Consider the following 72,089-nt stretch of genomic DNA (forward strand, 5'->3'; position numbering starts at 1 on the left):
CTGTAGTTGGAAATCCATGTTGAAGTCAAGATGTTCCAACTGCTCAATCAGCCGAATCATCTTGTGGACATGATCCCCAACATTCTGTCCCTTAGACATCCTCATACGGAATAGCTGTGTCACACCCTACCCCTCTGTAAGGCATAACATGATCCCGTAGTATACCTAATGAATTACCAACTCCGTCTACTGATAACCCATTAAATACACTACAAGGAATTAAAAAAAAAAAAACTTTTCTTACTTCTTTTACAGTGGTGAGCACTATTTACAGGTGTTAAAGACTTTGGTGAACTGAAGTGAAATAACTAACTCATTTGATTTATTTAGAATTTCTGTAAAATTTTTGGCAAAGTGCCCTCTGTATTTTGGATAAAACAGTTCTTCAGAAAACCTGTAAAAGCACTTCTATAATTTTCCAAATCTCAACTTCAATACATTTCTCAACACAACAATTCATCAACTCAATTCCATAGAAATTTTTCAAAGTCTGAGATAAGGAAATATAATACAACTTTTACAATCCAAAACACTCATAATTAATTTACAACTTCAAGTACAATTTAATTTACAACTGCTCAAAACCAAATACAATATGTACATACAGTGTCATACATTACAGTACAAAAAGCAAAAGCGGTATACTCAATATACTGTAATCCTCATTTGGATGTATATGCAGCCTAGTCTGCTGCCCTGTCTATCTCTCTACCTGCGACAGCAATAAAAAGCTATCGCTGAGACAATGTCTCAGTGGTGCACAACATTAACCAAATACAATTTAAATCACAATTCATAAATCATGTAAATAGTGGATACTTAAAACCATAGTCAAATTTAAGACAATAAAGGTCAATAAGAATTTAAACTCCATTTCTCAATATCACAATAATTTTCCATAAGTCGATCAGTTTGAATTCAAAAGACAGTATATGTCAATGAGAGTTTAAAATCCATTTCACAATCTCACAATACACATCAATAAATCACACACAGCTTAATCATGATCCATAATTCAATTCATCCCAAAAGTCGATGACTAATGAGGAATAACATGGCTAGCTAGCAAAAATATGAGTACTCATTCTATTCGTCCTCAACAGGCACACACCTCAACACTTCAGCCAGAGAGGGAATTCAATTCATCCCACTAGACAAGCTAGAGAGGAATACAATCAATATACATGATAGCTGTGGTTTCAAACCATTTCTAATGCTTTTTAATCAATAAGTATCCATCAATGTCATTCAAACCATTTTTCACAGTTTCAAACTATTCACAATATTTTTCAATCAATAAATATTCCTCAAACACATTTCCACAATTTAAAATAATGATATACAAATAATCAATATTTATTTCCATTGAAAATAATTCAAAAGAAACAGTTGTTGTGCACAAACCTCTGATATTTGTCTCCTGGTCTTGACTCAGTATTTCTTTCCCTTTTGCTGAGTCCTTGTTAACTTTGAAACACAATTTGAAGTGTTTCAGTACTAAATTAAATTGTCTCTATCGATGGTGTTTGATAAATAATACACTGAACTCAATTATTCACTTAATCACCTAATATACCGACCCTCGTGGTGTTTTAGGTAAATTAGGTTTTAGTGTTGTTAATATGTCACATTCTATAAGGTTTTAGGTTTGGTATGTTTTACCAAAGTAATTTCCTTGCTTAGTGCATTTTAATGCAAATTGCTGAATTCCGGGACACTGGTTTGACCTAACCGGACGATCTAGTTCCCTCGGTTTTCGGGTCTCGGTCGAAACTACAAACTTGTAGATCTAGGTCTTATTGTACACGGTGCAAAATTTCAGATCAATCCGAGTTAAGTAGACCAAGTTATGGTCATTACACTATTGCTGGTCAAGTGGTACCATTTTAGGTCAATTTTAGGTCAAATTGGTCAATTCTGGTTCGGCCAGTTTTTGGACCCGAACTTGTGCAAGTTGTTTGACTTGCTTATGGTCATTTCTGGGCTTTGGTGTCTTCATAAGACTTGTAGGTATGGGTCTTAACTATTATTGGTCAAAATTTCAGGTCAATTGGACCTGGTTTGAGTGAGTTATGGCCTAAACACTCACTGCTGCCCAATTGGTCATTTTTCAGGTCCTAATTGCACCTAATCCGAATTGGTCATTTTTTTAGGTCACCTTGCAAGCAGAATTTTGGCATGGTTTCTCAATGAAAGTTGGCACATTTTGTGCCTAGTTTCACCTCAAATTGGTCTCATACCAATTGAGGTTACACATTCAAGGTTAAAGGCTAAAATATACACTGCCCTCAATATGCATTTCACACCCCAACTTCAAACACATTATTTACCTTGCAAGGTTTACTTCCATACCCTATCAAACTGTTTTGGCACATTACCAAAAACATTTTCTACATTACATAAGCATTATTTTGGGCAGATTCCAATCACCCTCAACACACCAAATAGCATTCACAATTACAATTTCTAATTACCATTACAAACACACCTAAACATTACAAACTTTACATACACTTTACAATGTTAATTTACATACATATCATCAATCCTTCTAGGTCAATATTCTGCCCACACTTCCTTCAATATATACCATTCCTCAAGTGTCCACAAGCTGCCACAAACCATTCTTCAACATTACATTGCCATACCAATATACAATTTCCCATCCAAGTGCATAAATCACCATATAAACATGAAGTAAATCACTAGGTTACTAAATCACCATGATCAAAATTATTTCTCATCAATTATATGCATATTAAATCATCAAAAACGTGACCCCATGGCTGTCCAAAATGGAAACAACAATAACCCTTCAAACTCAAAATTTTCCTTCACCAAACTAACACCCATAACATAAACATGAACTTTAACAAAGGATTTCTCAAAATGCAAACTTACCTTTATTTGTAACTTGCTAAACCTTCACCAAACTTCCCAAAATTGGTATCAATATCTTCCTTGTGATGTGTAGACAAATTTTAGTGAAGAACACTAAGTGATTTGAGTTGGAATGAAGGGAGTTAAGAGAGCTTAAGTGAAACGGCCATGGATGTTTTCTCTCACCATCAATTCGGCATATTTGATGGAATGGAGAAGATGAACTATCTGGTGGGTTTAGTGGACTTACACCTGCCATACTTAATGTTTAATTAATCCTATAGTGGTCCACTAAGAAGAATTAAATCATATATTAAGTTAACTTTCCCATAATCCACATTTAACCCATGATTTCCACTATTTATTTTAGGTACCACCAAATTAATTTTTCATTTCATTTTCTAAGTGTAATAATATTTATTTTTAATGGACATTTAGGTCAAAAGACACTTCGGGATGTCAAATGACCATAATGACCCTATTCGGTGGCTTTCCGATTTTTCTGAATAATCGTATTTTGTCTGTTTTTTCGATTTCTCACTTTTCTTTGTACTAATTATTTAATTTTTCTTTGATCTTTCTAATGATATTTACTCTTCAACAATGGTCTATTTAAGTCCTAAAAATGTTTCCCAGGGTTCCCCGCAGTCCAGGGCTAGTCAACGGTCCACGCCGTGACTTCCCGGTGCGGTCACCCATCGCTAGGTTTCCCGGCTCACTTACTCGGTTACATTTCTTTGCTATGATTTTTCCTTTGTTTTTCTTTTCTTGTATTTCATTATTTTATGTCTCCTCACTCATATTGAAGTACGGTTCTAGGCATCCTAGTTGTCCGACAAAGATCGTCACCGAATGCAGAACGCACTACCGAACTTAGGGTGTTACAATTCTCCCCCTTAAATAAATTTCGTCTCGAAATTTTACAGCATTAGTCTCGAACAGTGTGGGTGCTGTCTCCTCATATCCTCTTCACGTTCCCAAGTTGCTTCTGGCCCGAATGATGGTTCCACAAAGACTTTAACCAGTGTATCTGCTTGTTCCTCACCGCTTCACCTCATATGCCGTAATTTTTATGGGTTCTTCCTCATATGAGAGGTCCGGATTTACTTTAATCTCTTCAATCTGTTAGTACATGAGATGGGTCCGACTGCACCTCCTTAACATGGACACATGGAAGACACTGTATCCTTGCTAGCTCTAGAGGTAATGCCAACCGGTATGCTAAAGGACCCACTCTTTCCAGAACTTCATATGGTCCGATGAAACGAGGACTTAGTTTCCCCTTTCTGCCAAATCTCATAATCCTCTTCCAAGGAGAAACTTTGAGGAATACCTTATCACCCACTGCATACTCAATATCTCTTCTCTTCAGATCAACATAGGACTTCTGGCGGTCTGATGCAGCCTTGAGTCTATCTCTGATCAATCTGATCTTTTCCTCTGTCTGCTGGACAATTTCTGGTCCAATCATCTTCCTTTCACCTACTTCATCCCAACATAAGGGAGTTCTACACTTTCTGCCATACAAAGCTTCATATGGAGGCATCCCTATGCTTGATTGGTAGCTGTTGTTATAAGCAAACTCAATCAAAGGCAAGTGTGTATCCCAACTACCTTCAAATTCAATCACACAAGCCCGTAGCATATCCTCCAATATCTGAATAACCCTCTCAGACTGGCCATCTGTCTGTGGGTGGAATGCTGTGCTGAAGTTCAATCTAGTTCCTAGGGCTCTCTGAAGACTACCCTAGAATCTAGAAGTGAACCTAGGATCTCTGTCAGACACAATTGATACTGGCACTCCATGCAGTTTTACAATCTCATATATGTACAATCTGGCCAATCTTTCCAGGCTATAGTCCATCCGAACTGGTAAAAAGTGAGCAGACTTGGTCAATCTGTCAACTATAACCCATACTGCATCATGACTACTCTATGTTCTTGGAAGTCCTATAACAAAATCCATAGTTATTCGTTCCCATTTCCACTGCATCGACAAAGGATGTAATAAACCACCGAACTTGATGTTCGCCTTTACTTGGCGACAAGTTAGGCATTTGGAAACGAATTCAGCTATATCTCTTTTCATGCCCATCCACCAAGTAATGCTCTTTCGACCCTCTGTACATTTTAGTTCCACCAGTGGTGCATAGCAAATGGAGACTCATGTGCTTCCTTCAAAATGGTTTGTCTCAATTCCACATCACTAGGAATGCACACTGCTTCGATGTAGCAATAAACCATCATCTCTCACAGAATTCGGGTTTCTTGCCTGCTGAACTTCTTTCAAGACTTCCGATATTTTTCATCACTGCGCGCCATTACGACCGATCAATCAACACCGGTGTACATGCCATGCAACTCTTGTCCCTCATCATCAACCTCTAAACCGGCATGTCAGGCTTTCAATTCATATACCATGGACAAAGGAGAAACTCTGAGACTTGCCATAGTCTTGCGACTTAAGGCGTCAGCCACCACATTTGCTTTCCCTGGCTGATAGTCTATTAAGCAATCATAATCTTTAATGAGTTCTAACCATCTCCTCTGCCTCAAATTCAATTCCTTCTGGGTGCCTAAGTACTTCAAGCTCTTGTGATCTGTGTAAATGTAGCATTTCTCCCCATACAAATAGTGTCTCGGATCTTGAGAGCAAAAACAATAGCTGCTAACTCCAGATCATGTGTTGGGTAGTTCCTCTCATGCGGTTTCAGCTGGCGTGATGCATAAGCAATGACATTCCGATCTTGCATCAGTACACAGCCTAACCCATTGTGAGAAGCATCACTATAAACTGTGTATTCTTTACCTGGAGTAGGTAAAGTGAGAACTGGAGCTTCAGTTAAGCACCTCTTCAACTCATCAAAACTCTGCTGACATTTATCAGTCCACTGAAATTTTACATCTTTCCGAAGCAGCTTGGTCAGTGGAGAAGATAACATAGAGAATCCCTTCACAAACCGACGGTAATATCCAGCTAAGCCCAGAAAACTGCGAATTTCTGTGATGTTCCTGGGCGGCTTCCAATTAAGGATAGCTTCTACCTTACTGGAATCTACCTTGATCCCTTCAGCTGACACAACATGTCCCAAAAAGGAGATTTCCTTCAGCCAAAATTCACATTTCGACAATTTGGCGTACAGCTGTTTCTCCCTTAAAGTCTGCAGTACAATCCGCAGATGTCTATCATGCTCCTCTGCACTCCTCGAGTATATCAAAATGTCATCAATAAACACCACCACAAATTGATCAAGATATGGTCTGAAGATAGTGTTCATCAGATCCATAAAAGCAGCTGGAGCATTTGTTAACCCGAATGGCATTACTAGAAACTCATAGTGGCCATACCGAGTTCTGAAAGCAGTTTTTGGGATACTCTGCTCTTGCACCTTCAACTGATGATAACCAGATCGCAAATCAATTTTGGAGAATACTGCTGCACCCTTCAACTGATCGAACAGATCATCAATGCGAGGCAATGGATATCTGTTCTTTATTGTCACCCTATTCAACTGCCTGTAGTCAATGCATAGCGGAGAGTACCATCCTTCTTCTTAACAAACAACACTGGTGCTCCCCAAGGTGACACACTAGGGCGGATGAAGCCCTTTTCAAGTAATTCTTGTAACTGTATCTTCAGCTCCTTCAACTCTGTTGGTGCCATTCTATATGGCGTTATGGAGATTGGATCCACACGAGCGAACATTAATTTCAAATCGCACTTCTCTTCCGGAGGTAATCACGGCAATTCATCAGAAACACGTGCGAAAGTCATGTCGTAGGGATGTCCTTCAATGCTGGACTCCCACTTGGGTGTCTACCACATGTGCCAAGTATGCTTCACACCCTTTTCTCGATCATTTTTACGCTAGTGCCGAAATGATGTTGGATGGCAATAGTTGCCTCTCCCCATGTATCACTACATCACTGCATCGAGGAGACCAAAAGTGTATCTTGATCTCTGATCCAATCATGGCATGATGCCTAGCTAACCAATCCATGCCCAAGATGATATCATAATCTCAAGGGCATTTCAATGAGATCGACAGAAAGTGTGCCCTTGGATCACCAAAGGACAATCTCTATACATTTTATTAACTCGACCTCTGTCTAGCGGACTTGTTACTAGCACCTCAAAGTCCATTCTTGTACATGGAACAAAGAATGCAATCAATGATGCTAGCACTCACATAAGAATGGGTAGAACCAGGATCAAATAACACAAACACATTCTGGTTAAAAGTTGAGAAGGTACCAGCCACTACATCAGATGTCTCTGCCTCTTCCCTCTGTCTCATGGCATAGACTCTGACTGGAGCACTATCTTGTTCTGAATGTTTTACTGTGCCTTGGCTGCCTGCTGGGTTACCTCTACCCCTGCCTCTACCTCTGCTGGGTGGTTGTGAGCTTCTAGTAACAGGGCTCTGAACTGACCCTTCTGCAGTAGTAGGAGGTGGTCCAACTCTGCGACTACTGGTGCAGTCCTTAGCAAAGTGTCCTGTGCCTCCACAGTTATAACAGGCTCCAATAGCCTTGTAGCAGATTCCACCATGATTCTTTCCACAAGTTTCACATTGGCGGGGAGGGTAGGAACTTCTGGTACTCTGCTGACCAGATAGGGGAGGTCTCTGTCCTGAATGTCTTCCCCTACCAGATTTCTTGCCACCTCTGCCATGTCCCCCATAGTTCTTCCTCTTTCCAGTATGACCACTGGAACTCGATCTCTTGATTTTCCTCTTTCTCTGTCTTCTCTGACCTCTTTTTCTCTGGAGCAGTCTCAAACTCAACTCTTTCCAACTCTAGGGCTTGAGAAACAAGTTCAGAGAAGTTAGTGTGTTTGAAGGCGAGCACTTGTACTCTGATACTGGGCTTCAAGCCAGTTTCAAATCTCTTGCATCTCTCCCTGCTGGTAGCAAGCAAACTTACTGCATAGTGGCTAAGGCGGGAGAATTCTCTTTCATACTCAGCCACTGATCTATTCCCCTGTTTTAGACTTAAGAATTCTTGTAGCTTCTGGTCTACATAGGCATCAGGGATGTATTTGCCTCAATTCCCGAGGAAGTCATTCAGTGTCAAGATCTGCAGTTCTACTGCATCGTGGGGAATGGTTTTCCACCAGTCATAAGCATCCCCTTGTAGTAAGGATACTGAGTATTCAAGTCTGAGCTCCTCTGTACAATGAAGTTTCTTGAACACCCTATCCATCCTCTCTAACCACTGTTCAGCTTCCATAGGATCTACTGTCCCCTTAAACTCTGTAGCCCCATACTTCATCAATTTGTCATACTGCCTCGTAGGAGACTGTGGTTGTACCACTGGTGTCTGTGTTGGGACTTGAGTAGGTGCATTACCAGCCATTTGTTGGAATATTGTAGCCATCTGAGCGAATCGAGCAGAAACTGCATGCAGGGGTGGTCTTCTTTGAACCACTAACATTTTGTAGGCACAGGGCATCCCCTTGCACCTCGGCCTCAATAGTGATCGATGAACGATCACCCTCTTCCATATTCAATGCGAGGATCTTAGCTTTCTGAACAATAACACAAGAATATTCACTCGTTAGTGCATATTTATCTCAGAATGTCTTGTATGTATCAAACAATGATATTGAGCAGTTGTACTATGCAAAAAGAACATTCAAATAACAGGTGAAAACAGAATTTAAAAACTTTGCTCTGATACCACTAAAACATGTCACACCCTACCCCTCTGTAAGGCATAACATGATCCCGTAGTATACCTAATGAATTACCAACTCCGTTCATCGATAACTTTGTCACACCCTACCCTCTGTAAGGCATAACATGATCCGTAGTATACCTAATGAATTACCAACCGTCATCGATAATCCATTAAATACACTACAAGGGATTTTAAAAACTTTTCTTACTTCTTTTACAGTGGTGAGCACTATTTACAGTGTGTGAAAGACTTTGGTGAATCAAGTGAAACAACTAACTCATTTGATTTATTTGGAATATCTCAGAAAATTTTGGCAAGGTGCCATTTGTATTTTGGACAAAGCAGTTCTTGAAAACTGTAAAAAGCACTTCAATATATTTTCAAATCTCAACTCCAACATTTTTATCAACACAACACATTTCTCAAGTCAAATCCACAGTGATTTTCAAAGACTAAGATACAAAGATATAACACAATTTTTACAAGCCAAATAACTCATAATTATTTTACAACTTTCTTGTACAACTTAAATTTACAATTGCTCAAAACCAAGAACAAAATATACATACGGTGAATATACATTCTGATACAAAATGCCACATGTGGTATACTCACTATACCCAAAATCTCTCATTGGCGATACTAGCGACCTAGCTTGCCGCCTGTCTCTCTCTACTGCGACAAAGAATAAAGCTATCTTGAGACAATGTCTCAGTGGTGCACAACATTAACCAAATACAAATTTTAAATCATAATTCATAAATCATATCAATAGTGGATACTTAAAACCATAGTTAAATTCAAGACAATAAATGTCAACAAGAATTTAAACTCCATTTGTTAATATCACAATAATTTTCAATAAGTCAGATCATGGTTGAATTCAATAGACAGTATATGTTAATAAGAGTTTAAATCAATTTCACAATCTCACAATACATAATAACACAATTCGATCAAATAACTGAAGAATACAGTGTTGCCAATCTATAACACAATTTAGGCCATGACACAATTTTTCCATATATGCCGTGTTGTACACCACGACAAGACATGCTCACCCCAATAATCGAAATCTATAAGGGAGGAAGCTAGCTATATAATGAGAACTCATCCATACTCACCTCAGACTGGGAAGTCAAAGAGGGAGGAACATAATCATACTCACCCCAGACTAATAAGTCAAAGAGGGAGGAATAATCACACTCACCCCATTAATGGAGGAGGAACATATTATCAGTGTCATGCCAATTGTGAGTCAAAACAATTCCAAACATTTTATTCAAATGATCCGTAAGAATCCAATAAATTTCCAAAGTTATAATTTCATTCACAAAATGGCAACACAATTCGTAATTCACTTCAATTTCCACAAAAACCATTTACAGTGCTTTTCAATCAATAAGTATCCATCAAATACCATTCAAACAATTTTTCACGATTTCAAACCATTCACAATCTTTAACAATCAATAAGTGTCCACCAAACACATTACCACAAAATAAAACAATGTTATGCAAATATTAAATATTTATTTACATTTAAAATAATTAAAAAGAAACAGTTGTTGTGCACAAACCTCGATGATCGCCCCGATCCGGACTCAGTGTTTCCTTCCTTTTCTCGAGTCTTTGGTAATCGAGAAACACAATTTGAAGTGTTTGATTACTAATTTAAACTGTCTCTATCGATGGTGTTTGGTAAATAATGCATCGAACTCAATTATTCACTTAATCACCTAATATACCGACCCTCGTTGCGTTTTAGGTAAATTAGGTTTTAGTGTCGTTAATATGTCACATTTGATAGGGTTTTAGGTTTGGTATGTTTTACCAAAGTCATTTCCTTGCTTAGTGCATGTTAATGCAAATTCTTTGGATTCGGGACACTGGTTTGACCTAACCGGACGATCTAGTTCCTCGGTTTTCGGTCTCGGTCGAAACTACAAACTTGTAGATTTAGGTCTTATGGACCGGTGCAAAATTTCAGGTCAATCCGAGTTAAGTAGACCGAGTTATGGTCATTACACTCTTGCTGGTCAAATGGTACCATTTTAGGTCAATTTTAGGTCAAATTGGTCAATTCTGGTTCGGCCAGTTTTTGGACCCGAACTTGTGCAAGTTGTTTGACTTGCTTATGGTCATTTCTGGGCTTTGGTGTCTTCATAAGACTTGTAGGTATGGGTCTTAACTATTCGTTGTTAAAATTTCAGGTCAATTGGACCTGGTTTGAGTGAGTTATGGCCTAAACACTCACTGCTGCCCAATTGGTCATTTTTCAGGTCCTAATTGCACCTAATCCGAATTGGTCATTTTTTTAGGTCACCTTGCAAGCAGAATTTTGGCATGGTTTCTCAATAAAAGTTGGCACATTTTGTGCCTAGTTTCACCTCAAATTGGTCTCATACCAATTGAGGTTACACATTTAAGGTTATAGGCTAAAATGTGTACTGCCCTCAATATGCTTTTCACACCCCATTCAAAACACATATTTACCTTGCAAAGTTTACTTCCATACCCTACCAAATCAGTTTTGGTACATTACCAAAAGCACTTTCTACTTTACATTAACATTATTTTGGGCAGATTCCAATCAGCCTCAACACACCAATATCATTCACAATTACAATTTCTAAGTACTATTACAAACACACCTAACCATTACAAATTTTACACACACTTTACAAGATCAATCTACATACATATCATCAATCCTTCTAGGTTAATATTCTGCATACATTTCCTTCAATATATACCATTACTCAAGTGTCCCCAAGCTGCCACAAACCATTCTTCAACATCAAAGTGCCGTCCAAGTTACCAATTCCCATCCAAGTGCATAAATCACCATATAAACATGAAATAATTCACTAGATTATTAATTTACCATGATCAACATTATTTCTCATCAATTATATGCATAATAAATCATCAAATGTGTGACCCCATGGCTCTCCAAAATGAAAACAACAATAACCCTTCAAACTCAAAATTTTCTTCACAAAACCAACACCCATAACATGCACACAAAACTTAACAAAGCTATCTTCAAAATTATGAACTTACCTTATGCTTGGAGTTTGTTAAACCTTGCTTAAACTTCTCAAATTTAGTATCAAACTCTTCCTTGTGATGAGTAGACAAAGTTTAATGAAGGAACTCAAGTGTTTGGAGTTGAAATGGAAGGAGGGATCAAGCTTGCATGAAAATGTCCATGGAGTTTTCTCTCCCTTCATTCACGGCTTGGATGGTAAATGAAGAAGATGAAGTGGCTGCTGGACATAGTGGACTTACATCAGCCCCATAATGTGTTTATTTTATTCTCTTAGTGGTCCACTTACTCTAATTAATTCATATTATAAGTTACTTTCACTTAATCCCACATTAAACCCTTAATTCTCACTATTTACTTTAGGTACCACCAATTTAATTTTTCATTTCATTTTCTAAGTGTAATATTATTTATTTTTAATGAAAATTTAGGTCAAAAGACACTTCGGGATGTCAAATGACCATAATGCCCCTGTTCGGGTGGCATTCCTGATTTTTCGGTATTACCGGGTTTTGTCTGTTTTTCGATTTCTCACTTTTCTTTGTACTAATTATTTAATTTTTCTTTGATATTTCTAATGATATTTATTCTTCAACAAGGGTCTATTTATGTCCCAAAAATGTTTTCGGGGTTCCATGATCCGAGGCGATCAACGGTCCACGCCGTGACTTCCAGTCTGATCACCCATCGTTAGGTTTCCCGGCTCGTTTAACTTGATCACATTTCTTTGCAATCATTTTTCCTTTGTTTTTCTTGTACTTTCTTTTCTTTTATTTCATTATTTTATGTCTCCTCACTCTCATTGAAGTGTGGTTCTAGGCATCCTAGTGTCCAGGACAACACCGGTCCTTTGGAGCAATGAGCGCACTCTAGAACTTAGGGGTGTTACATAACCCATTAAATACACTACAAGGAATTTTAAAAAAAAAACTTTTCTTACTTCTTTTACAGTGGTGAGCACTATTTACAGGTGTTAAAGACTTTGGTGAACTGAAGTGAAATAACTAACTCATTTTATTTATTTAGAATTTCTGTAAAATTTTTGGCAAAGTGCCCTCTGTATTTTGGATAAAACAGTTCTTCAGAAAACCTGTAAAAGCACTTCTATAATTTTCCAAATCTCAACTTCAATACATTTCTCAACACAACAATTCATCAACTCAATTCCATAGAAATTTTTCAAAGTCTGAGATAAGGAAATATAATACAACTTTTACAATCCAAAACACTCATAATTAATTTACAACTTCAAGTACAATTTAATTTACAACTGCTCAAAACCAAATACAATATGTACATACAGTGTCATACATTCTGATTACAAAAGCAAAAGCGGTATACTCAATATACTGTAATCCCTCATTTGGATGTATATGCGGCCTAGTCTGCACTGTCTATCTCTCTCTACTGCGGCAATAAAAGCTATCATTTGAGACAATGTCTCAGTGGTGCACAACATTAACCAAATACAATTTAAATCACAATTCATAAATCATGTAAATAGTGGATACTTAAAACCATAGTCAAATTTAAGACAATAAAGGTCAATAAGAATTTAAACTCCATTTCTCAATATCACAATAATTTTCCATAAGTCAGATCAGGTTTGAATTCAAAAGACAGTATATGTCAATGAGAGTTTAAAATCCATTTCACAATCTCACAATACACATCAGTAAATCACACACAGCTTAATCATGATCCATAATTCAATTCATCCCAAAAGTCGATGACTAATGAGGAATAACATGGCTAGCTAGCAAAAATATGAGTACTCATTCTATTCGTCCTCAACAGGCACACACCTCAACACTTCAGCCAGAGAGGGAATTCAATTCATCCCACTAGACAAGCTAGAGAGGAATACAATCAATATACATGATAGCTGTGGTTTCAAACCATTTCTAATGCTTTTTAATCAATAAGTATCCATCAATGTCATTCAAACCATTTTTCACAGTTTCAAACTATTCACAATATTTTTCAATCAATAAATATTCCTCAAACACATTTCCACAATTTAAAATAATGATATACAAATAATCAATATTTATTTCCATTGAAAATAATTCAAAAGAAACAGTTGTTGTGCACAAACCTCTGATATTTGTCTCCTGGTCTTGACTCGATTTCTTTCCCTTTTCTTTGAGTCCTTGTTAACTGAGAAACACAATTTGAAGTGTTTCAGTACTAAATTAAATTGTCTCTATCGATGGTGTTTGGTAAATAATACACTGAACTCAATTATTCACTTAATCACCTAATATACCGACCCTCGTGGTGTTTTAGGTAAATTAGGTTTTAGTGTTGTTAATATGTCACATTCTATAAGGTTTTAGGTTTGGTATGTTTTACCAAAGTAATTTCCTTGCTTAGTGCATTTTAATGCAAATTGCTGAATTCCGGGACACTGGTTTGACCTAACCGGACGATCTAGTTCCCTCGGTTTTCGGGTCTCGGTCGAAACTACAAACTTGTAGATCTAGGTCTTATTGCACGCGGTGCAAAATTTCAGGTCAATCCGAGTTAAGTAGACCAAGTTATGGTCATTACACTATTGCTGGTCAAGTGGTACCATTTTAGGTCAATTTTAGGTCAAATTGGTCAATTCTGGTTCGGCCAGTTTTTGGACCCGAACTTGTGCAAGTTGTTTGACTTGCTTATGGTCATTTCTGGGCTTTGGTGTCTTCATAAGACTTGTAGGTATGGGTCTTAACTATTCTTGGTCAAAATTTCAGGTCAATTGGACCTGGTTTGAGTGAGTTATGGCCTAAACACTCACTGCTGCCCAATTGGTCATTTTCAGGTCCTAATTGCACCTAATCCGAATTGGTCATTTTTTTAGGTCACCTTGCAAGCAGAATTTTGGCATGGTTTCTCAATGAAAGTTGGCACATTTTGTGCCTAGTTTCACCTCAAATTGGTCTCATACCAATTGAGGTTACACATTCAAGGTTAGAGGCTAAAATATACACTGCCCTCAATATGCATTTCACACCCCAACTTCAAACACATTATTTACCTTGCAAGGTTTACTTCCATACCCTATCAAACTGTTTTGGCACATTACCAAAAACATTTTCTACATTACATAAGCATTATTTTGGGCAGATTCCAATCACCCTCAACACACCAAATAGCATTCACAATTACAATTTCTAATTACCATTACAAACACACCTAAACATTACAAACTTTACATACACTTTACAATGTTAATTTACATACATATCATCAATCCTTCTAGGTCAATATTCTGCCCACACTTCCTTCAATATATACCATTCCTCAAGTGTCCACAAGCTGCCACAAACCATTCTTCAACATTACATTGCCGTACCAATATACAATTTCCCATCCAAGTGCATAAATCACCATATAAACATGAAGTAAATCACTAGGTTACTAAATCACCATGATCAAAATTATTTCTCATCAATTATATGCATATTAAATCATCAAAAACGTGACCCCATGGCTGTCCAAAATGGAAACAACAATAACCCTTCAAACTCAAAATTTTCCTTCACCAAACTAACACCCATAACATAAACATGAACTTTAACAAAGGATTTCTCAAAATGCAAACTTACCTTTATTTGTAACTTGCTAAACCTTCACCAAACTTCCCAAAATTGGTATCAATATCTTCCTTGTGATGTGTAGACAAATTTTAGTGAAGAACACTAAGTGATTTGAGTTGGAATGAAGGGAGTTAAGAGAGCTTAAGTGAAACGGCCATGGATGTTTTCTCTCACCATCAATTCGGCATATTTGATGGAATGGAGAAGATGAACTATCTGGTGGGTTTAGTGGACTTACACCTGCCATACTTAATGTTTAATTAATCCTATAGTGGTCCACTAAGAAGAATTAAATCATATATTAAGTTAACTTTCCCATAATCCACATTTAACCCATGATTTCCACTATTTATTTTAGGTACCACCAAATTAATTTTTCATTTCATTTTCTAAGTGTAATACTATTTATTTTTAATGGACATTTAGGTCAAAAGACACTACGGGATGTCAAATGACCATAATGCCCCTGTTCGGGTGGCTTTACCGAGTTTTCGGTAAAACCGTATTTTGTCTGTTTTTCGATTTCTAACTGTTCTTTGTACTAAGTATTTAATTTTTCTGTGATCTTTCTAATGATAGTTACTCTTCAACAATGGTCTATTTAAGTCCTAAAAATGTTTCCCGGGGTTCCCGCATCGAGGCTAGTCAACGGTCCACGCCGTGACTTCCCGGTGCGGTCACCCATCGCTAGGTTTCCCGGCTCACTTACTCGGTTACATTTATTTGCTATGATTTTTCCTTTGTTTTTCTTTTCTTGTATTTCATTATTTTATGTCTCCTCACTCATATTGAAGTACGGTTCTAGGCATCCTAGCTGTCCGGACAGCACTGGTCACCGGAACAGCAGAACGCACTACCGAACTTAGGGGTGTTACAAGCTGTCTAAATATCTCATACCTAGCATTCCTGCTGTGCTCACCATACAACTCTTGTAGGTGAAGGAGGATCTAACTCGCACTCTGCATATTCTCATGTTGCTTCTGTAACTCATTACTCATGGAAGCAAGCATGTAACACTTAGCTCTCATATCATGCTCCTTCCACTTGTCCAAAGTTTCATGTTCCTCTTGTGTGGCCTCTGGAGGTAAGGGACCAGGAACATTTGAATCTAGAACATATCCTATATGTTCAAGGTTCAAGACAAATTTCAAATTTCTTAGCCAATCAGACAGATTAGGTCCTGTCAACCTATTGCGATCAAGTATGCTTGCAAGGATATTGGATGGTGGTGGTTGTTCTATGCTCATTATTATCAGAAAATTAATTGCAGAAATAACCAGATTAATTAGTAAATGTATCATGTAATTAACCAAATATGATTATGGTTTTTTAATCAAATTGGTCCTTCCACTAACTTAGCGAATCCTACACTTCCAAAGTAGAAAACGGAAATCCTAGTTGGATGGATTTCTAGTGGGTGATTGAATTCTTATAATTCTATTGATCATCCTCAGGTACATCCATTATTGGAATTACAATAAACTATAAGTGAGCAACTCTTTGCCCATCACATCTCATGTGAGGTTCAATCCTTTACCTAGCCCCTAATGCTCAAAATCTCAGGTACATCCATTATTGACTTATCTTGCATTAGTTAAGTTGATCCCATTGAGCCAGTAATTATGCAAATAATTTTAATGTCCTCAGCTACATCCAATATTGGCCACCAAACCATTTACATATTTACAACATCTCATGCTTAATAATTATTCTTAAGAAAATCTCTTAAATCAATTGCATCTCATGCAACTATTTAAAATTTCTTAAAATAATTGCCCCAATGGAGGGCCTATGTTATAATTACTTTAATTATAGCATTTCCAACTTAATCATTTGTTTGGAAGATTTTATGGTCATTCTATTTACTATTAAGGTCTCACTTTGCACATTATCCATTTAGCATGCATATATCATATAATTGCATACATTCCCATACATCTCATGCATTCATGAATAAGCAGTAAATATGGTATGATCATGGACTTTCTAAGGGATTCAATTCTGAGCCACCAAGAATTGAATCAGGGCATTCCTAGGTGCATTTCATTCATTCATTTTACAAGAGTTGCTGAAGGAGTACATAATCAACACTTGATCTTGAATCCCTCCCACTGGTCCCACCAATGCTCTTGACCTCCTTGAACTTCTTGCAATCCAATATTACATAGTAATCCTTGGCATACCAAGGCGAATTTACAAGAACTTAAATAAATGAAATTACAATCCAAAAATTATTACAAACTTAATAATACATGCCCAAAATAAATTAAAATAAATTAATTAATTTACAATCCCAAAGAAACATAAAAGAAATAAATCCAATCACATTGGTCTTTTATAGTCCATGATCATCCATCATGCATATCACTATTTAACAATTAAATAAAACATACATACTTAAATTAAATTGAATATCTCATATTCAACTTAAAAATCCAGATTTGAATATGATTCAAATAAATTTAAAAATTCAGATTTAAATCTCATTCAAACAAATTTAAAAATTCAGATTTGAATCACATTCAAACAACTTCAAAAATTCAGATTTGAATCACATTCAAACATTTTTTTAAAAATCAGATTTGAATCACATTCAAATATTTTTTAAAAAATCAGATCTGAATTTTATTGAATCAATTTTAAAAAATCAGATTTAAATATGATTCAAACAACTTTAAAAATTCAGATTTGAATCACATTCAAACAACTTTTAAAATTCAGATTTGAATCACATTCAAACAATTTTTTAAAATTCTGATTTGAATCATAATTTAATTGTGTGATTAAAACAACTAATTAAACATTTTAATTAGTCAAAGAATAGGCCTTAAATCATACAACAATTGCAGAATTAAAAGCCAAACCTTAAACCACCCATGGAACCATTGTTGCCGCCACCAATGGTGGCTTCACCATGTGTGCCGCCACACCTCTTGATCCAACCAGCAATGAATCAATCATCTCATGATCAAATCACACAATTAAATCATATAATCAACAATCTAAATGGCAAATAGTGGCTCTGATACCAATTGAAGGAACGGAAGCGTGAAAAACACAAGTTTATACCATTGAATTCAAAAATTTTCACCTAGGGTCACATGCATCATGCGAGATTTATTTTTATCTATTTGATTTCAATGATAAACAACATATTAAAACTCTTTTAATATGTTTTTGGATCTGTATTTGCCATTTAAGATTTTAAAATTAATCAGATTAATTTTAGAACCCTAGATTAAATCAAGAACGATTACACTAACCTCTTGATGTGCTGCAGCGTGTCTGCGCCTTTGAGATTCGTCTTCAGGACACCAGATGTTGTCCCTCTAGCTTGTCCACACCAAGAACACCTATGGCAGCCCTTGAACAGCTTCTAAAGCCTTTTCTATTAATTAGAAATTCAAGTTCTGCCTTTTAAGAGATTAGAGATGTAAATAGGACACTAGAAATAATTTCTAGTGTTCTTAATTCAAGAGATTGATAGCTAATCTCTTTGAATTGATAAGAGATGAAGAGAAATAGCTAGAGAGGCTCAAAGTGGCGTGACAAATGAGAGGAGAGGCTGCTGGTTGTGTTTTATTTTCTCATAACAACACTTAAATAGCTAGGTTAACACATTAAACCCTTGCCACATGTCACCCTTTGATTAGCTCTAGGTTTAAGTGACCCAATCAAATTGTGCCAAGTGTCAAATCTATATTTAATCTTGATTTTAATAATCTTACATGATTAAAAAACATTTGGCAAGCTTATGTGTTATGCCATGTGTCACCATCTCATGGTGCCACGTGTCACACTGCAAAAATGACCAAAATGCCTCTGTGTCTTAATTTTGAGTTCTCAACCCAAAATAATTATTTTTCTTCTTCTAATTAATTTATATCAAATATAAATTAATTAATTAATCTCTATTAATTAATTTCTCATTAATTAAATTCATATTTAAACACTTTAAATATAAATTTAACTTATATTATACATCCAATAATCTAGATTTGGTTTCAAGTCATGCTAGGGACTTTGCAATTTAATTGCAAACCAAATCTATTTAATTAATCAATTAAACTCTTTAATTAATTAATTAAATCATATTTAATTAGGTGATAACTTGTGTATGTGTGTGACTTACTAGGCTCATCACTAATTGGCAATGAGACATGATATTAACTCTTAATATCATCAGAACTCTTTCTTACCATAAATGATTTCTCTAAATCATTTTATGAACCTCATAGACCATGGTTAACACCTAGCATAGCATGCCATGGTCACCCAATTAGTAATAAGGTTTACCTTAAATGAACCTATAATCATATGTTACCATGCACTAGAATCTCTCTTACAAAATCCCAACTCAAGCCGAGTCATGGTTTATGTCAAACTCCATTTGCTATGAATATTATGTTCTCTTTTAATTCCAGTTCTTGATTAAAAGATTTTCTCATCGAAACTCTTTTCGAATAAATCTATCTGTCTCCGCCAGGAACTTGAAACATCAAGAACAATTAAATGAACATAGGATTTTATCTCTATTTACTTAGAGGAACAGATTCTATCTTGATCAACACCTACCTCCATATATAACTAGTAGGAGCCAACACATGCCCATATACCCATACATAGTACAAGTATGAAAGCGATCAAACTCAAACTACCTATATACAAGATAAGCTGTGCTATCTCAGTCTAAAGATTATATGCACTGATATGATTTATGACAAAACATTGACAAGAGTAAACTCCATGTGCTTGTCATAAGTGTCACTGTCTGACTTACTTATCATTTATAAGTGCCTATCATGTTTGTTATATGGCATGAGACTCACCATTCCATCTTATTTATATCTCATATAAATAACTTGGGAACAAACATGAATACAATCTTTCTGGATAAGTCATGTCCTTATTATGAAGTATCCTCGATTGTGAACCTATTTATGATACTTTGTGCTAGAAATATTGTCACTCATATTCTTAACAACTTAAGAATAATATTTCTAACAAAATATCAATGGACCTTTTCTATTACACATAAATATATTATGTAAACGGAAAAGTGGAAATGCCTTTTATTAATAAAAATATGTACAAGATACATACTAAATGATATGCTCTAGGGCATACTACTAACACTGAAGAAGAATCTCAAAGGCGCAGACACGCTGCAGTGCATCAAGAGGTTAGTGTAATAGTTCTTGATTTAATCTAGGGTTCTAAAATTAATCTGATTAATTTTAAAATCTTAAATGGCAAATACAGATCCAAAAACATATTAAAAGAGTTTTAATATGTTGTTTATCATTGAAATCAAATAGATAAAAATAAATCTTGCATGGTGCATGTGACCCTAGGTGAAAATTTTTGAATTCAATGGTATAAACTTGTGTTTTTCACGCTTCCGTTCCTTCAGTATAAGGATAAAAGTCCTTTAGAAAAGAAAATAGAAGAGAAGAAAAATCAATATAATCTTAAAGAAATTATGGAAAAAATTAAAGAGGCTAAAATGCCAAGAGAACCTACAATAAAAGAATTAAGACAAGAAATTAATTCAGTAAAAACTGAATTATATCACTTAAAAGAAAGAGTAGTTTTACTCGAAGTAAAAAATGAATCTCCGCTAATAGCTGAGCAAGAAGAAGAAGAAGAAGATAAGGTTGAAGATAATACTAATAGTATTAATAACCTTTAGTATGTTAATAGAATAGATCGAGTTGTCACTCACAAATGGCATACATGAATTACCATAGTTGTTCAAAAGGAGTACTTATTTAGTACAATAGCCTTAATAGATTCAGGCGCTGATTTATGCTGTATAAATGAAGGATTAGTACCCTCAAAGTATTTCTCTAAAACTATAGAGGAGTTATATATAGCAGATAGTAGCAAGATGAGTGTTAGGTTTAAATTATCCGACACTGTTGTCTGTAACTAAGGAATATGTTTTGAAATCCCCTTTATTTTAGTAAAATGATTATCTCATCCAGTAATATTAGGAAACCCATTTTTACACATGCTGTACTCGATTAAATCAATAACAGAAAAGGGAATTGTTTTTGAAATAGAGGGAAAAGAGATTATTTTTTAATTTATCTCCTTACCAGTAGAAAGAGAAATTGATGTGCTTAAAAGTAACCTCAAGAATAAAGAAAAATTTATAAATTCTCTAAAAAGAGAAGTAGAATATAAAACCATAGAAGAAAATGTTAATGAACCTATAATACAAAGAAAAATCAAAAGTTTACATAATGAAATGCTTAATAGCATTTGTGCTAACATTCCTAATGCCTTCTGGGCTAGAAAAAGACATGTGGTTAATTTACCATATGAGCCCGACTTTGATAAAAAAATGATACGAACTAAGGCCTGGCCCATTACAATGGGTCCAAGACACCTAGAAATCTATAAATAGGAAATTGCTTACCTCGAGGCAAAAGGGTTTATTAGAAAAAGTCAAAGCCCATGGAGCTGTCCAGCTTTTTATGTTAAAAATGCTACTGAATTAGAAAGAGGAGTTCCTAGACTAGTCATCAATTATAAGCCTTTAAATAAGGCCCTTAGATGGATCAGATATCCATTGCCTAATAAAAGAGGTCTGTTAAATAGACTTTATGAGGCCCAAATATTTTCAAAGTTTGATATGAAATCTGGCTATTGGCAAATCCAAATAGCTGAAGAAGATAGGTATAAAACTGCCTTTACTGTACCATTTGGGCATTACGAATGGAATGTGATGTCATTTGGGCTTAAAAATGCCCCATCAGAATTTCAAAAAATTATGAATGAAATATTTAATGCTTATTCAGCATTGGCAATAGTATACATTGATGATATTCTTATTTTCTCCAGAATAATAGATCAACATTTTAAGCACTTAAATGTGTTTATCAAAGTTGTAAAAATAAATGGTTTAGTAGTCTTAGCTAAGAAGATAAAACTCTTCCAGACTAAAGTAAGATTTTTAGGACATAACATAGAAAAAGGATCTATTATTCCCATAGAGTTTATCGATAAATTTCCTGATGAAACAAAAGACAAGACCCAATTACAGAGATTTTTAGGTAACCTCAATTATGTTGCTGACTTTTATAAAAGTTTAGCACAAGATGCCAAACCACTTTTCCAAAGATTGAAAAAGAATCCAATACCCTGGACCCAAGAACACACCTTATCTGTCAGAAAAATAAAACAAAGAGTCAAATCATTACCCTATCTAGCTACTCCTCATCCTGAAGCCTTTAAGATAGTGGAAACAAATGCATCTGACAAAGGATACGGAGGCATTCTAAAATAAAGAATTGCCGATAAAGAAACCCTGGTCAGATTTACCAGCAGTATATGGACAGGACTAAGAGTTAATTACTCTACTGTTAAAAAAGAAATCTTATCTATGGTTCTCTGTTTACAAAAGTTTGAATTTGATTTATTAAATCAGAAATTCCTTATAAGGGTTGATTGTAAGAGTGCAAAAGAGATACTCTTAAAAGATGTTAAAAACATTGCTTCAAAACAAATCTTTGCTAGATGGCAAGCCATATTATCTGTCGCACCCTATCCCTCCGTAAGGCATAACATGATCTTATAGTATACCTAATGAATTACCAACTTCATCTACTGATAATCCATTAAATACATACAAGGGATTTTAAACCTTTTCTTACTTCTTTTTACAGTGGTGAGCACTATTTATAGGTGTTAAAAAAATTTTTAACTGAAGTGAAACCAGATAACACATTTGAAGTATTAATAATTTCTATAAAAATTTTGGTAGAGTGCCATCTGTATTTTGAATAAAATAGTTTTTCAAAAACCTGTAAAAAGCACTTCCAATATTTTTCTCAATCTCAAACTCCAATAACAGTTCAACACAATAATTTCCTCAATAATTGTCAACACAATTCAACAATCAATTTTCCAGTGTTTCCAAAAGATGAGATAAAAGAAACATGTCACAATATTTTTACAAGCCAAAATAATTTATAATTTTAGTTTACAACTGCTCAAGACCAAGTAAAATATATAAATACAGTGTAAATACATTACAACAAAAATTACAAAATATGGTATACTCAATATACCCGGTGAGATATCAAAATGTAGCATAAGCAGCCTATTCTGCTGCTCTGTCCGTCTGTCTACCTGCGACAGCAATAAAAAAGCTATCGCTGAGTAAAACTTACTCAGTGGTGCACAATAACAATTTAAAAAGCGGTATGTAAAACTTTTATTGACAATTTACAATTCAAACAATTCGTAATTTTTCAAAGCTCATATAACACAAATTTGATCAACAATTTGACTAACATAGTATTGCCAATCGATAACACAATTTAGGTCATGACACAAACTTTTCCGAATATGCCGCATTGTACACCACGACAAGGCACACTCACTCAACTAATCGAAATCAATGAGGGAGGTAGCTAGCTAGATAATGAGAACTCATCCACACTCACCTTAGATTGACAAGTCAATGAGGGAGGAATATAATCACATTCACCCCATAAATGGAGGAAGAACATAGTAACATTGTCATGCCAAGTGTGAATCAAAACAATTCCAAATCACAATATTTCATACAAACCACAAATCATATTTTATCTCAAAATTTTCCATTTGTAAAGTAGGCAACACAATAATTTCCAAATAAAATTCCCAAGTCAAAACAATAAAAAATCATTCATAACTCAATTCTCCAAATAAATTTTCTGGTAAAAGTAGTGAATATAAAAAGTATTGTGCACAGATCTCTGATATATGTCTCTTGGCCCTGACTCAGTGTTCTTTATGCTTCTCAATATCCTTTTCAATTGAAACACACAATTTAAAGTATTTTAGTACTCAATGAATTTGTTTCTAATAATAAAATCCAATATTTAAATTTTCTTGGTACTATTCCCTTCAATTCATTTCATTAGTCAACCTATAATGTTGACCCTTGATGCACTCTAAGTGAGTTAATTCTAATGTTACCAATATGTCACATTTTATAGCCCTTTAGTGTTGATATATGTTACCAATTTCATTTCCAAGTGTATTGCATTTTATTGCAATTTACCAGATTTCAGTGTACTATTTTGACCTAGCCGAATGACCTAGTTCCCTTGATTTTCAGGTTTCGATCCAAATTACAAACTTGTAGGTCTATGTTTTATTGCACACGGGGCAAAATTTCAGGTTATTCTGAGTTGTGTAAATCAAGATATGGTCAATTTACCAATGCTGGACAGAATGCACTAAAATGGTAGACTTAGGTCATTTTTAGGTCACTTTTGGTTCGGCCAGTTTTGGTACCTGAACTTGTGCAAGCTATTTGGATTGGTTCTGGCCATTTCTGGGTTTGGTGTCTCCATAAGAATTGTAGATCTATGTCTAAACTATTCATGGTAAAAATTTCAAGTCATTTGGACCTGTTTTGAGTTAGTTATGGCCAAAACACTAACTGTTGCCCAAATGGTCAATTTTCAGGCTTTCAAGTCACTAATCCAGATTTGGTCATTTTTAAGGTCAGTTTCTAGACAGAATTTTGACAACATTTCTACATGAAAGTTGGCCTATTTCGTGTCTAGTTTCACCCTCCATTGGCCTCGTACCAATTGGGTTCACAGTTTTGCACTTATGACCTAATTTAGGTGTTGCCAACATACACAACTTGCACAAGACAATTACACTTCCAATTTGACATTCCTCCTCATCCTCATGACTTTATTATTTATTCATAGCACTTCTACAAATACTAAACACAATTCCAGCAAGCATATTGGCAAAACACTCAAGTGCTCAATGCACACAATTCACCATTAAAGTCCAACATTCATATCCACCCAAATTCAATGTACATCAATACTTATTTTACACATACACTTCCATGGCAATTATACAAACTGCCCACAATTCAACACCATCATATTTCATTAATAAACTTCATATTACACACACAAATTCATGATATTATAGGCTGCCAAACATGGCAGTTTGCCAAAGCATCAAGGTCCCATTTCAAACCCTTAATTCAAGCACTAACATGCACATACTTGGACATTAACCTACTACCACTTCTATTTGAGTTAATCAACCTTAATTCCCATCAAATACATATAAGAATAAGTCACTAACCATGCATTCTCATGGCTGCCAAAACTAAAGTTCACCAATACTCATCATTTTCTCAATTTTTCTTAGCAATTCTACTTACTCAAAGCTCAATACAAGGATTGGTGAAGGTAAATGGAAAGATTAAGCACTAACCTCAACTTGAGCTTCACAAATCCATGGAATTTCCTCTCTTTTTTGCTGCCCACATACTACCCATTGTTTGAAGACCACTTTTAATGAAGGGAGTTTGAAGAAATATGGCTTGAATCATGGTAGATTTGAGCTTATGCATGAATGGCCATGGAGGAAGCTTGGAAGAACATTTGGCCATGGAAGAACTTGAGAAAGCAATTCAGCAAAGTGAAAAAAATGAGGAAGAAAGTGAATTTGCATGTTGTCCACTTGGTTTTATATGTCCACTAATCCCACTTAGTGGAGCACTAACCATAAATTAATGATTTAATTAGTTAAAGTTCCATAATTTGCACATTTGCCTCATTTCTTTCACTATTTAAATAATGTACCACATTTTTATTTTTCATGATATTTTCAAAGTGTAATACCACTTATTTTTAATGGACATTGAGGTCAAAAGTCAACTCTAGGTGTCAAATAACCACAATGCCTCTATTCGGGTTGTATTCTCAATTTTTCGGTAACACCAAGTTTTGTCATTTTCTCGATTTATCGTTTTTCTTTGTACTAATTAATTAATTTTTTTTATATTTCTAATGACATTTATACTTCAATAAGTCTTTAATTATGTCTCGAAACTAAATTTTAAGGGTTTCCTGCAGTCCTGGGGTCGGCTATTGCTTGCACCGTGACTTCCCCGTGCGGTCACCCATCGCTGCGGTGCTAGCTCGTTTAACTTGGTTACATTTCATTGTTATTATTTTTCCTTTGTTTTTCTTGAATTTTTCTCTATTGTATTTCACTACCTTATATATCCACACTAATATTTAAATATAATTCCAAGCATTCTAGCTGTCCGGACAGACACTGTCACTGGAACAGTAGAACGCACTACCAAACATAGGGGTGTTACATTATCTGCATTTGACTTTGATATAGAATTCATCAAGGGAGGAAATAATTCTTTGCCTGATTTTTTAACTCGTGAATTTCTTACAGGACATGAGTTAAAAGGCACCAATGACTCCCTTAAAGTGAACCCATGAGGTATCGCCTCCTCCGCCTAAAATGGTGGATAAACTCAGAGAAGATGCTTATACTGTCAGTATCGAAGCTAATAATGAAAGAACGGAAGCGTGAAAAGCACAAGTTTATACCATTGAAATCAAAAATTTCACCTAGGGTCACATGCATCATGCAAGATTTCTTTTTATCTATTTGATTTCAATGATAAACAACATATTAAAACTCTTTTAATATGTTTTTTGGATCTGTATTTGCCATTTAAGATTTTAAAATTAATCAGATTAATTTTAGAACCCTAGATTAAATCAAGAATGATTACACTAACCTCTTGATGTACTGCAGCGTATTTACGCCTTTGAGATTCGTCTTCAGGACACCAAATGTTGTCCCTCTAGCTTGTCCACACAAAGAACACCTATGGCAGCCCTTGAACAGCTTCTAAAGCTTTTTCTATTAATTAGAAATTCAAGTTCTGCCTTTTAAGAGATTAGAGATGTAAACAGGACACTAGAAACAATTTCTAGTATTTTTAATTTAAGAGATTGATGGCTAATCTCTTTAAATTGATGAGAGATGAAGAGGAAGAGAGGGAGAGCTTCAAAATGGCGTGACAAAGGAGTGTGGCTACTGGTTGTGTTTTATTTTTCTCATAACAACACTTATATAGCAAGGTTAACACATTAAACCCTTGCCACATGTCACCCTTTGATTAGCTCTAGGTTTAAGTGACCCAATCACATTGTGCCAAATGTCAAACCTATATTTAATCTTAATTTTAATCATCTTACATGATTAAAAGACATTTGGCAAGCTTATGTGTAATGCCATGTGTCACCATCTAATGGTGCCACGTGTCACACTACGAAATGACCAAAATGCCCCTATGCTTTAATTTTGAGTTCTTAACCCAAAATAATTATTTCTCTTCTTCTAATTAATTTATATCAAATATAAATTAATTAATTAATATCTATTAATTAATTTCTCATTAATTAAATTCATATTTAAACACTTTAAATATAAATTTAACTTATACTATACATCCAATAATCTAGATTTGGTTCCAAGTCATGCTAGGGACTTTGCAATCTAATTGCAAATCAAACATATTTAATTAATCAATTAAGCTCTTTAATTAATTAATTAAATCATATTTAATTAGGTGATAACTTGTGTATGTGTGTGACTTATTAGGCTCATCACTAATTGGTAATGAGATATGATATCAACTCTTAATACCATCAGAACTCTTTCTTACCATAAATGATTTCTCTAAATTATTTTATGCACCTCATAGACCATGTTTAACACCTAGCATAGCATGCCATGGACACTCAATTAGTAATAAGGTTTACCTTAAATGAACCTATAATCATATATTACCATGCACTAGAATCTCTCTGTTACAAAATCCCAACTCAAGCTGGAGTCATGATTTATGTCAAACTCCATTCGCTATGAATATTATGTTCTCTTTTAATTCCAGTTCTTGATTAAAAAGATTTTCTCATCAGAAACTCTTTTCTGATTAAATCTATCTGTCCTTGCCAGGAACTTGAAACATCAAGAATAATTAAATGAACATAGGATTTTATCTCTATTTACTTAGAGGAACAGATTCCATCTTGATCAACACCTACCTCCATATATAACTAGTAGGAGCCAACACATGCCCATATAACCATACACAATAAAAGTATGAAAGCAGTATCAAACTCAAACTACCTATATACAAGATAATTGTGCTATCTCAGGTCTAAAGATTATATGCACTGATATGATTTATGACAAAACATTGACAAGAGCAAACTCCATGTACTTGTCATAAGTGTCTCTGGTTCAGCCTACTTATCATTTATAAGTACCTATCATGTTTTTCATATGGCATGAGACTCACCATTCCATCTTATTTATATCTCATATAAATAACTTGGGAACAAATATGAATACAATATTTCTGAATAAGTCATGTCCTTATTATGAAGTATCCTCGATTGTGAACCTATTTATGATGCTTTGTGCTAGAAATAAAGTCACTCATATTCTTAACAACTTAAGAATAATATTTCTAACAAAATATCAATGGACCTTTTCTATTACACATAAATATATTATGTAAATGGAAAAATGGAAAAGCCTTTCATTAATAAAAATATGTACAAGATACATACTAAATGATATGCTCTAGGGCATACTACTAACAAATAATGCAAAAGAGGTTAATTACCCCTACAACCCTATCAGCTACTGTTTCCTTATGCCAATGGATAAAAAACATAAAAACCTAAAACCTTATGAGGTTGCCAATTTTTACACTGAACACCATACAGTGAATCCTTATTTACCCAAGGACTACACTTATTACCAAGCCATCTTAGCCGAAACTGATTCAGTTGTCTTTTCTCCAACAGAAAGGTCCGCTAATGAGTGGGCATTCATCAAATTCATAATTAGAAGGATAATATCCTATGATGAATGGAGAGATTCTCTATTCAAGCAAAAGGAACTAAATTTCGAAAAACCCAGGTATTTTAATTATTTTGATTATTTGCAAGCCTGGACTGAAGCCTTAATATATGAAAATAAACAAAGGAAGTTTAGCTGGTTCATACAGTTCCAGTTAGACAGATTCATGGGAATTTCCCTCTTGGTTTTATGAATAGTTTTTCAATTGGGGACTTTTTCCTATAGCTCTACCTAATAAGGTCAGAGAAGTTTATGAGCAGTTTGCTGACTCGAATAAATCCTTAAAGGATCCAAGACTATTATTCACTATCCTATGTAAAATTCCCTGGATAGTTAGATGGGATTATATTATCTCAAAAAAGAAATATAAAAAATTTTCCGATTTCTATACAGAGCATGTTCCATAGTTAACTCGAAGAGTCCTAATTAAATGGTGGGATAAATGTGAGCCGCCTTCAATCTACTCCTCCAAAGGACTAATTCATCTGGCTAAAAAGCCATCAGTATTCTATCCATCAGTCTCTTCCAATTTACTGACCTATTCAAAGATCTGCTCAAGTTAGTACCAAAAGATGAGCTTCGCCAACAGTTGCTCAATGCATTATCAGAAGATGACAAAGAAGCCAACTCAAAAGCAAAAGATTCGGCTGAGTGTTCAAAAGCCCATGATAAAGAAGAAAGTGACAGTGACACTGACATGGAAGAACAATACTTTAAAGACAGCCAAGACCCTTATGGACTATAAAGGGTACGAAGATTCTTATTAGTACTAAAAGTGTCTGTGTTAAAGCATCTGTCATGTCTAAAAGACACTACTGACAGCCATCCATTACTACCAGCCCTCCACTCATCCTTGTCTGCCACTAAAAGTGACGTCCTCAATGATGCCAGAAGATTCTCTCCAGCTCCTATAAAAAGGACTCCTGACCTGCCCAACAAGCAGAATGTAGTATGCAATAAAAGTCTTTATGTTTTTCTCTGTAAAAGTTCTTATTCTCAGTTTCTCTATTACGCCTTCTGTTTTGTTCAAAGTGTTCTAAGTGTATACTGTTTTATAAATAAAATATATGGTATTTTCTCAATCTCAATCAGCTTTCTCTCGAGTTAGTGAGATAGATGTTTTAATTAATCAAGCAAAAGAACTTAACCAAGAACTTAAAACACTATCCTTGACTACTGTGGATCTTCTTAGACAACCATCTGGTAAGTACGATTACTGGGTTTACTATTCTTCTCCACCATCTGCAAACATACCAAGCTCATCCATTACCTCTACTGGTTGGGACGACGACTGTAGCTCTATAAATATTACTATTTAAATACTGTTCCATAGTACTGTTCATTATACTACGATAAGTATGCTCTGCACTTGTCCTAAATAGGCACTCTGTGCATCGAAAATCTCTTTGTTTACTTATGTCTACTTATATTGAGCGTGTTATTTTTTATTTATTATGCCTTAATTTAACTGATAGACTAGAAGTAGAACATCTTAGAGAAGAACTAATAAGAAATGGTACTGATCTATGCAATCAACATCTAGAAACCCACACCATCTATTTTGATTGGCAAGAACATCAACGGAATCTAATTTTGTTCCGTGTAATTATAGGTCTCTTAGATATCTGGTTAAGAAATAATAATTTCTAAATATTGTATTAAATGTTTCCCATCCTTTCTCTTCTCTATTTTCTGCCATCTTCTTTCACAACAAAGTGGTATATCGACTGGAAAGGAAACTAGTAAACGCTCGAGCCCTTCATTGGTGGAAGGTAGAGCAACTTCTAGACACAGCGCCATGTGCTACTTTTTAGATCCTTCAGTCCCAAGTGGTATCAGAGCCAAGTTAGTGGTCATAAGTTCTAGTGAAACCCAAGTCGCGTATCCTACAGCCGGAGAAGCCGAGACAAAGGCGTGTTAGGCAATTGGAGTAACATCGTTGACAGTGATCTAGAACAAATGGACACACTATTCTCTAGCTTGTCTAATAGCTCTAGGAGTGCTAGGTTCGAAGAAAAGGAAAACAAAAAATGAAAAAATAAAGAAATATTATTGTTGTCTAATATAGAAAATAATCTAAGTAATTGAAAGTTGCCTCCCATCTCTTCTAATCTTATCTGTAAATCTAATACCAGTTTTCGATTTAAGTTTGATTATGTAGTGGAAACTGTAGAACAAGCCTCTCCTATCCATGAAGGATTACATTCCGGGAGTCTATTTTCTGAAGATCTTTTAAAAAAGCATTAAAAGAAATATTCCTTCTATCATATAGGAATCATTCAAGTTGCTCTTAAAATTGCAACTAGGCTAGGATTAAATACCTCAACTTTAATTTGTATCCGAGACAAGAGACATAATAACTTCAATGATTCCTTAATAGGAATAGTCGAATCATCTTTATGTGATGGCCTGATTTATTTTTCGTGCTGTCCCAATTTTACTCTATCAATAGATGATCCTCATATCATGATTGCTTTATCTTTGGATATTAAAACATCTGGTTATGAAATGTTACCAAGATCTGAAAATATAATTCTTATTTATAGAATTCATTACAAGGCAATGAACACAGTAGTTCCTAACTTAAGGGAAGAAGCCACAAAATTAATTTCTCCAAAAGGAACCACAACCTTCTTTGTCACAGACTTAGGAAAAGGAAACTTAATAGTTCCAAAATCCATTGAGTGGGAATAGGTTAAACTACCTAAAAATTAGATATTAGAAGAAGCAATTCCTCCTAAAAAGGAAGAATCAAGTGACCTTGAATCAATAGTAGAAACAAACCAATGAACTGTGGCAATATCATTTGCTGGGACAAGGTCAAGACATTCATTCTCTGGTAGATCGGTAATTTCAGAACCAATCCTACCCATATCTTTGTTATCAGGAATAGAACCTTTAGGAAGAACAAATTCAATGGGAAGAACAAATTCAATAGGAGGAACCCAAAGAACTGAAGAACAAGTGGCCCAGCCCTTGTATGAGGACTTGAGAAGTATCCCTTCGAGCCCAAAAAATACAATAGGCCTAAAAAGTCCTGAAAGCCCAACTCCATCGGATATGGGCTATGACAAAGAAAGTTTGAAACCTCCATATAAATTTATGGCTTTAACCAAGGACGAAACTCCATTTGAAAAATGATTTCAAATGAACTTTTCAAAAACCCAACAAGACTCTTATTTGCATGAGTATTCTTGGTATCAGTAAAGAGGAGGAATTAAAACATTTCCTAAATTTTTAAAATATATGCTTGCTTGTAGAAAAAAACCATTTCCTGATTTTGAAGATAGGACGTTCTTAACAACCCTAGAATCATCTTACAGAAATTTTGTTACCTCAAAAGGAAAACTCCTAAAAGGAATACATCCACCTTTGGCCGAAATATCTTATAAGGTATTAGAAGGTCAAGAAGTTGACTGTACGCCTTTTTCTAAGATAGATAAACATAGCAATTTCACCAATCTTAGTTTATACACCACAGGCCAATAGTAAACAGAGTGGAAACATAAATTCAAAATTTTAAATCAAGAGATTATCATATAGAGAAGGGAGAAACCTCTAAAACCAGTATAGAGAAAAGGGTTTTATTTAAACCTATGGAATCTGAAAAATTAAGCTTAAAATTAGCTAAGGAAGATCATTCAAAAATGATAGAAGAATTAACTAAAAGGTTAACTGAACTAGGATTAGATTCTAAAAAGAAATCTGTAGCTCCTTTAACTAAGGATCTTGATATGATTGAAGAATTAACTAAAAGATTAAATAACCTTAATCTAGCTCCTTCAATTAAAAAGGAAGAGTCAAAAACTTTTGAATCTGAGTCATCTAATGAAGATGATAGCACAGAAATTAATAAGATTGAATCAATTCTAAAAGAATCAGAGCACCTAGTGGAAATAAACAGGATTACTTACCCTAAATCTAGGGCCACAGTAGAAATGAAGGCTTATTATCCTAGGCCATCTCCAATTAATTTACAATTTGAAGATACAAATTATAATTACGTACAATATGATGGAACTTCAATTGTAGAATGGAACGTAGATGGACTTTCTGATTATCAAATCAAAAATATTATCCAGTTTATGACCATGTACGCCATGGATGCAAGAACCAAAGGAAATACTGATCAGGCGATAACGAAAGCCATTATAGCTGGCTTTATCGGCCAATTAAGAGGTTGGTGGGACTTTTCCTTATCTGAAGAAGGACAAGCGCAAGTTCTTTACGCTGTCAAAATAGAATTACGAACTGAGGGTGTCACTATGGTCTCGGATTGTGTCAATACCTTGTTATACACCATAGGCATGCACTTCATAAAATCGGCTAGCTTATACATGGATAGGTCCCAGGAACAATTAATGAACTTAAGATGTCCTGATCTGTCTCATTCTAAATGGTATAAAGATACCTTTTTTGCCCTTGTCTTTACTAGGGAAGATAATCAATTTCACTTTTGGAAAGAAAAATTTCTTTCTGGGTTACCCTCGTTATTTGTTGAACGAGTTAAGAAACAAATTAGAGACAAAAATGACGGAGCGCTTCCATATAACCATTATACTTATGGAGAACTAGCCTCAGAAGTAGCTTCTGCAGGAGTAGCATTATGTAATGAATTAAAAATTCATAGACAAATGCAAAAAGAAAAAATCACCGGTAAAAGAATACTCGATGATTTCTACGAACAAATAGGACTTCCACCCATAACTTTTCCTTATAAAAGAAAAGTTAAAGGGGGCAGGAGAGTAGGAAAAGGTGAAAAAGAAACCTATGGATATTGATCCATCCACTGAGCCTATCCCTATTGATAATGTCTCCACAACAATTCCTCGAAGATCAAGTAGAATATCTCATCCTCCAGATAGATATAGATTTCTTCGTGAGAATGAACAAGAGTTGTTTGTTCATGAAGAAGTAGATCATGGTGATGATCCTATGACTTATGAAGAAGCTATATCGGATATAGACTCTTCAAAATGGATAGATGCCATGAAATTTGAAATGGATTCCATGCATAAGAATTAAGTTTAGGATCTTCTGGATCCATTAGAAGGTATTGTACCAATAGGGAAGAAATCAATTTTTAAGTGGAAAATTGATTCTGATGGAAAGACAGAGACCTATAAAACAAGGCTCATAGCAAAAAAATTTCGCCAAAAACAAGGGATCAATTATGAAGAGACCTTTTTCGCCTGTAGCCATGCTAAAATCCATTAGGATTTTATTGACAATAATAGCATACTATGATTATGAAATTTAGCAAATGGATGTCAAAACTTCTTTTCTCAATGGATACATAGAGGAAAACATTTTCATAAAACAACCTATGAGTTTTGAATACAAGAATGGTTCTAAAGTATGCAAGTTTAAAAGATCTATTTATGATCTAAAACAAGCTTCAAGAAGTTAGAACATTCATTTTGATGAAGCTATTAAATCTTTGGTTTTCTAAAAAATGAAGATGAGCCATGTGTGTATAAGCAGGTCAGTGGGAGTGCACTCATTTTCCTTGTTTTATACGTGGATGACATACTATTAATGGGTAATGATATCGATATGCTAACAAATGTAAAAAATCTGGTTGTCTGATACTTTCTTAATTAAATAATTAAGGGAAATAACCTATATTCTGAGAATTCATATCTATAGAGATAGATAAAAAAGAATGACAGGTTTGTCTCAAAATCTGTACTTAGAAAAGGTGTTAAAAAGGTTTAACATGCTTGATTCCAAGAGAAGATTGTTGTCTACAAGGCAGGGTATCCATCTTTCTAAAGAAATATCTCTAAAAACATCTGAAAAAAGAGAAAAGATGACAAGAATTCCATATGCTTCAACAATTGGAAGTCTTATGTATGCTATGTTGTGTACAAAGCAGATATCACTTATGTTGTTAGTTTGACTAGCAGGTTTCAATCTAATTTAGGTTTAGAATGCTGAACTGCAGTCAAGAATATCCTTAAGTACTTGAGAAGAACTAAGAATTTACTCTTGATATATAGAGGAGGTGATTTACTACTAGATAGATTTACAGATTCTAATTTTCAATCAAATGTGGATGATAGAAAGTCCATATCAGATTTTGTATTTATTTGTAATGGAGGTACAATTTGCTGGAAAAATTCTAATCAAACAATAACTGCAGATTGTACTATAGAGGCCAAGTATATTGTTACATCTTATGCTACAAAAGAAACTATTTGGATAAAGAAGTTCACTACAGAACTTGGAGTGGTTCCTTCGATTGTGTCACCTATTCCTCTATACTATGATAACAATGGTGTTGTTATTTAAGCAAAAAAACCTTGGCGATATAGCCATGTAGAAGATAGCTTTAGTTGAGAACCTAGCTAATCCATTCACAAAAGCTATGACACAAAACTAGTTGGATCGACATCTTGAGAAGATGGGTCTAAGATTTTGTAATGATTGACTCTAGTGCAAGTGGAAGATTGTTAGTAATATGCTCTAAAACATATCATGAAATTTGTATCTTGTAAATGATTATTCCCTTTTAATGTCATATATCTTTTTCTTTTAACTTTAAATGATTTAAATTCAATTGAAAATATCCTTTAGTAACTTGTTAGATGTTTCATTCTTAAAGTACTAAGAATATGAGTGACAGAATATTCTGATATAAGTACTATAAATTATGGTTTACAGTTTTTGATACGTCAGAAGATAATATTTATCCATATAAACTGTCATATTTATTTGTTAGCATGAGATACTTATGATATGGAATGATGATTTTCATGCCACATAATAAACAAAATAGGTACTTATAAGATAAGTAGGCTAAACCAATAACGTAAATGATACGTACATGGAGTTTACCCTTATCAATACATAATCATCTAGATCATAATAGTGCATATAATTCATTGACCTTGGATGGCACTGTTATCTTGTATATAGGTGATTTTAGTATGATACTGCTTTCATGCTTATACTAAATATGAGTATGCGGGCATGTGTTAACTCCGATAAGTTATATATGTAGATAGGTATTTAGTTAAGATGGGATCCATTACCCTAAGTAAATAGGAATAAAATCTTATATTCATTTAAATTATTCTTGATAAGTTAAGTTCTTGGCCATGACAGATAGACTTAGTTAGAAAAGTGTTTCTGACTGGAAAGTCTTAATAATCAAGAATTAGAATTAAAATGAGGATATATGATTCTAAGCAATAAGAGTTTGACATAAATCATGACTCTAGCTAGAATCGAGATTGTGTAATGAAGAAATTTTAGTGCATGGTATGTATGATTAAGATTCATGAGTTAAATATTAATTCATAACTAATTGGGTAGTCATAGTATACTATGCTAGGTGTTAACCATGATTTATGAGAACTAAAAATAAAAAAGGAAATTTCATTTTAAGTATTAAATAGTTTCAATAATATTAAAGAGTTAATATTATTCTCATTGTCAATTAGTGATGCACCTATGAAATCGCACACATAAAGAACAACATGATCAAAGTATAATTAATTTGATTAATTGATTAAATACTTTAGTTAATTAATCAAATTAATAATTTTAATTTGTAATTATATTACAAAGTCCCTAACATGACTTGAAACTAAATTCATAAATGGATGTAATCAAGTTAATATTTAAAGTGTTTAAATGTAAACTTGATTAATTATTCTTAAGGAATGAAATTAATTGAGTTAATTTGATTTCAGTCAAAGGAGAGAGAAAGTGATAGTCAATTAGTATTTTTCATAATGCTAATTAATTAATATTTTAATTTCTTAATTATCTTAACTTGACAAGTGGCCTAATAAGAATAAGAAAACACTTTAGATGTGGATACTTATCAAATTTATTATAATTAGAGAAATTAAAATTTTTAAAAGTAAGAATGGAGAAATATAGAGATGGAAAAAAAGATCTACACATGGTTTTTATTGATTTGGAGAAGGCTTATGATAGTGTTCCAAGAGAGGTCTTATGGAATGCGTTAGAACAAAAGAAGGTATCTATTAGGTATATACAAGTATTGAAAGATATGTATGAAGGAGCAACTACTATTGTGCGCACAGTGGGAGGGGACACAAGAGATTTTCCGATCTCAATTGGATTACACCAAGGATCAGCCATAAGCCCTTACCTTTTTACATTAGTTTTAGATGAACTGACGAAACATATACAAGAGAGTATTCCTTGGTGCATGATGTTTGCGGATGATATTGTTCTGATAGATGAGACACGAGAAGGAGTCAATAGGAAGCTAGAACTTTGGAGAAGTACTCTAGAGTCAAAGGGTTTTAAGTTAAGTAGAACGAAGACAGAATACATGCATTGCAAGTTCAGTGAAGGCCAAACTGGTGATAGGGAAGGAGTTAGTTTGAATGGAGTGGCACTGTCCCAAAGTAATCACTTTAAATATCTAGGCTCACCTTCAAGTAGATGGGGATGTGAGGAGGATGTTAGTCATAGGATTAAAGCCGGATGGTTGAAGTGGAGACGTGCACGGAGTTTTATGTGATCGTAAGATTCCCAATAAAATAAAAGGAAAATTTTACCGCATGACCATACGACCGGCTATGCTATATGGTAGTGAGTGTTGGGCACTGAAAGAGTCGTATGCATCTAAGATAAGAGTTGCAGAGATGAGAATGTTAAGGTGGATGAGTGGCCATACTAGACTAGATAAAGTCCGTAATGAAAGTATTAGAGAAAAGGTAGGAGTGGTGCCAATTGAAGATAAGTTGAGAGAAGGGAGATTGAGGTGGTTTGGTCATGTGAAGCGTAGACATACGGAGGCTCCAGTTAGACAAGTAGAGCACATTAGGCTAGAGGATAGAAAGAAAAAAAGGGGTAGACCTAAATTGACTTGGAGGAGAGTAGTACAGCATGACTTAGAAGCATTACACATTTCTGAGGATTTAACCCAAAATCGTTCAGAGTGGAAAAAGCGAATCCATATAACCAACCCCAAATTTTTGGGATAAAGACTTAGTTGAGTTGAGTTGAGTTTAAGAATGGAGAAAAATAATTTTGATCATTTTCTTCTTCGTTTTGGACGCAACTCTCTCTTTCTCTCTCTCCAGTAAAATTTCTTCATCTTCTTCCTTTCATGCTTAATTCAAGAGATATTAGAAGTTGTAACTCTTGAGTTACATGTATGGAAATAGTTTTTATACACTTCTATAAACCTTAAAACCTAGAAAAACCCTAAACTCCACCTTGTGCAAGGTTGGCCGAATAGAGGGAGCATAAGAAAGGAGTTTTGGTTCATTCAAGGAAGCTTTGATCAAGTTATTTGTGTAGATAAACTAGAGGATTAACATTTGATGGTCTTAATTACCGAATTAGATATTGAAATTTGATTATGTGCCTTTGGAGTAAAATCTTTAAACTTTAACTTCTTAACTTTAATATTTTAGTTTCCTAATAGTAATTAAGATTATTAGTAATTGAGTTACAATTTGTTACAATTAAAATATGTGATTTTACAATAAAATAAAAATTTATGTTACATGAGACACTAATTACATTAAAATTTAAAATTACTAATTTTTCATCATTTGATGTGTTTTTCTTTTAGTTTACACTATTAATCCTTTCGGTTGACACTATCCCAAAAACTCCCTATGAAATTTTATTTCAATCTCCACCTAATTACCATGAGTTTCGTGTTATGTTTGTGTTATTTGTAACTTAAGCCATATTCCAAACATAAACTTGATGCTAAGTGTACTAAATGTGCCTTCTTAAGCTATGGTAAATTCCACAAGGGATATCTCTGATTGGATCTATCCACTAAGAAAATTTATATCTCACGGCATGTCTTTTTTTATGAACAGATGTTTCCATTCGAAAGTGACTGATGGCAGTGGGACAACTGCACCTATTTCTTCCCATCCTACTATCTTTCTCATGCCACTGCCAATAGTTCCACCACCACCTGGTGGCACGTCTGGCATGCTGGGCCCTGCACCTATACAATTTTGCTCCTTACTAAATTCCCCATGACTGACATCATCCACAGCTCTCCAAATCTGACATCAGCATCACATGCTAGACCCATGCCCACTGCCCCACCAAGTCCTTATCCAACACTTACCCCACTTACCATTAAACACCTACCTCCTCGCTTGTCCTTACAAAAAGCCCATCATCACACCTTGCTATGTCATAATCTAATGACGGAATCTAAATAATAATTGATCTGAGTGGTTCTCCTGCCCCACCACAAAATTTATACTGCTTATGTACCTGACGTTCCTACTGGTTACACTAAAGCAATTCAACACAGTGCGTGGCGTGATGTCATGCAAAAAGAACTTAGCGCCCTCATTCAAGCAGACACATGGGAACTAGTACCACAGGAGACAACACAAAATATTGTCAGTGCAAGTGGGTCTTTAGAGTTGAGCAAAAAGCAGATGGTCTATAGACAAGTACGAAGCCCATTTTATAGCGAAAGAATATCATCAAAGCCATGGACTTGATTTTCTAGAGACTTTTTCATATGTGGTTAAGCCACAAACCATTTGATTAATTCTTTCTTAAGCAGTTTCTAATGGATGGCCTATCAGGCAATTGGATATATCCAATGCCTTCATCCATGGTGAGTTACAAGATACTGTTTTTATGAAATAGCCCTGGTCTTCTTTGATAGAGACAAACCCGCCCATGTCTGGAAATTGCATTGCTCATTATACAGCCTCTATCAAGCTCCTCACCAGTAGTATAAAAAGTTCACAAGCGTGTTGACCACCAAAGGGTTTAGAATCTTAGCTGCAGACTCATCTCTTCTACACTACAAGGATGGTATAACTCAACTCTTTTGCCTTGTATATGTCCACAACATCATCATTGCAGGTACGAATACTTCATTTGTCCAACACCTCATTTCTTATCTTCAATAAGATTTAATGTTAAAAGACTTAGGTCCCTTAGACTAATTTTTAGGTCTTAAAGCTAAATTCACTTCCATTGGTATGTTTCTCACGCAAGTCAAGTATATTGGTGATTTATTAGCCAAAGCAAATATGTACAGCTGTAACTCCATTTCTATTCCCGTTGTGCCTAGTGAAAAGCCTTGAACCACTAATGATCAACCTGTTAGTGATGCTTCTCTGTATCGTATGCTTGTTAAAGGTTTACAATATCTATAGCTCACATGACCCGACATCTCATTCCCTGTCCATCAAGTCTCTTAGCATGTTCACTCACAATTGGTAACATGTTGGCAGGCTCTAAAATGCATTCTGCATTACCTAAAATCCACACAACTGGCATATTTTTCTTCAAATCACTGCACCACTAGCTTACTATGTATACCAATGCCTACTAGGCATGCAACTTGGACGATAGGAAGTCTGTCACCGGCCATGCCATCTATATGGGCTCTAACTTAATCTCTTAGGCATCAAAGAAGTAGCCCACTATTGCTAAGTCGTCAACAAAGGCAGAACACCAAGCGATTAGTGCTGCAACAGCTGAAGTTATTTAGCTACAGTCTCTCATTAATGAGATATCCCTTCCACAGTAGCCAACTCCTTTTCTCTGGTGTGATAACGTAGGTGCTACGTACCTTACTTCTTACTCAGTTTTTCATTTTCGCATGAAACATGTGGAAGTTGATTTCCACTTCATATGAGATAAGGTCACCAAGAAAAAATAAAGGATTAAATAGCAGATGTTCTCACTAAAGCAGTACCAAAATCTCAACATGAATATCTCACTAAGCAACTAACAATTTTGCCACCCCTTGGCTAGAATTGAGGAGGCACGATAAGGATTATCAGGATTGGTTTGTTGTAGTTTGTTATGGTTTGAATATCCTAATCACCTGTACCATATCCTAATCTCTTCTAGTTATTAGTTCAGAATGTATCATCCAGCTCTGTTTATATATATTGCTTAGTAAATACAATGATTGAAGTCTTTGCCGAAACCATCATAATATTTACCTCAAGTTGCAAATTGTTTAGAGATGTAGGAGAGTTGAGTTGTAGTGCTGAACTTTTTGGTGGAGTCCTTGGTTGAGACCAAACTAGAGAATGCTAATAAGCAGGAAAAAGTGAACTGTAACCATAAAAGACACCAATAATTATATTTTTATTGTTTTTAATTTAGTTACCCAAATTCTCTACTAAAACTCCTTCAAAATCTTTCTAAAAGTGTCCTAAGACATCATGAAGTTTCTCATCCAGCCAATATCAATAGATTAATAAAGCTCCTTGCAAATCACGACTTCTATCTAAATTTAATAGCCACCTAAACCTGTTCCTCACAAAGACAAAGATTTCATGAAAATTCTGAATGAAATGCTCAAGCATATTCCCATAGTTGTGACCTACTAAATTCCAATAAGTATGTTGTGCTAAGTTAACTGGAGTAAACTTACTTTTAGTCATCGCTTCCATATCCAGCCTCACCAATTTGCTAGAAATTATGTGTAAGTAGTGGTTAGAGTAGTATCACCACTAGAGTTCTTCATCGTCAGCAACTCCAGAGTTTTCACCACCAAAGTTCTTCACCCTTTTAGAACTGAACTGATTTCTTAAAAGAACCGAGCCATACCAGCTCTGCTTAGTTTAGATCAAGACCAAAGTTCTTAAATTACAACCTAGAAATAGAATTTTATCTCAAAGTTGGAAAATTTACAAAAAGAGCAACTCAAAACATAATGCAAAATACAAAGAAAAGTGAAATCAATACACATGCACAATAATCTTTAACTAATTAATTCAACTAAAGAAACACATAGTTTAAGTCTTAAGGTCAGCAAAAAAAAAAAAAAACCTTTAACCCCACAAAATCATGCAGATGGTGAATGAATATCAACATACAGCTAAGGACAAAATGCAAAAATTAAGCCAAAGAGGTGAAACCCCAGAGAAGCAGAGAGAGATTGCATTAATGAAAAGGTTATGGTGGTGAAGATTGAGAAAGAACTGAAGGAGACCAGTGGGATGATGTTGCAACTTCTGGAGAAGATTGAGGAAGAGACCAACGAGGTAAAGCAAGAACAAGTGCGAGGGAGGAAAGGTAGAGAATGCTAAGTGATGATAGTTGGCAGGTTTAGAGAGAGGGTAGTCAGCAGTAGGTATTAAAAGGAAAGAGAAAGGAGACTGCTAGGGTTTGTGAAGTTAAGTTATGAATTAAGTTAAAAAAAAAAAAGAAGGAAGAAGAAGAAAGAATGGTAGTCTTAGAGATTGAACTTGAGACCTTTAAAGATTAAAAAAATGCAAGCATCCACTATTATACAAGTGACTAAATTATAAAATGTCTTTTTAAATTCTATGTATTTCAATTTTTTCCCAAAACAAGACAAATCAAACTGAAATTTTAGCCTATTTGATTTGCCTGCATTTTACATGTTATTGAAGGTATATTAAAATGTAATTTTTTTTAGAAAAAAAAAGTGTTTTTAGTCAAATTTATTAACCTAGATCACACATTCTATGCTATTATTAAAGCATTCTACTTATAATAGTCATGTTATATTGAATAAATTGCTTTTCAATAAAGGTTTTTCCTTTTTCTATCTAATTCCTGTTGATGATTTAAAAAAATCCCATTGAAAAATAATTAATTTTTAATTATTAAATTATTAATTGAATAATGTCTTCAGCCACCGAACCAACTCAGGCCAGAAATTTGATTGTTGTTTTAATGATTAGATATTTATTTAATGCAAATGAATGTAGAATTAGTTGCCTACAAATATAAATTGTTCATCCAATTTAATTACTAATTATTAATTTGTTGTCTAATTTAATTTTCCTTTCCTACTTTTATGACAATATTTTTTAATTGCTTTTTTTTTTTAACTTATTTCAGACTTTTGGTTTGAAGCCCATGAACTGTCAAAGTGTATGTATTTTCTTATTTAATTATATTTAATTTAATTATAATTAATTATCTTTGACAATCTTTGACTTCTTTTATTTTTTGACAAATTATGGAACAAAGTACAATTTTAATTTGTCGTGAAATTAAATATAAATAAATATTTCTAATCCATGAACTAAATAAATTTTAATTTGGTAATGCAATTGGCTGTTTTTACGTATCTTTGCTAATAAGTATGAACTTAACTTGGTTGATGTTAACAGTGAGCCTGATAGCTCTAATCAAAATAATTTTTTTCCCTTTTTAGAATTCAGATCCTTTGGCAAACAAGAACAAATTGTTTCCTGAACTGCGACTCTCTATGTTAGTAATGCCCGTATTAAATATCAAAAATTTGTGACCGAATTTTTCCCCTCATCATTGTTGTTGTCATCTTCTTCTCTTGAAACAAATTTATTTAATTTTCCCATAGATGATGAAATTGTTTTTAGGAATAATCACTTAAAGAAAAAGCATTGTTCCGAACTAAATTCCCTTTCATCTAGTGAAGTTGTTGCTGCTCCAACTAACTTATGTTGTTGCTTGGCCTCATTAAAAAGTCATGCAAAACCAAATAGTGCGTACTCATTCCTTCTTCAATATAGAAATGTCCCTCTTTTAAATTAATGTTACTTTTTTTTATAGGTGATTATTAGCAAAAGCTTGATTTAGGCCATCGCAGTAAGAATGTAGTCATTCTGGTTTTTTTTTTTTAGGTAGCTGAATGTTTAAAGAGTAATTACAAAAATAATGGAAAGTTGCCATATCCTCTTTGTTGGAGAAAAAGAAAAGTAAAATTGCCCTTTCTCAAAGAGCCTTCACCTTTTTTGTTTGACATGTTGGATCATGAATCAGGACCAATTGGTATGAAATTTAGGGAAAACATGTCTTTACAATTCAATGTTTGCTTTCACTTTCATGGGTAGGAAAATAGACCATGATATAAGCAAAACTAATGGGGCCTTTTTTTTTTAAGATTAGTGGACACAGCTATCATGTAATAGGCTCATTGCTGCTTGCAGAGGGTGAAAAACCAAAATTTGCTCAATTACATGTATACGATATAGAGCATCAGGTAAAAAATAAAATATCTATGTTTCAAGATGATACTTTGAATGATCAAGCGATAGTTGAGAATTTGGTTGATATTTTAAACTCTAATAACAAAATTGTGAAGACATTTAGGATGGTTAGGGATAGATTTTCAAAAGACAACCTCACGCCTATAAGAGTGAAATTAATGGGAAGAAGGACAAATGAGAGTTCGTAGTATGCTTCATCAATTGCTTCCAAAATTATTGGGCTAATTGTGGGAGATTTTGGTATGTAAAATAAAAATGGTGATATTATTGTTGAACACAAAAGTGGAAAGCTAAAACATGTTAGCATACTACATCCGAGTCTTTTGTCAATGCAGTATCTGCTTTGTTTCCTTATTGAGAAGATGGGCGTAGAATAAACATTGTAATTTAAAAAAAAAAAAAAAAAGTGTTTAGTCAAATTTATTAACCTAGATCCCGCATGATATTGTTTAAGCATTCTTCATCTTATAATAGTCATGCTATATTTAATAAATTGCTTATCAATTAAAGGTTATTTTCCTTTTTCTATGTAATGCATATTGATGATTAAAAAAATCCCATTGAAAAATAATTAATTTTTAATTATTAAATTATTGATTTCAATAATATGTCTTTAGCCATTGAACGAACTCCGGCTAAGCTTTGAATTTAATTGTTGTTTTAATGGTTAGATATTTATTTAATATAGGTAAATTAAGAGTTAGTTGCCTGAAATTATAAATTGTTCATCCAATTTAATTACTAATTATTAATTTGTTGTCTAATTGAATTTTTTTCCTATTTTTATGACAATATTTTTTAATTGCTTTTTTTAATCTATTTGAGGCTTTTGGTTTGAAGTTTGTGAAATTTCAAAGTGTATGTATTTTCTTATTTAATTTTATTTAATTATATTTTAGAATCTGTGATTTCTATGATTTTTTGACAAATTATGGAACAGTATACAATTTTAATTTATCGTGAAATTAAATATAAATAAATATTTCTAATCCATGAACTAAATAAATTTTTATTTTGTAATGCAATTAGATGTATTTACGTACCTTTGCTAATGAATATGGACTTAACTTGGTCGATGTTAACATTGAACCTGATAGCACTAATCAAGGTACTATACTTGGTTTTTTTTTTTTTTTTTTTTTTTCTAATTGCTAAATACTTTCGATGAAAATAAAATTTTTTCCCTATTTAGAATTCAGATCCTTTGGCAAACAAAAACAAATTGTTTCCACAATTGCGATTCCCTATGACAGTAATGCCCGTATGCAATGTCAAAAATTTGTGATTGAATTTTTCCCCTCAACATCGTTGTCATCGTCTTCTTCTCTTGAAACAAATTTATTTAATTTTCCCATAGATGATGAATTTGTTTTCAGGAATACTCGCTTAAAGAAAAAGCATTGCTTCGAACGAAATTCCCCTTCATCCAGCGAAGTTGTTGCTCCTCCAACTAACTTATAGTGTTGCTCGGGCTCAATAAAAAGTCATGCAAAACCAAATAGTACGTACCCATTCTTTCATACCCCATTCCTTCTTTAATATAAAAATGTCCCGCTTTTAATTAATGTTATATTTTTTATATGTGATTATTTGTAAAGGCTTGATTTAGGCCACCTGCTATAAGAATGTTGCCATTGTCGTGTTTTTTTTAGGGTAGTTGAATGTTTAAACAGTCATTGCATAAATAAAAGAAAGTTGCCGTATCCTCTTTGTTGTACAAAAGGAAAAATAAAATTGCCCTTTCTCAAAGAGCCTTCACCTTTTTTGTCTTACCTTTTGGATCATGAATGTCATGACTATAGTAAGCTTAAGAAGTCTATAACCTAATAACAAAAGCCCAAAAATGAAAGCTCAACATCAAGAAAACAAATGAATAAAGTTTAACCATAAAATGTACAATCCAATGGGGAGAAAACTCACTCGACCTGTATCACAAACAAAACCACAATTGGGCAGCTCAGCTCACCCTCACAAACCAAATAAACATCCAATATCAAAATGGGGAGCTCAGCTCTGAATGAGTGGAAGCATGATAATTGGACATTAGAATCTTGAATTTCAAAAATTATTTCTAAGGTTTTATGCACCATACCAAGTTTCTTATGAACCTAATCAATTTTCAATGTCCAATTGCATACCAAAACATATTTTAGCATGCATTAAATTTCATTTGCTATTAAAGATTATAAATTAACATTTAATTCAATCAAACCCTAACTAAAAGAAGGATTTTTAGATACTAACCTGTTGATGCACAATTGATATAATCTTAGGATGCTCTTAGGACCCCAAATGTTGTCCCTCTAGCTTGTTCACCACAAGCACACCATAAAGCAACTATGGCAGCCCCAAATATTGCCTCTTAAGCTTTGCCAACCACTTGAAGAAGGGGTTTAGTGCTTTAGTGAAGGTTAATGGGTATTTATGATACTAGAAACCTTTTTTAGTAATTTTAATTCAAAGAAAACATGTGATTTTTCTTTTAATCAAGTGAGAAAGGAAGAGAGGAGAGGGACTCACCAAGGGCGCCGTCCACTTTGAAGAGAGGAAGAAGAATGTTAATTTTGTTTCTTCTTTCTTTTCCTTTTATACTTAGGTTAAAATCTGATGAGAATCAAGCAACATCCATGCCAAAGGATTTCATCCAAGGTACAATTACTAGAGCTAGAGCTAAATCACTTTAGAATTTAATTTGTGAAATCTTAATGAGCAAGGATTATAAGCTGAAATGGCATGAAAAAAATTATAAAGGATTAAATTTGGTGAAAATTAAGCTTGAAAGTGACCAGGCGTCATGTGGAGTATTAAGTTACATGGAATAACTTGTGGACATGCATGCACCAGATCCAACCCATGTACATGCATCTGCTGGCACCTTTTTTTAAGGAATATTCCTTACTGTTATAACCACCTCTCTTTTGGACTTAAATGCCTTTATTTGCTGTTATATTAAATTTGCTTTTTGTTGGGAGTTTTTAGTCTTTTGATAGATTAATTTTTGTTTGGACTTAAAGCTCCTTACAGCTGTTACTAAAGTAGGGATATTTTTATCTTTAGCTTTGAAGCCAAGAGACTATAAATACAAGTGTAATAAGAGAGTGGAGGACAAACTTTGAATATTAATGAAAGATTGTTTCTGCTCCATTAGTGAGTAAATTGGCTGTTGCCTTTGTTCTTGTGAAGCTCATTAACTTGCTGAGATTTCTATTTTGCAAGGTTTAATGTGCATAATATTCTTAGTTTATTCATTCTCCATATGAATTAGGTCAAGAATTCAATTTCTGATATTTTCTTTGAATTACACAGCAATCTGATTGTGCTGGTTCAAAGAATCAAATTCATACATCTTGATTTGGTGCTTTCCATATTGTTCCTTTAATTCTTGAATGTGGGTTTTCAAGTTACCAATTACTTGAGGGTTCACATCAGTTTTGGTATCAGAGCAAAGGGACGTCCAAATAAGGTAGATTCTCTATTTGCTTCTTATTCTTTGTGTTTGTTACCCTTTTCATAGTTGTTGTTTGGCTTTAGTTCCATATTTGTTTCTTCTTCTTCATCTTGCATCTGGTTCTTTCTTGCTAAACCTTGTTTTGCTTATTATTGTATTTCTATTATTCACATTTTTGTTCATTGTATGCTTAACCAAAATTAACTCTTGGGGTTAAGTATGATCTGTTTGTTTAAAAATTTGTTTTGTTGAGTTTGTCTTAGGGTTTTGGGTTAATCAAGCCAAAGCCATTATTCTAGCTATCTATCTTGCTTCATTCATTTTGATATCAAGCATGAGATATTATTTGGGTCATTGAGTTCGACTTAACTATTTGGCTTGAAACTGGACCAGCATTATTTGGGTGTGTTTAAGACATTGGGTGTAAATTTTGGGGGTTGTTTGATATTGTTTGCCTGCTGAACTAAAATTTGGCGGCAGACCCGATCAAATTAAGTTCACATAGCAAATAGACCCAAAAATTCCTGAAAATTTACAGGGTGTTTATACCCCACTTTATTAGTTTTCAAATTAAATTTCAGCTTAAAATTCAACCGTTTGTGTGGGGAACCAAAATTTTGTGGCAAACACGATCAAATTAAGTTCACATAGCAAATTAGCCCAGAAATTCTTGAAAATTTACAGGTTGTTTGTGCCACATTTGAGCTATTCTTAAATAAAAGCTCAGCTCAAAATTCAACCGTTTGTGTAGGAAACCAAAATTTTGCGATAGACACGATTAAATTTTGTTTACATAGTAAACCTGCCAAGAAAAGCCTAAAATTCCAACAGCAATTAGTTAGTATTGGGTTGCATTTGCCTACTTAATTTCAGGTCAAAACACACTTGTTTGCTTGGTGATCCTAAATTGATGCAATTCTTGGTGCATTGTGTGAACTGCTGGTAGTTGTGATAAGTTGGTGGTAAACTTGGATATTTAAGCTTGATATCTCTTCTTTAGGTTGACTTTTTTCCAGCTTACTACTCTTTTATTTTGGTGTCTTCTTTTTTGATTCCTTATTGCATTACATTTCCATACTTGAGCTTTTCTTTTCTTGACTTCTTGAGTCATATTATTGCTTTCTTGATTACTTGCTTTGATCCATCACGTGCAAGAATTTTATTATGTGTTAAATTTTGTGAGTACAGTCTTGGTTTGAGTTACTTGAGTTTGATAAGAACTTGTGGACATAGCCAAGAGAGGTAAAAGGCACAGAGTGGTGAGTTCATAAGAAGGGAAAAAGCCTTGTTAAGTTAAACATGAGTGGAGTGTCCCCTGTTGAGTGTAAACACGTAAGGGAGTGAGTGAAATGTTTTCTTTACACTAACCATTTTCTTGTAGGTCTGAAAATATGTCTAGAAGGGGTGATGGTAGTGAGGGGGAATGTGAAAATCTATTCTATATGCAGGCTGTCAGACAACAATTTGAAAGAATGAATGTTGTGTGCAATGGAATCATAGATAGGATGGAAAGATTGGAGCAAAGAGATAGGCAAAATGAGAGAAGGCCAAATAGGAGGGATCTTGTACCTCGAGTAGTTGAATCTGATGAAGATGAGGTTGATAACTATGATTTTGAGAGGAGGATAAGAAGAGAGGAAAGAGAGAGGAATAGGGTAGATAACAATATCAAAAGTATTAAAATGAGCATCCCTTCTTTCCTAGGAAAAAATGGTCCAGATGTGTATCTAGAATGGGAAAGGAAGGTAGAAGCTGTGTTTGATTATCATCACTATTCAGAGGAGAAGAAAGTAAAGTTAGCAGTAGTAGAATTTACTGATTATGCTTTGGTATGGTGGGATCAAGTGTTGATTAGTAGAAGGAGAAATTATGAGCAATCAATTGCAACCTGGGGTGAGATGAAAACTATAATGAGGAAGAGATTTGTTCCTAGTCATTACTATAAAGAGCTATTTCAGAGGTTACAAAGATTGACTCAAGATTCTAAAAGTGTTGAAGATTATCATAAAGAAATGGAAATTGCTATGATTAGAGAAAATGTGGAGGAGGATAGAGAAGCCACGATGGCTAGATTCTTAAATGGGCTAAACAAGTAGATTGCTCATATTGTTGAGTTACATTACTATGTTGAGTTGGAGGATATGGTCCACATGGCTGTGAAGGTAGAAAGGCAACTTAAAAGCAAGTCAAAATTTGGAGGAAATGCAGGTACTTCTTCATCTTGGAAGTCTAACTGGAAAAAGGAGGATAGGGAAAAGGCTGTTAGCAAATATAAGAAAAATGAGGAAAAGGAAAAGAAGGTGGAGAAGAAATTTGTAGAAAGTAAAGGAAAGGAGGTTGCAACTACTACCTGAAATAGAGATGTGAAGTGTTTTAGGTGTTTGGGCAGTGGACACATAGCTTCTCAATGCCCTAAAAAGAGAGTCATGGTCATGAGAGAAAATGGTAAGATAGAAACGGAGGAGGAAATTGTGAGTGATTCTACATCTTCAAGGGAGGAGGATGCAGAGGCAGAATATGCTGCTGAAGGAAGTGCTCTAGTGATTATGAGAGCATTAAATACTCAAGTAAAGGAGGATGTAGGTGATGAATTGCAAAGAGAAACAATTTTCCATACAAGGTGTCTTATCCAAGACAAAGCTTGTAATGTCATCATTGATGGGGAAGTTGTGCCAATGTTGCTAGTACTATTTTGGTGCAGAGATTAGGGTTAAGGACTTTGAAACACCCTAAACCCTATAAATTGCAGTGGTTGAATGAATGCGGTGAGGTGAAAGTAACAAAACAAGTGCTGATTTCCTTTGCAATGGGAAAGTATCAAGATGAGGTTATGTGTGACGTGGTTCCAATGCACTGACCATTTATTACTTGGCCGACCATGGCAATTTGATAGAAAATTGATCCACGATGGGTATAAAAATAGGTATTCTTTTGAAATGAATGGAAGGAAAATCATTTTGGCACCTATGACACCAAAACAGATTTATGAAGACCAAACAAGGCTTAAGCAAGCAATGGGTGAGGTAAAATCAAGAGTGGCCGAAAAGAGAGCAGAGAAGAAAAGAAGGAGTGAAAAGAAATTGACTGAAAATATTGTGAGTGAGCAAGACAAGGGTGGTTATGAGGAAAGAAAAGAGAGTAAAGAAAACATTCCAAGAGTTCTTGAAAAAGGTGAATCTTCGGTGCAAAAGGAGAGCTGTGCAGAAAGAGGGGAGAGAAAATTAAACTTGTATGCTAAAGGAAGAGATGTGAGGAATGCCATGTTTGCCAACAAGCAAATGTTATTAATTGTGTTTAAGGACTCTTATTTATCCACATCTGACCTTGACCCCAATTTGCCTAGTGTTGTTGTCTCCCTTTTGCAGGAATATAAGGATGTGTTACCTGAGGAGATGCTAGCTGGACTACCACCTATTCGAGGGATTGAGCACCAGATTGATTTTGTACATGGAGCAGTTATTCCCAACCGTCCAGCCTATAAAACTAATCCTGAAGAAACCAAAGAATTACAAAGGCAAGTTGAGGAATTGCTAGCTAAGGGTTATGTGAGAGAAAGTATGAGCCCTTGTGCTGTACCCGTCCTTTTGGTATCAAAGAAAGATGGCACATGGCGCATGTGTGTGGATTGTAGGGCAGTCAACAAAATCACTGTAAAGTATCGCCACCCTATACCTAGATTGAATGATATGTTGGATGAACTTTGTGGTGCTTGTGTTTTTACCAAAATTGACTTGAAAAGTGGATATCATCAAATTCGCATGAAAGTAGGTGATGAATAGAAGATTGCATTTAAAACAAAGCATGGACTATATGAGTGGTTAGTGATGCCTTTTGGGCTAACTAATGCTCCTAGCACTTTTATGAGATTGATGAATCGTGTGTTGCGTGCTTTTATTGGAAAATTTATTGTTGTTTATTTTGATGATATATTGGTTTACAGTAGAGACATGAATGAACATATGCATCATTTAAGAGCTGTATTCGATGTGTTAAGAAAGGAAAAATTATATGCTAACTTAAAAAAATGTTCATTTTGCATGGAAAAGGTTATCTTTTTAGGATTTGTCACTAGTGCTAATGGTGTTGACGTTGATGATGAAAAAATTAGAGCTATTAAAGACTGGCCCATTCCAAAGTCTGCATCTGAAGTGCGTAGTTTTCATGGACTAGCTAGTTTCTATAGAAGATTTATTAATAATTTCAGTACCATTGTAGCACCATTGAATGATCTTGTCAAAAAGAATCTTAATTTTGTTTGGGAACAGAAACAAAATGATGCTTTCCAAAAAATTAAAGACATGTTATGTTTCGTGTCACACCCTACCCCTTTGTAAGGCATAACATGATCCCGTAGTATACCTAATGAATTACCAACTCCGTCTACTGATAACTCATTAAATATACTACAAGGGATTTTAAAAACTTTTCTTACTTCTTTTACAGTGGTGAGCACTATTTACAGGTGTTAAAGACTTTGGTGAACTGAAGTGAAACAAATAACTCATTTGGTTTATTTGGAATTTCTGTAAAAATTTTGGTAGAGTGCCATCTGTATTTTTAACAAAACAGTTCTTCAGAAAACCTGTAAAAAGCACTTCAATAAATTTCCAAATCTCAACTTCAATACATTTCTCAACACAACAATTTATCAACTCAATTCCATAGAAATTTTTCAAAGTCTGAGATAAGGAAATATAATACAATTTTCACAAGTCAAATAACTCATAATTAATTTACAACTTTAAGGTACAATTTGAATTTACAATGACTCAAAACCAAAAACAAAATGTACATACGATGTCATACATTCTGATTACAAAATGCAAAATCTTGGTATACTCATTATACTGTAATCCTCATTGGATGTATTAGCGACCTAGTCTGCTGCCTGTCTCTCTACTGCGGCGACAATAAAAGCTATCATTTGAGACAATGTCTCAGTGGTGCACAACATTAACCAAATACAATTTTAAATCACAATTCATAAATCATATCAATAGTGGATACTTAAAACCATAGTTAAATTCAAGACAATGAATGTCATAAGGAATTTAAACTCCAATTCACAAATTATCAAAATTCATAATAACACAATTTAGTCAAATAGCTTAAGAATACCGTATTGCCAATTCATACACAATTTGATCAAATTACTGAATAACACAGTTTTTCCAATCAATGACACAATTTGATCAAATAACTGAATAATATCGTTTTGCAAATCAATAACACAATTCGATCAAATAACTGAACAATACAATGTTGCCAATCAATAACACAATTTAGGTCATGACACAAATTTTTCCATATATGCCGTGTTGTACACAACGACAAGACATACTCACCCCAATAATCGAAATCAATGAGGGAGGAAGCTAGCTATCTAATGAGTACTCATCCATACTCACCTCAGACTGGGAAGTCAAAGAGGGAGGAACATAATCATACTCACCCCAGACTGATAAGTCAAAGAGGGAGGAATAATCACACTCACCCCATTAATGGAGGAGGAACATAGTATCAGAATCATGCCAATTGTGAGTCAAAACAATTCCAAACATTTTATTCAAATGATCCGTAAGAATCCAATAAATTTCCAAAGTTATAATTTCATTCACAAAATGGCAACACAATTCGTAATTCACTTCAATTTCCACAAAAACCATTTACAGTGCTTTTCAATCAATGAGTATCCATCAATACCATTCAAACAATTTTTCACAGTTTCAAATCATTCACAATGTTTTTCAATCAATAAGTGTCCATCAAACACATTTCCACAATTTAAAACAATAATATACAAATAGTCAATATTTATTTCAATTGAAAAATTCAAGAGAAATAGTTGTTGTGCACAAACCTCGATGTTGTCCCCACAGTCCGGACTCGGTGTTTCCTTCCTTTTCTTTGAGTCCTTGTTAATCGAGAAACACAATTTGAAGTGTTTCAGTACTAAATTAAACTGTCTCTATCGATGGTGTTTGGTAAATAATGCACTGAACTCAATTATTCACTTAATCACCTAATATACCGACCCTCGTTGCGTTTTAGGTAAATTAGGTTTTAGTGTCGTTAATATGTCACATTCGATAGGGTTTTAGGTTTGGTACGTTTTACCAAAGTCATTTTCTTGTTTAGTGCATTTTAATGCAAATTCTTTGGATTAGGGACACTGGTTTGACCTAGCCGGACGATCTAGTTCCCTCGGTTTTTGGGTCTCAGTCGAAACTACAAACTTGTAGATCTAGGTCTTATGGACCGCGGTGCAAAATTTTAGGTCAATCCGAGTTAAGTAGACCAAGTTATGGTCATTACACTATTGCTGGTCAAATGGCATCAATTAGGTCATTTTTTTGGTCAATTTGGTCAACTTTGGTTCGGCCAGTTTTTGGACCCGAACTTGTGCAAGCTTTTTGACTTGCTTATGGTCATTTATGGGCTTTGGTGTCTTCATAAGACTTGTAGGTATGGGTCTTAACTATTCATGGTTAAAATTTCAGGTCAATTGGACCTGTTTTGAGTGAGTTATGGCCTAAATACTCACTGCTGCCCAATTGGTCATTTTTCAGGTCCTAATTGCACCTAATCCGAATTGGTCATTTTCTTAGGTCACCTTGCAAGCAGAATTTTGGTATGTTTTCTCAATGAAAGTTGGCACATTTTGTGCCTAGTTTCACCTCCAATTGGTCTCATACCAATTGAGGTTACACATTTAAAGTTATAGGCTAAAATGTACACTGCCCTCTATATGTCTTTCAAATCCCAATTCAAACACACATTTACCTTGCAATTTGTTCACTTCCCTACCAATCTGTTTTGGTACATTACCAAAAGCATATTCTACTTTACATTAACATTACTTTGGGCAGATTACAATTACCCTCAACACACCAAATATAATTCACATTCACAAGTTCTAAATACCATTACATACACACCTAACCATTACAAATCTTACATACACTTTACAATATCAATCTACATACATATCCATCAATACTTCTAGGTCAATATTCTGCCTACACTTCCATGACTACATACATTTACTCAAGTTTTCCAAGCTGTCGAAAATTGTCCTCCAACATCAAAGTGCCCTACAAATTAACCAATTCCCATCCAAGTGCATAAATCAACATATATATGTGAAATAATTCACTAGGATATTAAATCACCATGATCAACATTATTTCTCATCAATTATATGCACAATTATCTCATCAAAAACGTGACTCCATGGCTGTCCAAAATGAAAACAACAATAACTCTTCAAACTCAAAATTTTCCTTCACAAAACCAATACCCATAACATGCACACAAAACTTAACAAAGGAATTCTCAAAAATGTAAACTTACCTTTGATTGTATCTTGCTAAACCTTCACCAAACTTCTCAAATTTGGTATCAATATCTTCCTTGTGATGTGTAGACAAAGTTTTATGAAGGAACTCAAGTGATTAGAAGTGAAATGAGTGGTTAGATGAGCTTGCATGAAAAACGGCTATGGTGTTTCCTCTCACCTTCATTCACGGCAATGTTGAGATAACTTTGAGGAAGATGAAGTTCAGCTGGTTAGTGGACTTGCATCAGCACCTTTTTATGTTTAATTAAATCTTTAGTGGTCCACTAACAAAGTTTAAATCATATAATAAGGTAATTGTTCATTTATTCCACATTTAACCAATGATTTTAGCTATTTACTTTAGGTACCACTAAATTAATTTTTCCTTTTATTTTCTAAGTGTAACACTATTTATTTTTAATGGACATTTAGGTCAAAAGACACTTCTTGATGTCAAATGACCATAATGCCCTGCTCGGGTTGCATTCAGATTTTTAGTAATAATCGTATTTTGTCTGTTTTTCGATTTCTCACTTTTCTTTGTACTAATTATTTAATTTTTCTTTGATCTTTCTAATGATATTTATTCTTCAAATAAGGTTCTAGTTAAGTCCTAAAAATGTTTTCCAGGGTTCCCATGATCGAGGCGATCAACGGTCCACGCCGTGACTTCCCGGTGCGGTCACCCATCGCTAGGTTTCCCGGCTCGCTTAACTTGGTTACATTTCTTTGCTATGATTTTTCCTTTGTTTTTCTTGCATTTTCTTTTCTTGTATTTCATTATTTTATGTCTCCTCACTCACATTGAAGTGTAGTTCTAGGCATCCTAGCTGTCCGGACAGCACTGGTCACCGGAACAGCAGAACGCACTACCGAACTTAGGGGTGTTACAATTCTCCCCCCCTTAAATAAATTTCGTCCATGAAATTTTTACCCAGTAGCCATCTTACAATAGTCATACGTTTATTTCTCCTTTCTATATGATCGTAAGACTTTTAACAATCTAATACAATGTTTAATTTGTTTGTATAACACCAATCTCCTCTTACTATTGTGCTGTCTAATATTTCGGTTCATGTTCCTTCTTGAATGACCCTTGAGGTCATGTTAGAATCATTCCTCAGTCATTGGTCCTTTGACCATTCTAATCCATAGTTTTCCTCACATTCGTAATACTTCTTTGTTATATATGAATCAACTGTTCAATTCTCTACTTTCATAACTCTTTTTATCTGTCAATATTCTATAACTTACTTCCTTTTGTACTGAACTATAACCTTTTGATATTCTAACTTTTGGAGTTTTAGATCCCTAAGGAGGATTTTCAACTTAATTCCAACAATAAAATTCTGTCCTGGCATAACTATACCAAAACAGATGCCGTTGGCAACTATTCTCAGCTAGGTGTACTATCGGGTAGTACGTAGCTCTACACAATAATCTCAAGTCAGTACTGTAATCTGCAGCTTACAGTATAAACATCAAGAACATTGCATAGTTACTACGATACATCCCAATAGATCAAACTTTGTTATCTTTTATTCTTTTTGAATTCACTGATATTCGAATCTTATTCTGGTTACAATATCCATTAGCAATTTCTAACAGTAACCTCCTTGCCCTCATTTAGAGCAATTCCATTACTGCATCTTACTTTTACGTCCTCTTGCCTTACATTAAGTAGGCTCGCCAATTAGCTTTATAATTTATGGTGTGTCAGAAAATACTTTTCGCCGATAAACTCTTCCAAAACTAATTTCACTTATTATCACAATCCTTATCTTAAGGACTAATCACTAATGCATAAAAATTTATTCCTCTGTAAAGGAATAACAACAAAACATAGAGTTCTGGCACTAATATAAAAGTATGCAAACTCCAGGTCAAACAATACATATATATATCTTAGTTGCTAATTGAGAAAGTACCAGCAATGATGTCAAAAGTCTCAGTCTCTTTTCTGTCGTATAGCGTATACTCTAGTTGAAGCATCACCCTGTTTTGGCTGATTCACAGTAGTCTGACTTCTAGGTGTACTACCCCTACCTCTACCTTTGCCTCTACTAACTGATGGTGAACTATTTGGGGTAGAAACTTGGGTTGATCCCTTTGGTGTAGTAAATGATCCAGAACGACCTGGATTTACACAATCCCTAGCAAAATGGCCAGTCTCTCCACAGTTAAAGCATGCTCCTACGGCTCTATAACATAGCCCACTATGTGGTTTACCACAAGTTTCACAAAGTCGATCTGACAGCGCATTTCTGGGTTTCTGTTGAGTTTGCTGATCGGATCGAGGTGGTTTCTGTCCAAAAGATCCATCTCTACCGGACTTCTTACTATCTCTGTCGTATCCCCCAAAGTTTTTCCTCTTTCCAGTAGGACCACTAGAACTCTGTTCTGCTGACTTTCCCTCTTTTTCTGCCCTCTCTGATTTCTTTTTCTCAGGGGCCACTTCAGATTCAATTCTTTCTAATTCTAGTGCTTGAGAAATAAGTTCAGAGAAGTTGTTATGTTTGAATCCGACCACTTGTAATCTGATACTAGGCTTCAAGCCGGTTTCAAACCTCTTACATCTCTCCCTGCTGGTAGAAAGTAGACTTACTGCATAATGGCTTAGGCGGGAGAATTCCCTTTCATACTCGACCACCGATGCCTGTTTGAGACTTAGGAATTCTTGCGACACGGTCTACATAAGCATCAGGGACATATTTTTGCCTGAATTCCCTAAGGAAGTCATTCCATGTTAGCACTGTAGGTTCTACCAGACTGTGGGGAATGGTTTTCCACCAATCATAAGCATCCCCCTATAGCAAAGATACTGAGTACTCAAATCTGAGCTCCTCTGTGCAATACAGTTTCTTGAATACCCTATCCATCCTCTCTAACCATTGTTCAGCTTCTAGAGGATCTACTGTCCCCTTAAACTCTGTAGCCCCATATTTTATCAATTTATCATACTGCCTTGCAGAAGACTATGGTTGTACCACTGGTGTCTGTATTGGGACTTGAGTAGGCACATTACCAGCCATTTGTTGGGACATTGCGCCTATCTTTGAGCGAATCGAGCAGAAAGCTGCAGATCAGAGGGGCTAGTCTTCTTTGAACCACTAACATTATGTACTACTGGGCATCCTTTGCACCTCAGCCTCTATAGATTGATCGACTAAACGATCACCCTCTTCCATAGTCAATGCGAGGATTCTAGACCTCCTGTACAATAATACAAGGAGATATCCTCCCGTTAGTGCATATTTATAATGTAATGTACTGTATGTATCAAACAATGATATTGAGCAGTTGTACTGTGAAGAAAGAATATTCAAATAACATGTGAAAACAGAATTTAAAAACTTTGCTCTGATACCACTAAAACATGTCACACCCTACCCCTTTGTAAGGCATAACATGATCCCGTAGTATACCTAATGAATTACCAACTCCGTCTACTGATAACCCATTAAATATACAACAAGGGATTTTAAAAACTTTTCTTACTTCTTTTACAGTGGTGAGCACTATTTACAGGTGTTAAAGACTTTGGTGAACTGAAGTGAAACAACTAACTCATTTGGTTTATTTGGAATTTCTGTAAAAATTTTGGCAGAGTGCCATCTGTATTTTTAACAAAACAGTTCTTCAGAAAACCTGTAAAAAACACTTCAATAAATTTCCAAATCTCAACTTCAATACATTTCTCAACACAACAATTTATCAACTCAATTCCATAGAAATTTTTCAAAGTCTGAGATAAGGAAATATAATACAATTTTCACAAGTCAAATAACTCATAATTAATTTACAACTTTAAGGTACAATTTGAATTTACAACAGCTCAAAACCAAAAACAAAATGTACATACAGTGTCATACATTACAGTACAAAATGCAAAATACTGGTATACTCATTATACCAGGTAATCCCTCGCTGGATGTATTAGCAGCCTAGTCTGCTGCCCTGTCTGTCTCTCTACCTGCGACAGCAATAAAAAGCTATTGCTGAGACAATATCTCAGTGGTGCACAACATTAACCAAATACAATTTTAAATCACAATTCATAAATCATATCAATAGTGGATACTTAAAACCATAGTTAAATTCAAGACAATGAATGTCATAAGGAATTTAAACTCCAATTCACAAATTATCAAAATTCATAATAACACAATTTAGTCAAATAGCTTAAGAATACCGTATTGCCAATTCATACACAATTTGATCAAATTACTGAATAACACAGTTTTTCCAATCAATGACACAATTTGATCAAATAACTGAATAATATCGTTTTGCAAATCAATAACACAATTCGATCAAATAACTGAACAATACAATGTTGCCAATCAATAACACAATTTAGGTCATGACACAAATTTTTCCATATATGCCGTGTTGTACACCACGACAAGACATACTCACCCCAATAATCGAAATCAATGAGGGAGGAAGCTAGCTATCTAATGAGTACTCATCCATACTCACCTCAGACTGGGAAGTCAAAGAGGGAGGAACATAATCATACTCACCCCAGACTGATAAGTCAAAGAGGGAGGAATAATCACACTCACCCCATTAATGGAGGAGGAACATAGTATCAGTGTCATGCCAATTGTGAGTCAAAACAATTCCAAGCATTTTATTCAAATGATCTGTAAGAATCCAATAAATTTCCAAAGTTATAATTTCATTCACAAAATGGCAACACAATTCGTAATTCACTTCAATTTCCACAAAAACCATTTACAGTGCTTTTCAATCAATGAGTATCCATCAATACCATTCAAACAAATTTTCACAGTTTCAAACCATTCACAATGTTTTTCAATCAATAAGTGTCCATCAAACACATTTCCACAATTTAAAACAATAATATACAAATAGTCAATATTTATTTCAATTGAAAAATTCAAGAGAAATAGTTGTTGTGCACAAACCTCTGATGACTGTCCCCCTGGTCTGGACTCAGTGTTTCCTTCCCTTTTGCTGAGTCCTTGTTAACTGAGAAACACAATTTGAAGTGTTTCAGTACTAAATTAAACTGTCTCTATCGATGGTGTTTGGTAAATAATGCACTGAACTCAATTATTCACTTAATCACCTAATATACCGACCCTCGTTGCGTTTTAGGTAAATTAGGTTTTAGTGTCGTTAATATGTCACATTCGATAGGGTTTTAGGTTTGGTACGTTTTACCAAAGTCATTTTCTTGTTTAGTGCATTTTAATGCAAATTGCTGGATTCCGGGACACTGGTTTGACCTAGCCGGATGATCTAGTTCCCTCAGTTTTTGGGTCTCAGTCGAAACTACAAACTTGTAGATCTAGGTCTTATGGACCTCGGTGCAAAATTTTAGGTAAATCCGAGTTAAGTAGACCAAGTTATGGTCATTACACTATTGCTGGTCAAATGGCATCAATTAGGTCATTTTTTTGGTCAACTTTGGTCAACTTTGGTTCGGCCAGTTTTTGGACCCGAACTTGTGCAAGCTTTTTGACTTGCTTGTGGTCATTTCTGGGCTTTGGTGTCTTCATAAGACTTGTAGGTATGGGTCTTAACTATTCATGGTTAAAATTTCAGGTCAATTGGACCTGTTTTGAGTGAGTTATGGCCTAAAAACTCACTGCTGTCCAATTGGTCATTTTTCAGGTCATAATTGCACCTAATCCGAATTGGTCATTTTCTTAGGTCACCTTGCAAGCAGAATTTTGGTATGTTTTCTCAATGAAAGTTGGCACATTTTGTGCCTAGTTTCACCTCCAATTGGTCTCATACCAATTGAGGTTACACATTTAAAGTTATAGGCTAAAATGTACACTGCCCTCTATATGTCTTTCAAATCCCAATTCAAACACACATTTACCTTGCAATTTGTTCACTTCCCTACCAATCTGTTTTGGTACATTACCAAAAGCATATTCTACTTTACATTAACATTACTTTGGGCAGATTACAATTACCCTCAACACACCAAATATAATTCACATTCACAAGTTCTAAATACCATTACATACACACCTAACCATTACAAATCTTACATACACTTTACAATATCAATCTACATACATATCCATCAATACTTCTAGGTCAATATTCTGCCTACACTTCCATGACTACATACATTTACTCAAGTTTTCCAAGCTGCCGAAAATTGTCCTCCAACATCAAAGTGCCCTACAAATTAACCAATTCCCATCCAAGTGCATAAATCAACATATATATGTGAAATAATTCACTAGGATATTAAATCACCATGATCAATATTATTTCTCATCAATTATATGCACAATTATCTCATAAAAAACGTGACTCCATGGCTGTCCAAAATGAAAACAACAATAACTCTTCAAACTCAAAATTTTCCTTCACAAAACCAATACCCATAACATGCACACAAAACTTAACAAAGGAATTCTCAAAAATGTAAACTTACCTTTGATTGTATCTTGCTAAACCTTCACCAAACTTCTCAAATTTGGTATCAATATCTTCCTTGTGATGTGTAGACAAAGTTTTATGAAGGAACTCAAGTGATTAGAAGTGAAATGAGTGGTTAGATGAGCTTGCATGAAAAACGGCTATGGTGTTTCCTCTCACCTTCATTCACGGCAATGTTGAGATAACTTTGAGGAAGATGAAGTTCAGCTGGTTAGTGGACTTGCATCAGCACCTTTTTATGTTTAATTAAATCTTTAGTGGTCCACTAACAAAGTTTAAATCATATAATAAGATAATTGTTCATTTATTCCACATTTAACCAATGATTTTAGCTATTTACTTTAGGTACCACTAAATTAATTTTTCCTTTTATTTTCTAAGTGTAACACTATTTATTTTTAATGGACATTTAGGTCAAAAGACACTTCGGGATGTCAAATGACCATAATGCCCCTGTTCGGGTTGCATTCCCGATTTTTCGGTAACACCGTATTTTGTCTGTTTTTCAATTTCTCACTTTTCTTTGTACTAATTATTTAATTTTTCTTTGATCTTTCTAATGATATTTATTCTTCAAATAAGGTTCTAGTTAAGTCCTAAAAATGTTTTCCAGGGTTCCCATGATCCGGCAGATCAACGGTCCACGCCGTGACTTCCCGATGCGGTCACCCATCGCTAGGTTTCCCGGCTCGCTTAACTTGGTTACATTTCTTTGCTATGATTTTTCCTTTGTTTTTCTTGCATTTTCTTTTCTTGTATTTCATTATTTTATGTCTCCTCACTCACATTGAAGTGTAGTTCTAGGCATCCTAGCTGTCCGGACAGCACTGGTCACCGGAATAGCAGAACGCACTACCGAACTTAGAGGTGTTACATTTCGCTCCTGTGTTGGCTTTACTGGATTTTTCTAAGACTTTTGAGATTAAGTGTGGCGCATCAGGAATAGGTATTGGAGCCGTTTTAATGCAGGATAAGAAACCAATAGCATACTTTAGTGAGAAGCTTAATGGAGCAGCTTTGAACTATTCTACATATGACAAAGAGTTGTATGCATTGGTATGTGCCTTGGAAACGTGGCAACATTACCTTTGGCCAAAGCAATTTGTCATCCACACAGATCATGAGTTATTGAAGCATATCAAGGGGCAAAATAAGTTGAGTAGGTGTCATGTAAAATGGGTTGAGTTCCTTGAGATCTTCCCATATGTGATTCAATACAAACAAGGGAAAGAAAATGTGGTTACTGATGCCTTATCTCGAAGGTATAACCTTCTTGCCCTTCTTGATGCAAAGTTATTAGGATTTGAATATGTGAAAGAATTATATGCTGAAGATGATGACTCTGCTAGAGTGTATGCAGCTTGTGAAAAGAATTCTTTTGAGAAGTTTTATAGGCATGATGGATATTTATTTAGAGAAAATAGATTGTGTGTGCCTAAAAGTTCCATGCGTGAATTACTTGTGAATGAGTCTCATGCTGGTGGATTAATGGGTCATTTTGGTGTTGCTAAAACTTTAGACGTGTTGAAGGAACATTTTTATTGGCCGAGTATGAAAAGAGATGTTGAAAGAGTACGTGTTAGGTGCGTTGTGTGTGCTAAGGCTAAATCTAGAGTTTTTCCACAAGGTTTGTATACACCTTTGCCTACCCCTAGTGATCCTTGGTTTCATTTGTCTATGGATTTTGTGTTGGGATTACCTAGGTCTAAACAAGGCCATGATTCAATTTTTGTTGTTGTTGACAGGTTTTCAAAAATGGCACATTTTATTCCATGCCGTAAAACTAATAATGCTACAAATGTTGCAAATTTATTCTTTAGAGATATTGTTAGGTTGTATGGCATACCTAAGAGTTTAGTTAGTGATAGGGATGTTAAATTCCTTAGTCACTTTTGGAAGGCTTTGTGGGGAAAATTGGGCACCAAGTTGTTATTTTTCACCACTTATCACCCATAAACCGATGGTCAAACTGAAGTAGTAAAGAGGACACTAAGTACTCTTTTGTGTGCTGTGGTTAAGCAAAATTTGAAGTCATGCGAAGATTGCATTCCACTTGTTGAATTTGCATACAATAGAAATGTGCATTCTTTTACTGGCTATTCTCCATTTGAAATTGTGTATGGTTTCAATCCTTTAACTCCTTTGGATCTTTTACCTTTGCCTATGAACGAGCTTGCTAGTTTAGATGGAAAAGGAAAAGAAGAATTGGTGAAGAAAATCCATGAACAAGCCAAGATTCAAATTGAAAAGAAAAATGAAAAATATGCTAGTCAAGCTAACAAAGGAAGGAAGAAAGTCACATTTCAACCTGGAGATTGGGTATGGGTTCACTTGTGCAGAGAAAGGTTTCCCTCTTGAAGGAAATCAAAATTACAACCAAGATGTGATGGACATTTCCAAGTGCTGACCAAAATTAATGATAATGCCTACAAAATAAACCTGCCCGGTGAGTATAATGTCAGTACCACCTTCAATGTTGCTAATTTATCTCCTTGTGTTGATGCAGGAACAGATTCGAGGACAAATCCTTTTGAAGCGGAGGGGAATGATGAAAATCAAGCTACATCCACGCCAAAGGATTTCATCCAAGGTCCAATTACTAGAGCTAAATCACTTCAGAATTTAATTTGTGAAATCTTAAGGAGCAAGGATTATAAGCTAGAATGGCATGAAGAAAATTATAAAGGATTAAATTTGGTGAAAATTAAGCTTGGAAGTGACCAGGTGCCATGTGGAGCATTAGGTTATATGGAATAACCTGTGGACATGCATGCACTAGATCCAACCCATGTACATGCATCTGCTAGCACCCTTTTGAAGGAATATTCCTTGCTATTATAACCACCTCTCTTTTGGACTTAAATGCCTTTATTTGCTGTTGTATTAAATTTGCTTTTTGTTAGGAGTTTTTAATCTATTGATGGATTAATTTTTGTTTGGACTTAAAGCTTTTTACAGCTGTTACTAAAATAGGGATATTTTTATCTTTAGCTTTGAAGCCAAGAGACTATAAATACAAGTATAATGAGAGAGTGGAGGACACACTTTGAATATTAATGAAAGATTGTTTCTGCTCCATTAGTGAGTAAATTAGCTGTTGCCTTTGTTCTTGTGAAGCTCATTAACTTGTTGAGATTTTTATCTTGCAAGGTTTAATGTGTAACACCCCTATTGGTATAGCATGGTATATTTCACTATTCCGGTGATTGGAGTCGGTTCGGATAATTAAGGGGATTAGAACTACACTTAAATCAATTAGAGAAGCCATAAACACAAATAACTAGTAATGTTCAATTAGTTAAGTATAAATAAGAAAAATAGAACATAAGAGGTTAAACGAGCCGAGAGTCACAGCGATGGGTGACCTTCTCGGGAACGATTGCGAAGTCATTTTAAACTCAAATTTCGAACTGTAAAATGTGACGCTGCGGTCCTTAGGACCCTTATGAACACAGTGGAAAAGAGAAAATCATGAAAAAGGACTGTTAAGTTAGTCAAATAATTAGGTCAGGGAGCCGGAAGAAATATTGAATTATTTACAAACCGAGATGAACTGGCGAGGGGCAATTTGGTCAATTGACCCCGAAGCTGACTCCTGACCTAATTGCCAAATAAAATCGGAGAAAATAAAATTTCGGAGTCGGGAATTAAATTAAAGAACTAATAGAAAAATAAAATAAAAAAAAGAGAAAAAGAAAAAGTGTAGGGAGATGACATCATGCATGACATCATGCATGATGTCATAAAAGTAATAATTAATAAATTAAATTAAATGGGATTTTGGGGTCTTCCATAAGTTAAAATAGATAAAAGAAAAGAAAAGAAAAGAAAAAAAAAATAAAGTCATCTTCCTTACCAAACTTGCCGCCTCACCTCTCTCTTCCCATTCTTTCACTTGTTCCACCATTGTTAACGGAAAGGAAGCTTGAATTTCCCTACTCTATCCTATAAATTCACAAAGTCCCAATACAAAAAATTCTCCTTACATATTGAGGAAACATTAGAGACTAAAAAGAAGAAGGAAGAATTGAAGAAAGGGAAGCCTAAAAACCCTCCAAGCAAGGTTAGTAATGCAAACTTCAAATTTTTATTTTAATTAGTGTATGTATGGCATCAAGAACTTGTAAATAAACTCAAAATGAAATAAAAATATGTGTGAGGGACTAAACTGAATTTTTGGCCAGCAGGTGATGGGAGTATGATTTGCATGGTTTGATGGATTTAAATGAGTTAGAAACTTTATTTAGTTGAATGGTTAGGATTGAAAGCATTAAATGTGGTTAAATGCAACAATTTAGTAAGTTAGGATTTTGGGACTTAGGGTTTATGAACCAAAAATGTAAGAAATGAGTAAATGGTGTTTTGGACCTATTGTGAAGTGAAAAATAGTCATTTATGACCAAATGAGTTGTGTTGGAGTGATTGGAATTAAAGTTAAATTCGGAGGGAGTGTGGTCATGCTGCTGGCAGCATGACCAAGTTAGCTTTGAAGGACCAAAAATGAAATTTTACATAGGCAATTGATATGAGACCAATTAGGGATGAAAATAGACACAAAATAACACAATTTTCATTTAGGAACCATGCCCAAAAAGTGACCAAAACCTAGTGAACAAATTGACCAAAGTTGGAAAAGTGCATGCTGCCCTATACAAACTGACCAAATGAACAGTGTTTGTTCATTTGGTCATAACTCGACTTAGGCAGGTCCAAATGACCTGAAATTTTACGAGTGGTTAGATGAGATATAGACCTAAAACTTTCATGAAGAACACAAACCCAAATTCTGCCAGCAACCAAGTCATTTGGCCACCCCAAGTTGGTGACCCAAAACTGCCAGCACCAAAATTGCCCAGAAAATCTGGGTTGTTTCCAATCCGGCAGCCATGGTTCAAATGGCCATAACTTGAGCTACAAAACTCCAATTGGGGTGATTCAAAAATGAGAATAAACTTAAGACAATAAGGAACATTTTCTATGGAGGAAGTTTTGCCAAATTCCAACAGTAAAATTACCAATAGAACAGTGCAACTAGGGACACCAAAACTGAAAATTTAATAATTTTGCCTAAAGGACTTAAGCTTTGAGAAAATGACCAAAACCAACAAATTTAATGACCAAAATGTGGTATGTGGGTAAAGTTGGAGTTCCCATACCTATTAAGCATTAAAAAGTCAATAATTTGACTTGAATAGTATAGTGAATACTAACCCGAAACACAAAAATTTCGAAAACGTCGAGTTTAGCACAATAGGGCTAGATAAAAGTGAAGTTAAATTTATATTTGGATTTATGCTAAGATATGGTACTGAAACACTATGAAACTGTGTGTTTCAGCTGAAAAAGACTTGGAAGCTCGGAGAGACTGAGTCAAGACCTAGAGGCGACTCACGTCAGGTCTGTGCACAGTAATTTTTGTTTAAATATATGATTCTTGAAAATTTGATTTTTTTTTTTGAGTTAATTATGAATTGTGTTGCCATTTATGATTGTGAATATGACTTTGAAAATTGACCAGATTTCTCATAAATTATTTGAATAAATTGTTTTGAATTGATTTTGTGTTCAACTTAGCATGACAGTATCACATTATTCCTCCTCCATTTATGGGGTTGAGATCGTTTATTTTCCTCCCTCTCTGGCTTGCCAGTGGAGGTTGAGATCGGATGAGTACTCATTAGCTAGCTAGCCACCTCCCTTATTGATTTCGATTAGTGAGGTTGTAGATTGCTTTGTCATGGTGTACAACACGGCATTGATCGAAAATTTTGTGTCATGGCTTAAGTTGTGTATGATTTTGGCAACACTATTTTTCTTAAATTATTTGACTAAATTGTATTATTATGAGCTCTGATAGTTTGCGAAATGTGATTGAGAAATATTTAAACTGTGTTTTGATAATGAATGATTTATTTATTGCATTTCAAATTTTTATTGTGCATCACTGAGTATTTTTATACTCAGCGATAGCTTATCTTGCTGTCGCAGATAAGAGCAAGGAGAAAGCAACAGAGTGAGCTGCTATTGAATTGAGAACTATACCGGTCTTTTGTATGGGTATTATTTTATACCCTTGTAGTTAATTTTAATGTAAATATAGAAATATTGTATGTATCAATGTAAAGTTGAGCAGTTGTAAAATAAATTGTCATAATATTATTTTTGGATTTCCTTCTATAAATTAATATTATACTTGTGAATTTTATACGTTATGCCTTGTGAATAAAGTTATTAAATATTTTGAGATGATAAATTTCGATTTGGATTGTGGAATTATTTTGAAGTGAATTGAATTGAGTTAATTTGAGATTCATTGGAGGTTGGGAGTTGAGAAAATTATTGGAAGTATTTTTTTTTTTTTTCAGGTATTTGAAGAACTGTTTTCTCCAATTACAAACGGAACTCTGTCAAAATTTTTATAAAATTTGCAGCAAAATTAAAATGGATAAAAATTTTTACTAGTATTTAAACTTTGAATAAATGGTTTTTAATTCCTACCAAAATACTCACCACTTCCAAAATGTAAGAAAATTGTTTTAAAGTCTCTTGTAGGGTACTTAATGAGTTATCGGTAGGTGAAGTTCGGTAGTTCATTAAGTATTCTACGGGATCATGTTATGCCTTACAGAGGGGTAAGGTGTGACATGTTTTAGTGGTATCAGAGCATGGTTTTTTTCAATAAATTTTGACTATGTGTATGAATATTTCTTTGATAAGTACAACTGCTCAAGTGTCTTTAATTGATACATATGACGTATTTACATCATGAATATGCACTAACGGAGGTCAACCTCCTTGTGTTTGATCTCAGGAAATAGAAAATTTAGGAAAACGGAATGGAAGGAGGAGATCATTCCGAAGAACAATCTATTGAGGCTGAGGTTCAAGGGGAAGCCCCAAAGACTCGAACGTGAGTGGATCGGCATCTACTCTTACTCCAAAGAACGCAGCCTTCGCTCGCTTGTACAGCAGATGGCTGCGTTTCTCCAACAAATGGCGGGTAATGTGCCACCCCTAGCTCAGATGCAAGCACCTGTAGCACAACCACAACCCTCAGCTTGGCAGTATGAAAAATTGATGAAATTTGGGGCCACCGAGTTTAAAGGCACTGTGGATCCACTGGAGGCAGAGCAGTGGTTGAAAAGAATGGAACGGGTTTTCAGAAAGCTGCAGTGTACTGAAGAATTAAAATTTGAGTATTCAGTATCTCTTCTCCAAGGGGATGCGTATGAATGGTGGAAGACCATCCCCCACAGCCTGGTTGAGCCACCTGTGCTAACATGGACAGACTTCCTGAGGGAATTCAGGCAGAAATGGGTTCCTGATGCATATCTAGATATGAAATTACAAGAATTCTTGAGTTTGAAATAAGGAGATAGAACCATAGCAGAGTATGAGAGAGACTTCTCAAGGCTAAGCCACTATGCTAGAAGCTTAGTCTCTACCCCCAGAGATAGATGTAAGAGGTTTGAGTCTGGGTTAAGGCTGAATTTGAGGATGCAAGTTGTGGGTTTCTGACATCAGAATTTCACTGAGTTGATCTCATAGGCTATGGAACTGGAAAGGATAGTGGGGTTTGTTTCAAAGCTACCGTTGCATGTTTTAACTATGGAGGGAGCGGACATTTCGCTAAGGATTGCACTAGTCCGCGCTGGTCTAGACCTTCTGTCACATCTGAAGGATCAGCCTAAGTCTCTGCACCTAGAGGGTCACAGTCAACTGCTAGAGGTAGAGGCAGAGGTAGGGGTCCCGTAACACTCGAAGTCAAAGCATCATTAACCACCGGTACCAGTGGCGCACTGATCAGAGTATATACCATGCGTCAGAGGGAGGAGGTTGAAACATCAGACGTTGTAGCTGGTAATTTTTCCATCCTTGACCAAGATGTACATGTGTTATTTGATCCTGGCTCCACACATTCATATGTTAGTGCTAGTGTGATGTGTTCTACTGCTATTCAGTGTGTACCAATGGACTATAATGTGCTAGTAACTAGTCCATTAGGCCAGGAGGTCAGGGTAAATAGGCTATATAGGGACTGTCCTTTAGTGATCCAAGGACACACTTTTCTGTCTGATTTAATTGAAATGCCCTTCAGAGATTATGACATTATCTTGGGCATGGATTGGTTAGCCAGGCATCACGCCATGATTGATCAGAGATCAAGACAGTCACTTTTGGTCTTCCTCAGTATGGTGATGTAGTAATACACGGGGAGAGGCAGTTATTGCCTTTAAACATCATTTCAACTGCACTGGCAAGAAAAATGATTAGGAAAGGGTGTGAGGCATACTTGGCACATGTGATAGACACCCAAGTGGAGAGTCCAGCACTGAAGGACATTCCTACTGTATGTGACTTTTCAGATGTATTTCCTGATGAATTGCCAGGATTACCTCCAGAAAGAGAAGTGCAGTTTGAAATTGATATTATGCCTGGTGTGGAACCAATCTCCATAACACCATACAGAATGGCACCTGCAGAATTGAAGGAGTTGAAAGTGCAATTGCTAGAATTGCTTGACAAGGGCTTTATCCGCCCTAGTGTGTCACCTTGGAGAGCGCCAGGGTTGTTTGTAAAAAAGAAATATGGCACCCTTCGGTTATGCATTGACTATCAGCAGTTGAATAAGGTGACAATAAAGAACAGATACCCATTGCCCCGCATTGATGACTTATTTGATCAGTTGAGAGGTGCAACTGTGTTCTCCAAAATTGACCTGAGATCAGGTTATTATCAGTTAAGAGTACAAGAGCAGAGTATTCCTAAAACTACCTTTAGAACCCGCTATGGCCATTACGAGTTCTTGGTCATGCCATTCGGGTTAACTAATGCTCCGGCTACGTTTATGGATCTGATGAACACTATCTTCAGACCATACCTCGACCAGTTTGTTGTGGAATTTATCGATGATATATTGGTCTATTCGAGAAATGCAGAAGAGCATGATAGACATCTGCGGATTGTACCACAGACTTTGAGGGAGAAATAGCTATATGCCAAATTATCGAAATGTGAATTTTGGCTGAAGGAGATATCCTTTTTGGGGCACATAGTATCAGCATAGGGTATTAAGGTAGATCCTAGCAAGATTGAAGCCGTCCTTAATTGGAAGCTACCCAGAAATGTCACAGAGATTCACAGTTTTCTGGGTTTAGCTGGATACTACCGTCGATTTGTGAAGAGATTCTCCATGTTGGCGTCTCCATTGACCAAGTTACTTAGAAAGGATGTGAAATTTTAGTGGACGGATAAATGCCAGCAAAGTTTTGATGAATTGAAAAGATGTTTGACAGAGGCTCCAGTCCTGACTTTACCTACACCGGGTAAAGAATAAACAGTTTACAGTGATGCTTCTCACAATGGGTTAGGCTGTGTATTGATGCAAGATTGAAATGTCATTGCCTATGCATCACGCCAGCTAAAACCGCATGAGAGGAATTATCCAACACATGACTTGGAGCTTGCAGCTATTGTGTTTGCTCTTAAGATCTGGAGACATTATTTGTATGGGGAGAAGTGTTACATCTACACAGATCATAAGAGTTTGAAGTATTTGGGCACCCAGAAAGAGTTGAATTTGAGACAGAGGAGATGGTTAGAGTTGATAAAAGACTATGATTGTCAGATAGACTATCAGCCAGGGAAAGCTAATGTTGTGGCTGGCGCCCTAAGTCGCAAGACTATGGCAAGTCTATGGGTTACTCCTTTGTCTTTGGTACATGAGTTGAGATCATTACATGCCAGTTTAGAGATTAATGATAAGGGGCAGACAACAGTTGCATGCCATATACAGCCAGTGTTGATTGATCAGATTAAAATGGCTGCTCAGAATGATGAAAGGTATCAGAAGCTGTTGGAAGAAGTCCGGCAGGGCAAGAAACCAGAATTCTCAATCAGAGATGATGGTTTACTGCTACATCAGGGTAGAATGTGTGTTCCTAATGATGTTGATTTGAGGCAGATCATTTCGAAGGAAGCACATGAGTCTCCTTTTGCTATGCACCCTGGTGGTATAAAAATATATAGAGGGCTAAAGGAGCATTACTGGTGGATGGGTATGAAGAGAGATGTGGCAGAGTTTGTATCTAAATGCCTAACTTGTCAACAAGTAAAGGCAGAGCATCAAGTACCCACTGGGTTGTTACATCCACTACCAGTGCCAGAATGGGAATGGGAAAGAATAACTATGGATTTTGTAATGGGACTTCCGAGGACACAGAAGAGTCATGATGCAGTATGGGTCATTGTCGACAGACTAACTAAGTCTGCTCATTTTCTGCCAGTCCGAATGGATTATAGTTTAGACAGATTGGCCAGGTTGTACATTGATGAGATTTTGAGACTTCATGGAGTGCCAGTATCCATTGTATCAGACAGAGATCTTAGGTTCACTTCTAGATTCTGGGGTAGTCTTCAGAGAGCCCTAGGAACTGGATTGAACTTCAGTACTACATTCCACCCACAGACAGATGGCCAGTCTGAGAGGGTAATTCAGATTTTGGAGGATATGCTACGGGCTTGTGTGATTGAGTTTGAGGGTAGTTAGGATACACACTTGCCTTTGATTAAGTTTGCTTATAACAACAACTACTAATCAAGCATTGGGATGCCTCCATATGAAGCTTTGTATGGCAGAAAATGTAGAACCCTATTGTGTCGTGGGTGAAAGAAAAATGATTGGACCCGAAATTGTTCAACAGACTGAAGAGAAAATCAGAGTGATCAGAGATCGACTTAAAACTGTATCAGACCATCAGAAGTCCTACATTGATCTAAAGAGAAGGGATATTGAGTATGCAGTGGGTGAAAAAGTTTTCCTCAAAGTTTCTCCTTGGAAGAGAATTATGAGATTCGGTAGAAAGGGGAAACTGAGTCCTCGTTTCATTGGGCCATATGAGGTTCTAGAAAGAGTGGGTCCTTTGGCATATCGGTTGGCACTACCTCCAGAGTTGGAGAAGATATATAATGTCTTCCATGTGTCTATGTTGAGGAGG

General features: G+C 35.0%; 1 long non-coding RNA gene across 1 annotated transcript; it reads right to left on the reverse strand.

Annotated features, from left to right (window-relative positions):
- Positions 1 to 23,058: 23,058 nt before the first annotated feature.
- LOC131181538 (uncharacterized) lies at positions 23,059 to 42,081 on the reverse strand. The gene is made up of 2 exons (XR_009150071.1): positions 41,299 to 42,081; positions 23,059 to 23,336 (listed from the first exon to the last, which is right to left on the reverse strand). It is a non-coding gene; the product is annotated as an uncharacterized LOC131181538 (long non-coding RNA).
- Positions 42,082 to 72,089: the final 30,008 nt, after the last annotated feature.

The sequence above is a fragment of the Hevea brasiliensis genome, chromosome 7 (genome assembly GCF_030052815.1).
Source record: "Hevea brasiliensis isolate MT/VB/25A 57/8 chromosome 7, ASM3005281v1, whole genome shotgun sequence".
Taxonomy (NCBI): Eukaryota; Viridiplantae; Streptophyta; class Magnoliopsida; order Malpighiales; family Euphorbiaceae; genus Hevea; species Hevea brasiliensis.